Source organism: Amphiura filiformis, chromosome 8, assembly GCF_039555335.1.
Source record: "Amphiura filiformis chromosome 8, Afil_fr2py, whole genome shotgun sequence".
Taxonomy (NCBI): domain Eukaryota; kingdom Metazoa; phylum Echinodermata; class Ophiuroidea; order Amphilepidida; family Amphiuridae; genus Amphiura; species Amphiura filiformis.
The window spans coordinates 48,320,277-48,380,291 of NC_092635.1; the positions used below are offsets into that span (position 1 = coordinate 48,320,277).

At 37.2% G+C, this 60,015-nt stretch overlaps 4 protein-coding genes across 4 annotated transcripts in view; 2 read left to right on the top strand and 2 right to left on the bottom strand.

The window, feature by feature from the left end:
• The first annotated feature begins 3,306 nt into the window (after window positions 1-3,306).
• On the top strand, window positions 3,307-11,408 carry LOC140159138 (uncharacterized). Its single transcript, XM_072182494.1, has 4 exons — window positions 3,307-3,484; window positions 6,306-6,381; window positions 9,312-9,374; window positions 10,113-11,408. The coding sequence occupies exon 4, from the start codon at window positions 10,135-10,137 to the stop codon at window positions 11,062-11,064; it is 930 nt and encodes a 309-aa protein (XP_072038595.1). The 5' UTR covers window positions 3,307-3,484; window positions 6,306-6,381; window positions 9,312-9,374; window positions 10,113-10,134; the 3' UTR covers window positions 11,065-11,408.
• Window positions 11,409-22,399: 10,991 nt separating this feature from the next.
• Window positions 22,400-29,401, bottom strand: LOC140158286 (kelch-like protein 9). The gene is made up of 4 exons (XM_072181392.1): window positions 27,416-29,401; window positions 25,758-25,943; window positions 24,668-24,820; window positions 22,400-23,973 (listed from the first exon to the last, which is right to left on the bottom strand). The coding sequence occupies exons 1-4, from the start codon at window positions 29,097-29,099 to the stop codon at window positions 23,537-23,539; spliced, it is 2,460 nt and encodes an 819-aa protein (XP_072037493.1). The 5' UTR covers window positions 29,100-29,401; the 3' UTR covers window positions 22,400-23,536.
• Window positions 29,402-39,673: 10,272 nt separating this feature from the next.
• LOC140158287 (tubulin polyglutamylase complex subunit 2-like) lies at window positions 39,674-52,157 on the bottom strand. Its single transcript, XM_072181394.1, has 8 exons — window positions 51,990-52,157; window positions 48,761-48,928; window positions 46,888-47,016; window positions 46,308-46,415; window positions 45,303-45,469; window positions 44,516-44,655; window positions 43,521-43,574; window positions 39,674-40,039 (listed from the first exon to the last, which is right to left on the bottom strand). The coding sequence occupies exons 1-8, from the start codon at window positions 52,051-52,053 to the stop codon at window positions 39,976-39,978; spliced, it is 894 nt and encodes a 297-aa protein (XP_072037495.1). The 5' UTR covers window positions 52,054-52,157; the 3' UTR covers window positions 39,674-39,975.
• Window positions 52,158-59,516: 7,359 nt separating this feature from the next.
• Window positions 59,517-60,015, top strand: part of LOC140159590 (uncharacterized) — a 633-nt gene continuing 134 nt past the window's right edge. The window contains exon 1 of the mRNA XM_072183083.1: window positions 59,517-60,015. This exon is cut by the window's right edge and continues 134 nt beyond it. Within this exon, the coding sequence (XP_072039184.1) occupies window positions 59,517-60,015 (499 nt within the window).

Genomic DNA, 60,015 nt, shown 5'->3' on the forward strand with positions numbered 1-60,015 from the left:
TCGGAGAAGACAAACCGTTTGTCTTCTCGGAGTGTTCAAATATTGGGTCATTTTTGATATAATAACCACTGGTCGGCATTTTTGACAAGAAACTCATTTTTTTTAAATGACAAGCCAATCTTACTGTGATGAGTTTGTCTGCATTTTGATAAAGAGCTAGAGAAATCTATTAATTTCAACTATATGTCCCCCTCCGAATATTCATACTTGTCAAATTTGAATAGATTCTATTCATTTGTGAGGAGTAGGTGTAAATTGTGCGTTTCATTATCACTGACTTCATACATGTTTCAGAACAGAAAGGCATGCCGGGAAGGCATGTCGATGGAGGAAAATCAAACAACTTTTTTGGGGTCTAAAATTAAAAATGAGGACTTGGGTACTATTATATACTGCGCCAATAAATTATCCTTACACTTGGACAAATAATCACAATTCCCAATCTGAACAATATTGGGGTAAATTTGTTTTTTTAATAGATGCACTAGCTAATCCTGCACATTATGACACCACATTGAATCCAATGTGACTTCAAGAAGCAAAGTTACAAGCATTTTGATTAGACGAATTAAGGTCCAGTTTTGAAAGTGACAAACTGGTCTATTCAAAACTCCACAGACTAGACATCTGGTTTGAGAGTGGTGAATGGCTAATTTATGCGTTTGGCTTTGATTTAAAACAAAAGGAACAAAACAAAACTGAAACAAAAGAACTGACAAATAAAATGAAAGTTATGAAAAGTACAGAGAAGTAAAGACTGAAATAAAAACTGCTTTAAGGGTAGACGAGGTGTTGTTGGTCGAAGCAACCAAAAAAAATCGATTTTCATTCTCTAGATCAATAAATTATTGACAAATAACACCTTGATGTTTTGCAAAAGTTCATTCTACAAATTATATAATTTGAAAACTTGCTTAATTTATTGTTGTTAATGAATTATGTACATTTTACAAAAGTGTTGTTGTTTCAGCCCTCTTTACAACATAACTCAAGAACCACAGGACCTACAAAATTATTTCTGTGATATTTGAATTCTTCTACACGCTGGCAAGGAAACGGGCAATGCAATTTTTGCCAAAGCTCATAGTACCATTCGCAAGATGTTGTGAACTACCAAATCGCAACACTTTAAAATAGTGTATTACCTTAAATAACGCTTCATTGAAGAAACTGTGTTGTCTCTTTGTTTCGCTTATTGGAATCTTTTTGCGCCAGTTGTATATAGGCCAGTTTGTCACTTTTAAAACTGGACCTTCGTCTATTCAATTGCTTGATGTAACTTTACTTCTTGAGGTCACGTTGGATTCAATGTGGTGTCATAATGTGCAGGATTAGATAGTGCATCTAATTAAAAAAACAAATTTAACCCAATATTGTCCAGTTGTAAAATTGTGATTATTTTTCCAAGTGTAAGGATACTTTATTGGCGCAGTATATATACCCCCATAAGTGCACCATGTATGCCTACGTTTTGTCTCTTATACTTCCATGCTTGCACTGATCCATGCAGTGGTCCCTTTTATTTACTCCTTATTTACTACCAGGTTGCAACAGGTGTTAAACGTTGCGCCCTAGTACACTGTTAAAACACTGTTTAAATTTTTTCTATTTAAAAAGACGTTGTTTACAGTTTTAAACAACATTGTTCAGTTTTATGTTACAACATGTTGTCTTAAACAAGGTTGTATAAGTTTTAAATAATGTTGTTTCCCCAAGCATCATATTCACCAGTCCATCAACTGAGTGAACAAGGAATAGGCCTAGTGATACATTCCCAAAGCTCTCAGGTGAGCAAAAATAAGCTTTGAGTAATTGTTTAACTTTCTTCATCATGTTGTTTATAAGTTTTATCAGCTTGCAAGATTTTAAACAACCGCTGTTTAGCGGGTGCGTCGCTCAACCTAAAAGTAAAATTAAACAACTTGTTTAAAAATTTAAATGTAAGTTGAACTTTTATACAAATTTTTATCGTAAACAAGTTGATTTTTAAACAAGGTTGAGCGATGCACCCGGTAAACAGCGGTTGTTTAAAAGTTTCAACAACTCGTAGTTTTGTTCTAACAGTGTAGGCCTATTAAAAATAGGCAACGTGAGCGTGAGTCATAACAACTCATAGGCCTAATAATATACCCTTATGTACATAGCCAACTAATAACTTAGGCCTAAAAATGCTATTTCAGCTCCATTTTTTTTAAATTAAATGGTCGAGTCAGTATTTTTTTTCTGGACCATGGCCCTAATCATAACACTGCCTTATTAAACAGGGACGTAGCCGTGTAGTCAGGAGGAGGCGGGAAAAACTGCCCCCCCCCCCCCTCCCCCGAAATTTTTTAGGGATAAAATGTGGACGGCAAAGAGTAAATTAAAATGACTAAAAATGGGACAAGAAAATGACAAATGGGACAAAAATCTGGCTTTGCCCCTTACACTAAAATCCGGGACTAGCTAAATACATATGATACTGGCTGCATATAATAGGCATACATTGAGAGGTAAATATATAGGCCCTATCATAGGTACATATATCTAGTTAAATGTCCCGAGTTAAGATGGATTTGGCCTGATAAAAAAATTAAAAATTCCGTAATAAAATAAATAGTTTTCCTGAAAATCAAAAAATTTGGGTCGTGAAAGAAGTTCACTTTCGTTATCAATATCAATGAAAAAATACAGACATAAAGGTTGAAAGACCTTTAACTGAATATGTTTGGGCCCAATATAAACCATATGATAAATATTCTGCAGAAAACATTTTGTCACGGTTCTTATGTGTTCCAGCCATGCCAGTAAAACAAAATCAAGAATGTAGGCCTACCCCGATGACCAAAAAATTTAAATTTGAATTGTTCGTCTTCTCCGAGCTAGGGGATACAACAGAACCTTTTCAAAATTGAACTATCTTGTCAATTAATGAGTTGAAGATTGAAGAGACTGAGTTACTTTTTAAAATAAAACGGAAACTATTCATTTTGATGATAAGATTGTCGGTTCAAACTTGATAAATATACTTATCAAAATGAACGATATATCTCATCAAAACGAATATAGTACGGGATCAAAAATAAATGAATAGGGATTCTATTCAGAAAAATGAAAAGTGTGAAATTAGAGTAACGATAATCTTCATGGCCATGGTTAAGATTATGGTCAAACTAACCGGGTTTAAAGTAATTTGGCTTAAACTGAGATGGGCCGGCCTATAATAACATCATATGAATAATACTCGATTTTTTTTCTGGGATACTTTATACAAGCATGTTCCATGCGTATCTCTCTTGAGAATTAGTTGCCTCTTGGCATTAAACTTGAATTCACATTAGTCATGTATATTGAAATATCCTTCAGCGATATGTAAAATCATCAAGAAAGAAACTTATCCCGATAGATACCACCTGAATGCATGGTAAAGATCTAATTTTTACGACATTTCCGAGCTACAATTTTACACCAATTGATTGTCATTTCAATCGGCAAAGGCATAAAGGTAAGATACAAATGTTCTTCTATTTCCTGGATTTCGTCTATCTTTTTATTTTCATACTGATGTATACGATATAACTTAAAGGTGCGCGGTGGTGCAGCGGTCTAAGATTTCGACTCATAATCGCGAGGTAGCTCGAGGTCGTGGGTTCGAATCTCGTTCTCAAAGTGCTAATATTATTTATTGTAACTTTCCTAATGACCAGTAGCGTACGCAAGGGGAGGGCCCATGGGAACAGTAACACCCCTCCCGGCTCTCCCTATATTTGTCATTCAATCGGGGGAAAGTGCACCCAGTCGCAGTGGCGTGGGTTTTCAAAAGTCTGGGGAGGGGGCACGGGACTCGATAATTCCCCCAACCGTTCTAAAATGTTCGGCTCACTTCGCTCGCTGTATAGCTAATTTCCAAATTCCCCCCGATTGGGTGCATTTCCCCCCGACTAACTGACAAGAGGGGGACACATGCCCCCCCCCCCCCTCGCACGCCATTACCAAGTCGGAGGAAAGGAAACTACAAAGGAAATTTAACATTTCCTTTTTTTTTCTTTTGGTCGAGCCAATATGCATCCCTTAAACGGGCATTTCGTGATATATAGGCCTACATCCTCCCTCACCCCACACTTTTCTCAAAAAAGTTAAGGGCTTGGATAGCGACGTTTTCACGTATTTTTTCAATTTTGTGGGATCTGAGAGCCGCCTCAGAGTCACACCAAATTGCATCTTGAATACGAGGAATGTTCTTCTGATATTAAATAATTTAGATTTTTTGAAATTCGCGATATAATATAAATTTTATCAACAAATTATTAAAAAGTTGTATAAATCTAATAATGTACTTAAAGTGTATGTATAGCTGGGATGAAAAGGTGTCCATCATATTAAAATTGTGACCTTTTATATACATTTTTAGGTCTTTCAGGGAACAAAAATTAGTATCTTCAATACGAAAAATCAGAATGGTCGGCTTTTTATATCCCAGCTATACATGACTTTAAGTAGGCCTACATATCATTACATAGGCTTAGGAATCGGGGGGCTTGGGGGGGCTCAGTCCTTTCAATAATTTTTGTGCGGGGCTGGAATACCTTTCAGCCCCCAATAACCCTAGGTAAAGTTTAAAAATTGTGGGAAAATGGGTGTTTGTCTGACTCGGGAAACCCCCCTCGGGCACCCCCAGGGTGGCCCACCAAATTCTTTTCAAGTTTCAGCCCCCCCCCCCATGTTGAAAATCTTCCTAAGCCAATGCATTAGATATATAAAGTTTACTTCGAGGGACTGTTAAATGTTAAACATTTCAAAAATGTAAATTTTTAATAATTTGCATCAAATTTGGACTGTATTATGGCAATTATTTGATATCAGAAGGACATTCCACGTATTCCAAATACAGTTTGGAGTGTCTGATGTACTCTCAGGTCCCACCGTGAAAATACTGTTATGACTGTGCAAAGATGGGTGACCGACCCCTTGTACATGTTGTAGAACGAAATTATAACAGTAGACTAATAGTGGTCTACTGGTCTATACCCGTGGCATAGGCCTATCACATGCATGATTCGCGAACGCAAAATCGGAATCAACTGAAATTTTGGGAGAATAAGTTTTTTCATTGATATCTCTGAAAAATTTCATGAAAGGAGATGCTAGAAACACAAAATATACTCCTTTAAAACATGCACACAATCTAAAATGGGGGCGGTTACGGATCAACCCATAACATCATGGATCGAGTCATGCCCCTTTAAATACATGCATGGTTTAACCATCAAAAGTCACCCACATCGCATAGTTCAACGACATTAAATACAAACATGTTTACCATGTTTACCAAGAGAAAATGATGCTCATATGTGAATATCGACTAAAGCAACTGGATAAAAACTATACAGAAATAGTTTTTCATAGTATTGGAGACTATCATGACGTCACGTCAGGAAAACTTGATTGAACCTGGCTCTATAGTCTTCGGATCGAAGTTTTACACCCCAATCCCAACACTGTAACCTAAGTTTTGTTTTTTCAAAAATTCTTGCTTCAAGTTGCTTGAATATGATAACACTAATGCGGCAACTTTCAAATTCTCTAATATTTTACTGAGCAAAGTATTTTTACCTGATGACCCTTTTTTCAAAACTTATACCAAATGACCCCCTTTTTCAAGCTTATACCCAATTACCCCATTTTTTCATATTGTTATAACCAATGACCCCCCCTTTTTTAAACAACAGTGATACACTCTTAAAACAAAAAATGACCACGTAGTAGGTAACTGTGCACCTTAACCCTAAATTGTGGTGACCCTTTTGTGGTTAAAATTTAACCACAATTTAGGGGTAAGATTTATTAACTACTACATGGTCAATTTTGACCATTTGATTTAAGAGTGTAGGCACATACTTCCCGACTTCGGTAAGAAGCTACCCGTCACTTCTAAAGTTGAGTGCCCCCCCGTGTTACCCACTTGAACTTGAAGCAGAAACTGGCATGAAAGAAAGGCAACAATAAATAAATAACAAAAACATTTATCAAAATAAAAGAAAACAAAATGAAACAACATCAAAAATATTAATAAATTAGTAACTTTAGGTCAACGTCATCATTATTATAAGTATCATCAATTACCATGGCAACCGATACAGCGAAAACGTGGAAAGGTGTGAATTTGTCACTCTCATGTGTTGTCAACTAGCTCACCACGTGAAATGTGTTGATGAAGCAAAGAGTTCGGGCTAGTTTGATGAAAAGGAATTTTTATATACACTGTTTTTAATTTACTAATTTTCTTTTATCCTGTTATTTTCTTCATTTTCGTTCTCTGCATGCAGGCACCTACTGACATGCACTGGCTGCATCAGTAAACTGAAAAGCACTGAACTTGTCGTTTGGGCAGGGGTAAAATAGGTAAGTACTATAGTAGCCTAAATTTATTACTGTGCAATGTTTTAACAAACTTTATTTCAAATACGTTGTATATATAGGATCATCAAATTGGCTCGAAACATTAAAAAAAATATATTTGATTAAGGGCTGGGGTATGAACGTTTGGACAGTATTTATTTTGGGACATTAGAGCACATCAGACATATCGAATTGCATTCTGAATACGAAGAATGTCCTTCTGATATGAAATAATTTTGATTTTTTGAAATTCGCAATTTAATACACATTTTATGGCAAATCATTAAAAATTGATATTTTTGATATTTAACAGTACTCGAAGTAAACTTTACAAATCTGATGATTTATACTTAAAGTGTATGTAGGTGGGATGAAAAGCCGACGATCAATTGAAAATTTTGACCTTTCGTATTGGAGATATGGATTTTTTTTCCCAAAACACCAAAAAAAAATAGGTCTTTTTGGGAAAAAATCCATATCGTCAATATGAAAGGTCAAAATTTTCAATTGACCGTCGGCTTTTCCTCCCAGCTACATACACTTTAAGAATATATCATTAGATTTATATAATTTACTTCGAGGACTGTTATATATCAAAAATTTGAAAAATATTAAATTTTTATAATTTGTCATAAAATTTGTATTATATTGTGATTTTCAAAAAATGAAAATTATTTGATATCAGAAAGACATGCTTCGTATTCAGAATGCAATTCGATAGGTCTGAGGTGCTCTCATGTCCCTCAAAAAATACTGTCGAAACGCAATAAACGCTCATTCTAGATCCCTTAATAGTGATCATATTCTAAACACATATACATGTACCGTATTTGATTAATTGGTCCCGTAATAAAAGAATGTTTTGCCACTAAGTGATGTGCTTGTATTTGGATATTCTGATTTCTCCGTATATTATTCGAAGAGTTTGTTTGCAAAAGGCGCTAAATCCTTGTGTCACATTTTTCTGGTATAATATTTTAACATTTTTAAGTTTAAATGACATTAAACAGTTGGAATTGATATGTTTGTAACTCTAGCCTATGTTCAACATCATTTTGTCACCTAAAAAAATTCACCAATCCTAAGTTCAAAAATGGCTGCCATTGGATTTAGCTCCTTTTGGAACAAAAACAAAAGTTTTTTTAATATTTATTATTTTCTTCTTCGTACGTGGCGGGTTAAAGAGATTTGCAATTATTTTTTTTAAAGATAACCAAATGTTTTTATAACTATTCTAGTGGTCCAATGTTATTAGATTGGCAAATACTCTTAGGAATACACACAAAGCAGCCTTTGGAGTTAGTGCCTTTTGAAACAAACTCTTCATTTGAAAAAGTGAAGAGCAAATATTTCTGAAAATAATTCTGAAATATTGGCTGTTGAATGTTTTTTGTAGAACGTGATTATAAAAATCTGCAACATTGGTAAAATGTATCTCATCTTTGGTATACCAAAACCAGGGACCGAAATCAATTAAGGATTCAATTTTAAGGAATGAATAAAATATCATCAATATTATACTTCCGAGCAACACGTTTGGAATATTTTGTATTTTCTTGCCAATGAGCGATAGAGATAGGTACGGAAAGCCATCATGTTCATATCACGAAGACAATATTAAATCGGGACCCCTGATGAAAACAAAACGAAAACGCGAGTCATGAGTTTTGTCCATGGGGATTACATCCATGAAACGAACCCGAGGGTGGGACATTCACTAAAAATGGTGACGGGATGTGCGGCCACATTGACCCCGTTTTTTAACCCCCTCTCACGTCACCCAGTGACCCCTTTTTCTTTTTTTTCTTTTTACTCACCACCAAAAGATCCCATTTTTCAAGAACTTTGAAAAACGTTCTCCTGTTTTTTCTCTCAAATCCACAAATGTCATTACTTTTCTTCAAATTTTGCAAACTTATTCAAATTTCGATAACATTGAACAGTTTGTTTCAAAATGTCATATCAACAGACCCCCCCCCTTTTTTTTTGCGCCTTCTCATTGAATGACACCATTTTGACACCATTTTATGGTGTCAACGCTCTCACCGAAAGATTCCTATTATACATTTAGTTTCGAACTGGTGTCGGCACAGCCCCGTCGACTCTGGTCACCGACATATTTGGGACCCCCCCTTCCGAAGAAAATGCCAGCCCCCTAAGGCTCTACTTTACAGACACCAGTTATCGTTCGATTTCGGGATTTTGATATCAAATTGGATCGATATAACCGTAAATGTACGTTTGTCCCCATGCATTACAATCCACTATCCATGGCGTTACGCACGAGGTAATTATGAGTCGACTATTTAGGTTGTGTCCAAAACGCAGCCTTCAACATGTTCAAGTTTCGAGAATTTAACAGTGTTTCGAGAACGAACAGGGTCAAATAAAGTGACCCCGGTAAAGGGATAAAATTTTGACCACGTTAATGTTTTAAGAGTGTAGAGGTGGTAGACCGTTGTTCTTATTGATCAACACGGCAGCAAATAAAAAACCGTTAAAATATGGACAACCCATTTCAACCATGTTGGTCCTTAACGCAGAACCGTAAAAAGGCATATTATACAAAACTGCGAGTGCACTATTTTAACAAGCTGACATATTAACGTTCTCCTGTTTTTCTCTAAAATTCACAAATGTCATTACTTTTCTTCAAATTTTGCAAACTTATTAAAATTTCGATAACATTGAACAGTTTGTTTCAAAATGTCATATCAACAGACCCCCCCCTTTTTTTGGCGCCTTCTCATTGAATGACACCATTTTGACACCATTTTATGGTGTCAACGCTCTCACCGAAAGATTCCTGTTATACATTTAGTTTCGAACTGGTGTCGGCACAGCCCCGTCTGCTTCAAAAGTCGAGTGCTCTCCGGAAACGAAATCCATTTTTTGAGACTAAACAGCTACTCGTATGTTTTTTTTCTTTATAGGGTCAAGATTTTGATAATCTTACAGCGAAAGTAGTCAACATTACCTCTACAGAAGACTCAAAAGTAAGTTTTTATTTTTTTTAAAGATGCTAAAAGGAGCCTCACTGAACAATAGGCTACATTAAAACGATAACGGTCACAAATTTTGGACATCCCGTGTGACGATGATTTGCGGCACGCGGAGCTGAAAAGTACCGATTTTGGAAAGCAAGCAAAAAGGGGGAGCAAGATATTGTTTGGCAGGTCGAAAGGAGGAGGCAACGATTTTTGGCACACACTACGCTCGCACCATCTATGATATTTGTCTCGTATCCCAGTTGTATCGTAGGCCATTAGCTGCCATTCAAGGTTTGAATATTAGATAACTGAAATGTGCGGCCACACCCTGGTAGAAGGTGTACGGGGATGTGCCACGGTTTAGGGGTACCTTTTCAGCGATTTTGGGTATTGGAAACCAAAAGTACAGATATGAGTTCAAAAAAGTAGGTATAGAGAAAGCCGGCATTCTAAAGCCTGCGAACAATTAAACCCCATGCGATATAGACGAGCGTTCGAAATAGTCCTTCGAGAAGGAGGGGATGGGGGCTCGGCGAAGCGAAGCCAAAGGCCGAGCAGCGAGCTAGCTATATATATAGTATAGGCCTATAGTTTCTAATATCGGCCGACGAGAGTTTGAATGACTAGTACGAAACGTTAGCCGTTAGGAACAGATCCACAAAGTCCCCTATAAGTTACCCCTTATCAATGGTTATCATAATCATGACAATGAGCCGTTATGTATATTTTTCTTTTCTGTTTCAGGAAGAGATACAATTGATCTTACATGATGATGTCTTTTGCTTCGGCCTTTGCTGCCTTCTTAGTTCTGATTTCCGTCACATTGTCACTGTCGCCAAACCCAAACACGACACCAAACACGACGCCAATGTCACCGACCGAACCAGCAACGACAACTTCAAATGCCGAACATTACGAGGAGTACGACGCAAGTAGACCTACTTGTAAGACATGCTGTCATGGCTTGCCCGGTCCGCCGGGCGTTCCGGGGGTGCCCGGGTCATTAGGAACGTATGGAATGCCAGGCCCAAGAGGAAAATCCGGTCTTCCCGGTGACCCCGGATTAAGAGGAGAACGAGGCTTCAAAGGCTTGCCCGGTGAAGCCGGTGTGGCCGGACCAGTCGGCCCTGTGGGACCCCCTGGTTTAGACGGAGTAAAAGGCTTGCCCGGAATTGCCGGGCCATCCGGCCCGTCCGGCTCTATAGGACCCCGTGGTTATACAGGAAGATCCGGAAGGCCAGGTTTTTACGGTCAGAAGGGAGTGCGCGGATATCCTGGAACACCAGCACGGCAGCAACGTAAAGTGGCGTTCAGCGTTTCTTTGACGGACAGCTTTTCGGTTGATATGCCTAGTGGGCGTATTATTGTGTTTGACGAGATCTTCACGAACATAGGCGAAGGTTTCAATATTTCGGAAGGAAAATTCAAATGCCTAGTACCTGGAGTTTATGTGTTCATGTATAATATAGGCCTCCAGGAAGATCAACCAAATATTGGTTTGATGAAGAATGGCGAACGGATGTCAACGGTGTACAGCACTCGTCGAGGTGCCGACGAACACGGACAAATGAGTAGCGGGCTCATCCTGCCACTAGTCTACGGTGATGCAGTCTGGATAGAGTTTCTTGATGAAAATGGAAGGCAAATTTATAGTGACCAAAGTCGAGTGACAAATTTCTCTGGGTTTCTGTTGTAAGAGTGATATTAAAGTGAAGTCGTGACAGACAAGAAATAAAAGTAACGAGCGACGTTTAAAAATCTGAAAAAATATGACAAAATGCCGAAAAATGGCAACTGCCCATGTTGCTGAAAACAGCTCTATGGGATCTTGTATTGGCAAGAATAATGAATGTCCGATTAAAATTTATATACATTGGTCAACTTGGAGGATGTGTGAGTAAGCTCTTCCAAAATTTGACACTGAGCCAAAATACCAACGTTTTGTCTGCTATTTCGCAAATCTGAACGAAATTAAGAAATTTTATTAGACGTTATGTGCTGAAAGAGCTCGGAAACCTCGAAGTTTGTGCTATCTTTGTAAGGGGCTGGCATTTTCTTCGGAAGGGGGGCGGGGAGGGGTCCCAAAAATACAGGGGGGGGGGGGTAACTTCACAATCAAAATGTGCGTACAATCTATTATTTTTCTTCACTATCACTTTCTTCGCTCTTAAGTTTTGGCGCGCTCCGCGTCTTAGTTCCGGCAATGAATAATTTGTCTTGAGTCTGTGTAGGCGGAAGGGGGGAGGGGTCATAAACATTTTCGACCCAAGATAGGGGGGGTCGTAAAAAAAATTTGCCCGCGATAGGGGGATCATAAAAAATCGACTCTGGTCACCGACATATTTGGGACCCCCCCTTCCGAAGAAAATGCCAGCCCCCTAAGGCTCTACTTTAAAGACACCAGTTATCGTTCGATTTCGGGATTTTGATATCAAATTGGATCGATATAACCGTAAATGTACGTTTGTCCCCATGCATTACAATCCACTATCCGTGGCGTTACGCACGAGGTAATTATGAGTCGACTATTTAGGTTGTGTCCAAAACGCAGCCTTCAACATGTTCAAGTTTCGAGAATTTAACAGTGTTTCGAGAACGAACAGGGTCAAATAAAGTGACCCCGGTAAAGGGATAAAATTTTGACTAAGTTAATGTTTTAAGAGTGTAGAGGTGGTAGACCGTTGTTCTTATTGATCAACACGGCAGCAAATAAAAAACCGTTAAAATATGGACAACCCATTTCAACCATGTTGGTCCTTAACGCAGAACCGTAAAAAGGCATATTATACAAAACTGCGAGTGCACTATTTTAACAAGCTGACATATTAGCTCATATTATTTCCTATATAAGAGTAAAATGCACATAAGGAAATTTCTTTGATTTTCTTAAAACATCATTGTCAGCTGTAAAAAGAACTGAAGAAAATGTTTAACAGCATTTTAACGCACCATGTTTATGCTTCCAAAAACGTGTTCGCGCTCTTTTTACGTGTGTGCCCCCTAAAAATTATGCAGAGTGATTGCTTTCTCCTTGTTTGCATTATGCATGCAAACCGATGAAAGAAATAATGCTGCTATGTATTATATACACTAAGCCAAAAAAGAAACTGATAATATTTCATAAGGTCATATCCTGCGCATCAAAATGAACCAAAATTTCACACAGGATTGCTTCAATACTCTACTCTAAACACATGTCAGTAACCAAGAAGTTGTCCAACGTACACAACAGCAAAATACACTGACATTGAACAGCTTCCTGGACAACATTCACAGCCCAATAATTGGCACTCAGCACAGGAAATCTGTGAGAATGCGTATAAGATCCTTACACAGATGACAATTTCCAAAGAGTAAGTGGAATAGTGTGGAACGGGCTAATTTCTACTTTTCACGCACTTTCTTCAAGATTCCACTTACTCACAGATTTCTTGTGCTGGGTACCAATTATTGGGCTGTGAAAAGTGTGAATGTTGTCCAGGAAGCTGTTCCATGTCAGTGCATGTTGCTGTTGTGTCAGTTGGAACTGCTTGGTTACTGACATGTGTTTAAAGTAGAGTATTGAAGTAATCCTGCATGTGTATAATTTTGGTTCATTTTGATGCACATAATTTTAAGATATGACCTTGTTAAAAATTATAAGTTTCTTTTTTGGCTTAGTGTATCAGAACCAAATGCAGTACCGATTAAATTTTAGATTCTCATGGGGGGGGGGGCGGCGAAATCTGTTTTGTTAAATTATCAATATCCTGATTGTGGCGTCTTATTTTGGACATCTAAACCTATACATTTGTTTCTCAACTTTCCGCTACTCGCTATCCAAATTCAATTTCACTCCAAATTGAAGCTATAATACTAATTGCTTAGTATCGAGGATTTGTATATAAAAGTAAAACATTAAATTGCTCTGAAGAAGCATGCGTGCAATGCAAGGAAAATAAGCCTGGTGGTCCCGGTGAGCCCTTTAATTAATATAAAACATCATTTTCAATTTTCTGCTAAAAACACTGCAATTTTGACATTTTACTGAAAGCTGAAGCATACGATGTTTGTATTATCGCCTACATGTATTGCAATAGATTTTGGTAGCTATCATGCAGATCATGTTAAATGCGCCATAGTTGGCAGAGATACAGTACAGAGCTAATCATATGCATTATAGGCTATGGAGCCATTTTATAACAGCACCCATATTTGTTGGGAAAATGTCATTGAACTTTTATACAGTGGTCAATTTTTGCAAACTTGCTCGGACTTGGTTTAGTACAACAATAATGTGTTCATCTGGTCATAAGGATTCGGGAAAAGTATAGTTTTACTTACCTGCGATTTACGGTTATGGAGTTATGGGCAAATAGGTAGCAGTGTGACGTCACATGTCTAATTTGGGCTCCACATTGGGCGAAAATGACCATTGCTCCGGTGTCGTTGAAACGGGTCTCAAATTATTCGTCTTACCATGAGAAATCAGAAAAGAAAAAGAATAGTTTGTTCTATGTATGATGTTTGTTACACAGCAAAATAGGACAATACCCATCGAATCGCATTGAGTTCTATACCGGGTTCTATATCAGTTTCTATATCGAGTCATTTCTGACCTTGACAATATCAGTGGCGTAGCGTCATAGGGGCACGGGGAGGCACGTGCCCCCAATCGATCCGATTTTTTTTAAAATCCCATAGGAAAATTGGCGAAAAACGGCGTGTGCCCCCAATCAGATCCGGTGCCCCCCAATCATGGTCGGTGCCCCCCCCCCCGCCAAATGTGATGACCCACGCTACAACTATCATTTTTCTGATTTCTTGCAACAAGATGAATAGTTTGAGACCATTCAACAAAATCTTTTTTTTAAAGTTTTATTTTCGCCCCTTCGGAGCCAAAATTAAACATAAAATTATGATGTCCTAGTACCGTACATCATAGATACCGTCAAAGTATAGGCCTACTTTTATTGAATCCTTATGGCCAGAGGATGACGATGGTGTGGGTCATGAGCAAGTTTGAGTAACTTTAAACTTGACCCCTGTGTAAAGTTCAATGACCTTTTTCCACTAAGCGGGGTGGGCGTGGTGCTGTTGAAATGGCTCCATCAGATGTAGATACTATTACTCTGCCAAATACGGCAACTTTAACATGATTTGCACGATTAAAATCTCTTGAACTATTAGGCCTATAAAGCCTGATTCTGATTGATTAAACAAAATTATTTGATAGATACATAGCTTGACGAATCTAGACTCCTGTGATTTCTAAATGTGTCATTGTATATATTCTATTAAGGTTATACGATGTATTGTTGGTCGAAGCAGCAGAAACAGAAAAAAAAGTAGTTCACAGCATCTTGCGAATGGTAGTGAGCTTTAGCAAAAATTGCATTGCTCAATTCATAGCGAGCGTGTAGAAGAATTCAAATATCACAGATAGGCCTATACTTTTGTAGTCCTGTGGTTCTTGAGTATGTTGTAAAGAGGGCTGAAACAACAACACTTTTGTAAAACGTATATACATAACTCATTAACAACAATAAATTAAGCAAGTTTTCAAAGTATATGATTTGTAGAATGAACTTTTGCAAAACACCAAAGTGTTATTTTTCAATAATATATTGATTCAGATAATGACAATCTATTTTCTTTGGCTGCTTCGCCCAACATTACCTCGTATACCCTTAAGTGTATAAATGGCATAGCAACTAAAAATAAAAAAACACATTCTATATATTTTATTTGTTGGTCAGCTATTACAACACCATGGGTTGCCCTATCGCTATGATCACTAGCTGATGGGGAGAGTGCCCTATAATGCACGTAATTTTGGTCATAGTGGAAGATCAGCAAGAGCCAATTAGATAAAAATTGATAGTTAATTCCAAAATATTTTTTATTTCCGATACACTTAGCCATGGACATTGTACGTTGATACAAATCTTTTATGAGTATGATTATTTTTGAAACATTATTATATTGATGTTCATTCGTATAATTGGCATATTACTATGATTATAACATCATATTCCGAATTTCCAGGGCGATTTTCAAACAAATTTGACCTATTAAATTATTTTATCACTGGGCACAACAGTTATTGATATGAATCTAAGGTGGGTTAGTTTAAACACATAATGACATGACGATCGTGCTTGAAACGTGATAATTATGACGGTTAGTGCCCAAAATTCGCCAACTTCGAATTTACAAGTAACCATGGCAACGCTGTGTTTTGACAACTTTCTTTTTCATATTGCATAACAAATTTCTGAGCAAAACTTAAATATTTTGTCATTTTTTATCTCTTATCGAGCATGTCGAGTCAGGGTTCACAATGATGAGAATCAACCATGTAATGTATGTCAACTATCATGATTATACTCAAAGACAATCAAATTTCCTTGTATTATACATAATTTAATTGTACAGTTTTCTATATAAACGTGCTGTGCATGTGATTTGCATAAAGAATAGATTCCTATTTAAATGTTAGTTTTCACTGATCTAGTGTCCACTTTTAATTTTGAGCTAAACAAATGAGGTAAAACCAATCTTGCTATTTCATTCCAGCGCCTACAATGCGTGTATTAACTTTCCGATCGTATTTAATTATTTTGATGAATATTGGCGTAGCTTCACACAGCTAGGACGAATAAACAAAGCGTAAGACGAATAGCGATATGTACACAGTTTATACGTCAAGATGTAAGACGAATAGCGATATGCACACATTTTATACGTCCGACTGATTCAATGATTCAATAATACACATGTCAGTACCCGATGTCTTTAGCCACCACTCGATCGGTGAACTCTGAATAAAACCGGAGATCTCCGGTTTTAATATAAAAACTTAAATTTTACTTTAATTATAGCACTTCGGGCTAAACAGTCTTTTACATGGTATTTTGGTACACCATTGGCCATTTATACAATCATGCAAAAAATAAATTCAAAATTGAGGGCGTCGCTGTGGAGAGCAAATCACACCTATCATAAATACAAGGGTGGGGTGTGTGAAGGGTGTTGGGCAGTGATAACACCAGGGGACATGGTGGGCATTTCCCCCAGTCAAAATAAGAAATCGGCAACTTTTTGTTCTTGTCCCTCCTCCTTTATCCTCCCTCCCGAAAAAAAAAATCCGGTGACGTATGGGGCCAGTGTTTTTTTATCCAAAAATTCAGTGCTATCATGGGTTGTAAAAGTGTGTGTTTCTTTTTCCAACAAGTAAATCTTACATTTATAGGCCAAACGTACGTGTTTTTATCCCACGTATTTCCGTGGTGGTATTAATTTTGCACATCAGTATACAATTTTCTTATTTTGAGATACTTTGAACGTTGACGTCCTTAAAATGCTATACCTCTATAGACACCCAATGGTATGAACTTCGGTGACGTATAAAAGTGAAAATATTTCTGCTATAAAAGTATGTCAAGTAATTCAGAGGAAAGACATAATTCACATCGCTGCTGAAGATATCAGTTTGCCATAGAGGAATATCCCTGTCCAGTTTGCCATATTATAGAGGAATACTCTGTTCTTCACAGCCTACAGGTGAGTGTTTGCTACATCAAAGTTCTCGCTCTCTGTCTTTGTTTTTTCTAGTTCACCCCTTATCCTTTTCTACCTCCTCTCGCTTTGTATAGGCCTAAATATGTCTCTCTCCCTCCACCCACCCCTCTCACCCTCTCCTCACTCTGTGCTCTACGTTATCTTTATAACTTTTGTTTTCTCTAGAACATACGTGTTTTAATGGTATTCAACTATTCACATCGAAAATTGTTTCGCCGAAAAATGCCTTTGTCGTAATTGTGGAGAAAATTACAGCATGGACATTTTACTGATGTGATATACGTTTAACCAAAACGTATATTTTCCCTGTTCACTTATTTTCCTTGATGATACTTTTATAATTTATTAACCAAGCTAATCATATAATTTCACATCTTACACCGTATAAAATATTTTTTTGTTCTCGTCCCCTCCCGCCTCAATTTCTGGGATTTCCAAAAATTTGAAGAATTGGAATGCTTTTCGAAAACTTCATACAATATGTTTATTAGAGAACAAGGATCAATTTCTATAGTTTGTCTGTGGTGCTCTATAGGGTTGATCCCTCTCAGAATCTCACTTAAAAAACACTCCCTGATCAATTCATAACATTTTCCGTCAACAAATTAATTTCATGTGGCCTTAAGGGAACTGGATGGAATGAGCGTTTTGAGCATTTCGACAGCATTTTTTGTGGGACATGAGAGCACATCAGACCTATCGAATTGCATTCTGAATACGAAGAATGTCTTTCTGATATCAAATAATTTTCATTTTATGAAATTCACGATATAATACAAATTGTATGACAAATTATTAAAATTTGATATTTTTCACATTTTGGAGATATAACAGTCCTCGAAGTAAATTGTATACATTTAATGATATAGTCTTAAAGTGTATGTAGCTGGGAGGAAAAGCCGATGATCAATTGAAAATTTTGACCGTTCATATTGAAGATATGGATTTTTTTCCCAAAAAGACCTAATTTATTTTGGTGTTTTGGGAAAAAAATCCATATCTTCAATACGAAAGGTCAACATTTTCAATTGATCGTCGGCTTTTCATCCCACCTACATACACTTTAAGTATAAATCATCACATTTATAAAGTTTACCGCGCGTACTGTTAAAGATCAAAAATATCAATTCTTAATAATTTGCCATAAAATGTGTATTACATTGCGAATTTCAAAAAATCAAAATTATTTGATATCAGAAGGCCATTCTTCGTATTCAGAATGCAATTCGATATGTCTGATGTGCTCTAATGTCCCACAATAAATACTGTCCAAACGTTCATACCCCTTCCCTTAACCATGTTAACTGACAATAATCATCATCAGTCGGCTGCGGAGCAGACGACTACAAGCTTTCTACAACTGTTGCGATCTTGGGCAAGCGAAACAGTCTTGTTTGGCTGCAGCATCCCTTCAGTATCTCCCAGGGAGTGCTGGACATAATTATTGCAAAGGCATTGATCTTGTTTTCCATGTCCTTGGTGATTTATATGTTAAATATATTAATGTCTTCGTTTGTTTGTTTCTTTACAGTACTATTACTCCTCACCAAAGAATATAACATCATGGATCAGTCCACGTGGTCAACACGTTTATTTTTCATCCTTCACATCCACATTTGTACAAGTTATGTTATCCAACCAATTATTGAACGAGACATTGAAGATGCCGAGAGATCCTTTAATCAAGAAAAACTTGTAGCACATGATGAAAAATCATCGCAAACTTTCAAACCATTGTTTTCAAATACTGAAGACGAAACTTTTGATCAAGTAGTATTTCTAACATCGTACGTTTCCGAGATCATTGAAGACAATTATATTGGGAGTCGTCTAACAAAAAGATCACCTGGTAAGCCAAGTGAAGGAAGTGGTTATGGATCGCAACGTCCATCCGAAGTATTTGAATTGCCTTTAAATCGGCGGCCCAATACTGAAACACAAAATCTACCATCAAATGTTGGTGGTGTTATCAGTGAAGGGAGCGGCAACGACAACGCGATTCCTAGAACTGAATTTTCTCCCCAAACTGAAATGCTGCGCCAAGATCCGCAGCCTGGATTTAGCGAAGGGAGCGGCGACAATTCACGTGCTAATGCCGACAATGTATCATCATCAGACACTGGACGTAGTGGAACACAACAGGAAATGGAAGAGCATCGTGAATTTCCTTCAAATCGGCAACCCAATACAGAAACACAAAATTTACCATCCGGGTTCGATGCTGTCATAAGTGAAGGGTCGGGCAACGAAGACCCAATTCCTAAAGCTGAATTTTCGCCACAAACTGAAATGTTGCACCAAGATCCACAGCCTGGCTTTAGCGAAGGAAGCGGTGACAATTCACGTGCTAATGCCGACGATGTATCTTCATCAGAAACTGGACGTAGTGGAAGTCAGGAATCGGAAAAGCATCGTCAAATAGAATTTGAATTTCCTTCAAATCGGCAACCCAACACCGAAACACAAAATCTACCATCAAATGTTGGTGGTGTTATCAGTGAAGGGAGCGGTAACGACAACGCGATTCCTAGAACTGAATTTTCTCCCCAAACTGAAATGCTGCGCCAAGATCCGCAGTCTGGATTTAGCGAAGGGAGCGGCGACAATTCACGTGCTAATGCCGACAATGTATCTTCATCAGAAACACGACCGAGTGGAACTCGGGAAATGGAAGAGCATCATCAAATAGGGTCTGGATTGTCTTCAAATCAGCAACCCAATACTGAAACGCAAATTTTTCGCGTCATAGGTGAAGGATCGGGTAACAGAGACCCAATTCCTAAAACTGAATTTTTGCCAGAAACTGAAATGCTACGCCAAGATGCGCAGCCTGGATTTAGCGAAGGGAGCGGCGACATTTCACGTGCAAATGTCGACGATGCACCATCATCAGAAACTGGACGTAGTGGAAGTCGGGAAATGGAAGAGCATCATCAAATAGAATTTGAATTTCCTTCAAATCGGCAACCCAATATTGAAACACAAAATTTACCATCTGAATTTGATGGTGAAATAAGTGAAGGATCGGGTAACGGAGACCCAATTCCTAAAGCTGAATTTTTGCCAGAAACTGAAATGCAACGCCAAGATCCGCAGCCTGGATTTAGCGAAGGGAGCGGCGACAATTCACGTGCCGACGATGCACCATCATCAGAAACTGGACGTAGTGAAAGTCGGGAATCGGAAGAGCATCATCAAATAGAATTTGAATTTCCTTCAAATCGGCAACCCAATATTGAAACACAAAATTTACCATCTGGATTTGATGGTGAAATAGGTGAAGGATCGGGTAACGGAGACCCAATTCCTAAAACTGAATTTTTGCCAGAAACTGAAATGCAACGCCAAGATCCGCAGCCTGGATTTAGCGAAGGGAGCGGCGACAATTCACGTGCCGACGATGCACCACCATCAGAAACTGGACGTAGTGAAAGTCGGGAATCGGAAGAGCATCATCAAATAGAATCATCAAATCGGCAACCCAATATTGAAACACAAAATTCACCTTCCAATATTGGTGAAGGAAGCGGTAATGAGGACCTTGAATTGCCAATTCCTGAAGCTGTAATTCCGCCAGAAACTGAAATGCTGCGCCAAGATCCGCAGCCTGGATTTAGCGAAGGAAACGGTGACGATTCACGTGCTAATGATGATGATGCATCATCATCAGAAACTGGACGTAGCGAAACTCAGAGAATGGAAGAGCGTCTTCGTCCTCAGGGTGATTTGGACTTTTGCCAGTTTTGCCATTTATGCGGACTCCAATTGAGCAATGACCATTTCCTTCGCTGGCAAACTCTCAATGAAGCATCATTATTGCCACAAACTCATGGAAATCAGGAAAATGAAGACCATAGTGCCCAAGAAGGTTCCTATGACTCATCAATGCGACCGCAAGCAAATCGAAGAAGAGAGGACCAGAATCCTAGTGATAATACTAATACTGACTCTAGAGAATCGCGGAAAAATCGCGGAAGAGACGATCAAAATCCTCATGAAAATTCAGATTCCGAAAGATATTTTGGAAGTGCGGGAAGCGGTGGCGAATCTGAAGAACTACGACCTGGAGTACTCCAGTAAGAAAAATGATTAAATTTTTACCAAGCCCGTAACCAGTGGGGCTGGGGTCCAAAAGTTCCCTTTTTTTTACCCAAAAGTCCCCTTTTGACCCAAAAGTTCAATTTTTGCGAGCGTAGCGAACGAAAAAATTGGGGTTTTTTTATGCCTTTTGGTCAAAAAAAGGTCCAAATTTTGGAAAAAAAGTCCACCTTTTCCAAATCCGCCCGCCTAGTCCAAAAAGGTTCAAATCTTGAAAAAAAGTCCACTTTTTCAAAATCAGCCCCCCCTAAAAAATCCTGGTTACGGGCCTGATTCTTAAAGCATTGTAATGAAAAAAACTTCAATTGATATAGTCGAAATAACCAAAGTTTGTATAATCCCAGCAAACACAAAATGCTTTTGACCTCATTCGCAAAAGGTTATAAAAGGTTGTCAGAAAACGTTTAAATGTCGGGTTATATAAAGGGTATAAAACGTTTTTATTACATTAAAAACATTTTGATAACTTACTGCAAATATTTTAACATAATGTTATTCAAGTGTGGATGAAATATTTGGCAAAAAGTGTTTGCAAAAAAATAGTGTACAATAACATTTTGAAATGCGGTTGTAATGTGTTTTCATGACCTTTATATAACCCGACATTTAATGTTAAATAAAACATTTTTACCTAAACCAAAACCCAAAATATAACATGTTTAAACCGTTTTTGTGTTTGCTAGGATGTGCTGCCGGTATATGTCTGCACCATAAATATATGTATTAGTTTTTTAACATTACCAGCTATTACCCGACAACTAAAGAGAGAGTAGATGTCAAAAATCGAAGGTAACCGGCCGCAATGTCGCAATGTAAAAATGTGAACCAAAAGAGTGGGTATCCAATCCAAAAAAAGGTAAAAGTCACTCCAACAGAGTGAATTTAACTCCACATTTTCACTCTGAAAGAGTGAATTTAACTCCAAAAGAGTGACATTTTCACTCTTCAAGGATCCATAAAGGATCACTCCAAAAAGAGTTGTACCGGTACCTCTCATGGCTCCTTAAAGAGTGGACATTTCACTCTTTTGGAGTGAAATTCAACCTTTTTGGAGTGAAAATCACTCTTTTGTAGTGGAATTCACTCTTTTTGGACTGAAATTCACTCTTTTTGGAGTGCATGAATACTCACTCTTTTGGTTCACTTACATTTCAACATTTCAGAAGTTTGTCTTCCACTGGGGTGTATGGATTTCAACTGATATACGGTAGCCCATTAGATGTAACAATATTGCTAAGAAACGATGTGATAAGAGCTTAACATTTTGTATGTAATTCTAAAGTTAAACAACTTGAAAATAGCAACACAGAGAGTAACTTTGACGGCTTCTATTATTGAAGTATATTTAAAATTACCGCATTTGCCTCTTCTGGAAAATTTTAAAAGCCTTATAGTAAATATATTTATTTATTTATTTGCGATATTTGTAAATTATTGCCTATGTTATGTCAAAGAGTTACTGTTCTTTGCATGTTAAATTACGGTTTATGTAAAGAATTCAACATGTAGTGACAATTTGTGAAACCTAAATGATATTAAAGTTAAAGAGTATAACAAAAGTATATGTGGTCACAAAGTTTATTATAATTTGGAAATACATCATATTATAAGACAGTATGCTTTGACTATATTTATAAATACCTTTTTATACGCACGTGACCACCTCCGCGCTGCCATAACAGCTTGTAGACAGTAAGTATCGAAGTGACCTTCTAGATAACGTGTGGTCTTCCTACACACTTGAATGCAAAGGCGGAACAACATGAGACTACTGTGGAGCAAAATTGTCTGTTTTCTTCAACTTTGTGATTATATTGTAAACGTTTCCGTCGTCAAATACTTTAATGTTGTTTTTGATAACATGTTACAAATTCGGAATCCCCCATGTGTAAGAATTTTGATATCCAATTAATACTTAAATTTGATGATATTTATCTACATGTAATAGAGTTCCTATCCTTTTCTGTGTAGTGGTCGATGCATGAGGATTTGGTCACGCTTGCTTGTCTTGGTATGTCGTGCCCATGGGTCACGTGCGTATTTATAAAAACGTATCTTTAAATATAGTCGAAGCATACTGTTAGATGAGTTCATCAACCCTTAGAAATTTTTCAACTGTGTTCGACGTTTTGTTTTTTAAACAAATAATAAAAACAAACAACTTTTTTGATATTAAAACGAATAATATTACTAGTACAATAGTAAGCCTTTTCTACTCCGGGCGCTTAGCGCTCACTAATAATGGATGACGGGTACAATGATCCCAACTCCCTCTCATCAAATGATCTCTTTGGTGTTTTTCTGTCACCAAAAAGACACTTTTTTTCAAGAATTCAAAAGAGGGGTGCGATTCCAGGGTTGAAAACTTTTAGTAGCTTCTTGACATGAGAAAAAGGTTATTTGGGATCGAGTCCCATAAGCACCATATACCAATTTGTTTATAAAACGATGATAACTAATTCACATACTTCAGGTGACAATAATTTTATTCTAATAACATTTCGGCATCACGGGAGCTTATGCAGCGTCATTGCACAGCACGCGATTCCCGTATACGCTTTTGGGAACATTTCGAGTTCACTCCACTCATCTTCCTCAGTATCATAACATTCTACAGACTGCAAGTACGCCTTTGTGTCCCAGCTATAACCACCTATGACGTAGATGCGTTTTCCAAGTACGCAACTGGCTGCTTCTGCCCGAGGTTCACCCATTGGTTTCAGAACAGACCAAGTGTCTGTTCGTGGGTTATAACGCTCAATGTTAGGTACACAGCGCACTTCGCCCGTATCGTTATCAAGTGTGGCACCCCCGGCAAGATAGAGGTTTTCTCCTACTGATGAGAGGAGAGCAAAGAAACGAGGTGTTGTCAACGGACGTCTTGGTTCCCAGGTGTCTGTATGTGGGTTGTAGCGTTCCACTTTGCAAAATATTTTACGATTACCTGAAACATGTAAAAGAAACATTGAACATCGATCAAGATATTTTAGGGTTTGCAAAATAAACATCATTGTCACCATCATCACCATCATCATCAGCATCCTCATTAGCAGCAACAAAATCATCATCATCCGCAGCAGCATAAACATTATCATCGTCGCCACTGTCATCCCGGGCCGTCATTGAGCAAATATTTATCATAATTTGGTCTTTCAGAGCGCGGTAAAATATTACACTACATCTTTTTTACAGAGATCATTACCATGATTGTAGTAAAAGACGGTGCTGAAACTGGAAAGTTCACTTTGCCAACAGACTTGTCATTATTGTAAGTTGTCATGGCCATCTCAATCATCGTGATCACTAAATCGTATAATGATAATCTTATCTAATCATCGTCATCACAATTGTCATCATCATCATTATCATTATCATTATCATTATCATTATCATTATCATTATCATTATCATCAGCATAAGCATCTTCTTCAACATCATCATCATGTGATTATCTTCTTCAGCAGCAACAGCATCAGCCTCACCACCACCGGTCATCATCATCACAATCATTATCATCATCATCATCATCATCATCATCATCACAATCATTATCATCATCATCATCATCATCATCATCATCATCATCATCATCATCATCATCGTCATCGTCATCACCACCACCACAATCATCATCATACCTGATCCTCCAATTGCGTAGAGTTTCCCATCATGAGTTGCCACGGCAACACCTCTTCTCGCATCACTGAGTGGCGACACTTCCTCCCATTCGTCCTTATTTGAGTTGTAACGCTCCACGTCTGCTAAAGAACATTGGTCATCGACCCGTCCACCTAGAAAGATCAAGTTCAAAATGAATCATTTTGTCTTCTTCCCGAATCTCACTCAAAATTTAATTATTTTGATATTGGATGGAAAATGTCTCTTGTCTTGTCCAAAATGTTGCAAGTGAAGTGATTCTCTTCATTTTAGTCAGTAATTAAGTCGCCATCTTATCACGATATAAGCTTATTTAATTAACACACACACTCTTAGAAAAGGGGTTTAATAGCTGTCCTGTATGTAGAACCCTCAAGAGAAAATGGTTCTTGAAAATTTAAAGAACCAATGGTTCTTGCTGGCCTTTCCATAACCCTTCTCAGGTTTAAAATGGTTCTTTCTGACCTTTTCAGAACCCTTTTCAAGTCTGAAATGGCTGTTTCTCTTCTTTATAGAACCATTTAAGGTTTCACATAGGCCTACAGGACAGCTCAAGAACCATTTTTGGTTCTACTTAGAACCGTTTTTTCTAAGAGTGCACATACACGTCATGCTATATTGTTCCTTCCCTCCATTATTTGGTACGAATAACAATAACATACCATTCGCAAACAAAAATTGGCGACAGTGTCTCCAGTCCTGCACCAGTAAAATTTGGAGTCCCGCAGGGATCTATATTAGGGCCCCTCTTTTTTACATTGTACGTCAACAACTTATCAAGTGTTAATCTAAAATAAAAAAATAAATATTGTCCAGTCCTGCACCAGTAAAATTTGGAGTCCCGCAGGGATCTATATTAGGGCCCCTCCTTTTTACCTTCGTCAACAACTTATCAAGTGTTAATTTAAAATAAAATAATAAATATTAAACATTTCCCTGAACCCGATCTTCACCTTCAAACCTTCCGTTTTAATATTGTATCAGTATGCTTTCAACGATATTAAGCTTGAGCCTGGTCCTAAAGGCCCTGTTATTTTCCGCACGGAATGATCGATTATGCAACTCACTCACCTACAGCATAGATTTTCCCATCAAGTACGGCAAGTTGGAAGCTTTCCCTTGCATTGATCATATCGGCAACTCGTAACCATGAGTCCGTACGGGGATCATATCGATACATGGTACGTAATGGATAGGCATTGGTTTGAGCAGTAGTCCGACCTCCGGCTAGGTAAAGAAAACCTCCTAAACATGCAACTGAAAATCATCAAAGTAAATATCATTGATTGTCATTGAACATGTTGATCCAATGATATCGAGTTTTCTATTTTCGAAACGCCAATATTTCAACAACAAGGCTATGCTATTATATTCAAGAAAATATTTTGAAGAGGAAAAACGATTATCAATGAATCGATCAAACATGATCTTCGGGACTACCATAAATGCTGCTATCATTAATTATTAAAACAATGTCACTGGGGCATATTGATACCAAGTGAGGAATGTGGACGCCAGTTCTTCTAATTATATTTCTATACTTTTATCACAAAACATTACCAAATACCAAAGAATATATAAGGAAGCCAATTATTTATGCCCGTCAATTATTGTAATCAAAAATTCCTAATTCCAAATAAGGTTAATGTTGAACTTCAAGTGATTTCTTCATATTGAAATTAAATCGAATAATCTGTAAAAATTGAAACACGGAATTTTTGCAATATTTCTGGAAATGTTGTTCATTCATTCAGCTGGGACGAATATACCTAATCCGTCTCAGGTTCAAAGATATTAAACACAGATCTTGTCGTGAGTTCTTAATTTATTCTACAACTTTTTTTCAGCCAAAAAATATCTGAAAGTAAACGACTCCGGACTCAAGACATTCGTGATTGTTTGTCAAAACAAATACCAATTATCCCAAACCGGGCCCAAACCAAACAAAACAGACGAACACATACAAACCCTTCACTAACCAACAAACAAACACATATCTACGAATTTGTTTGTGTTCTCTAAAAGACGCTACCACCAACCGGGGGCTCTTGGTTTTAAATAGGGATGTGCGGCTGGGATTCCGAAAACATACCCAAAAACCTGATTTGACAAGACCCCTAAAAGATCCATTTTCGGTTATTTCTATTCAAAATTAAATTTGCTGAAAACAATTTAAGAATATGCACATTTTCCAGATTTTGAAAAAAAAACCCATATCACATCTCAAAACATAAAATGCAGTTTTCTGAAATCAAAAATCGGAAAAAGCCTGAAAATACCCCTCAAATTTGTCGCACATCCCCGCTCGCGAATTATTTTACCGTAGTTCACATTAATATTGATCGGAGATTATACCGTATTCACTAGTAATAGTATATCGTGTGTTTGCGCTTTATTCCGTAATCAATAAGTATGTTAAACAGACGCATTTCTTGCAGAGCTACTCGTAGCACAGTGGTAAAGCGTCTGACTATGCATACATAGGTTGTTGGTTCGAACCCCGATCAATCCTTTGGTAGAATTTTAAATCTAATGTATTTAATTTCTTTTTGTTAAGTAAGAAGAAATTAATCGCAATGTGGTGGAACCTAGCCTATAATACATGTAACACTATACATGTACATTATGCATTATAAGTTTCTCCTATTCAAATGTTAACTACGGAAAAAAATATTGCTCCCCGCTCCCACCTTTCCACTAAGAATTAACCCTCTCCCCGGGCTACCAACCTGCATGATGATGCCTGGGCTGTTTCATATGTGTCAACGTCTTCCAATTCCTCTCTGTTGGGTTATAATATTCCACACTACTTGAAACAGGATCCTTTGACCGACGCGGATGCCCACCAAGAGCAACCAGTGTAGTCGTCTTCACAGATGACCTTGGAGTGGTCCTGCAACTCTGTAACACAGCTTGTCTCTGTGGAAGGCAATGATAATGCAAGGCTTCCTTAACTAATGCCTCACAAGGAGGAATGCCCATGAGGAAGTCCACACTCTCCACATGATCCACTAAGTCAGGTGGTCTTATCAATGGAAGACGAATATTTTCAAGTAACGTCTCCGCATGGATTAGTCTTTGTTCCCTATCAGCATCAATCCATCTCAGGAGAGCTTCGAACACCTGTAGCTCCGAATCAACCTCAAGATCATCTCGACGAAGCAACATCATCAACATACTTTCCGTTAATTCAAGAAACTCATCCATCTCGGTTATCTTCACGAAATTCTTCGCAGCAAGCTTGCACGCTATTTCAGCAACTTCACCAAGCTCAAAAACCTGAGCAAGAGCTATGGTCACGAGACAACTAGTGACATTCAGGTTCTTTATCAGGAAGTTTGAACACGACTCCAAAGCAGATGGTATCCGCAGATACGTTGCTGTATTCAGGATCCTCTCGACATTCTCAGAGGTAACTACAAGATTACAAGTGTACATAGACTCTAACAACAATCTCATCGTCTCCAAACTGATGCCTTTTAAAGTGTACATAAACTGCTCTTCCTCTTGATTGTCTTCTTCTCGTGTAAACAATTCGTAGAAGTATTCACTGGACGCAGCGAGAATGATCTTATGAGCCCCAAGTCTGTGAGGACCGATGGCTAGTACTACGTCGAATAACTGCTTCTTACGCCAGATTGTTGCTATTGATGTCAGCAAAGCAGACATCTGAGGGTTACTGCTTCTGGAAGGTGACAGCAGACTGTGGTTAGACGTCTCAACGATGGTGCTCAAGCAGCTACCTTTTGGAGGTATCTTCGGAAGAATTGGGTTCGGCAATTCAAACCAGTGTTTACGTTCCGGCTCTGGTTTCGATTTTGCTGAATGTAACCTTCCAGAAGAATTAAAGGACAGCCCTAAATGACTTGTTGGACGATCAAAGTTATTGTTCCAAGATTCCCTTGGTGAGACTCTTTGATTACGCTTACTGGCCGTAGTTGATGATGGTCTATTTCGACCTGATGGTATTCTTTGTTGCGGGGTCATTGAAGAAGGTCTACTACTAGATGTAGTTTGACTAGCAGGTGATATCGTATAGGTTTGTGATCTTAACATCCCTGTTGCAGTCAAAGATGGTTGATTTGACTTCTGCTCTGCTGATCTTCGTCTTGTCGCACTGGACACCGTATCTCTTGATATTCCACCAGATGATGGCATCTTCTTCTTACTCTGATGATGATGTTGTGAGCGTCTTCCAGATGAAGACACGTTAGTGCGAGCACTGGGGACACTACTACGAGCACTGCTTATAATTTCTCGTCTTGTTAAAGTCAGATTGGATGAACGTAGCGATGTGGTGTCTGCTGATGATGAGAGTGACCGTTCCGCGGTGGTTGATTTTAACCTTTGCTGATGACCACCATGGCCATGATGACCATTTGAAATTCCTCTAGGTTTGTTCATTATGCTCATCGCCTGGATCTCTAATTTCCAGTCAGAAATTGAGGCAATCTTACAGTTCAGAAACCAATTTTAGCTTCCATTTGGCTTGTCATGCTTGTTTAAACGACGTGCAGGGTTGTTTTATACACACATCGATTTTTGACTCGTGTTGTTGTCATAGCGTAACAATGTAATGAATTATTATGGTATGGCGCTGAATGACGCGTATGAAGCTCGCGCGTCAGACATAAACGCATTTTATACGCACCACATATTACGCGTCAAGTTGGGTCAAATTTTGTCTTTTTCAGAAAATCACGACCACTATGATAAAATATGCTAAACTATATGATCAGAAAAGTTATTAGTAAGACTAGCAATGCCGATGTCATGTAGGCCACATTGGTGTACGATACCAGTCACACAGTGCAGTGGTATAAAAACATAAATATTGATCAAATTTTATAATGTCACAAGTCAATTGAATCAATGGATTTCTCATTGATTTTTTCAGACAGAATGTTGAAGTTACTTTTCTAAAATCGATTATAATTTTTTATAATGGAAAATTCATCCAAGCGATGCCAAATTAGATTTATTTAAATCGTGAAAAAAATGTTACTACAGATATGTCAATTTAAAGGTAATACCAATCTACCATTTACAAAACGTTTTACTGACAACGTTTTATTGTCGGGTTATACGTATAGGGTATAAGAACATTTTAATAGTGTCCCAAAAACATTTTTGAAATTTTGATGCAAAACATTCTAACATAATGTTATTTAAGAGCTCTGGTATGAACGTTTCGACAGTATTTTTGTGGGACATGAGAGCTCATCAGACATATCGAATTGCATTCTGAATACGATGAATGTCCTTCTGATATCAAATAATTTTGATTTTATGAAATTCGCGATATAATACAAATTTTATGACAAATTATTAAAATGTGATATTTTAATTTTTTTGATATTTAACAGTCCTCGAAGTAAACTTTATAAATCTAATGATATATATACTTAAAGTGTATATATGTAGCTGGGATGAAAAGCCGACGATCAATTGAAAATGTTGACCCTTTATATTGAAGATATACATTTTTTCCCCAAAAGACTTTTTTTTGTTGGTGTTTTGGGGAAAAAATGAATATCTTCAATACGAAAGGTCAAAATTTTCAATTGATTGTCGGTTTTTTCCCCCATCACAGTTACATACACTTATTATCATTAGATTGATAAAGTTTACTTCGAGGACTATTAAATATCAAAAATATTAATTTTTAATCATTTACCATAAAATGTGTATTATTATCGCGAATTTCAAAATTATTTGATATCATCAGGATATTCTTCGTATTCAAAATGCAATATGTCTGATGTACTCTCATGTCCCACCAAAAATACTGTCCAAACGTTCATATCCCACACCTTGACAAAATATTTTGCAAAAATGTTTGCCAAAAATATTTTACAATAACATTTCGAAAACATTTGAAAGGTTGCTATAGTGGTTTATTTTTCTTCATGTAAAATGTTATAAAAACGTTTTCATGACCTCTTTTATAACCCGACAGTTAAATGTTAAAACGTTTTGAATAAAACTGTGTTTATAATATAACACGTTTATAACGCTATAGACTATTAATTTATGTTTTGAAGGAAGATCCGGCAACAACTTAACCATGTTCATCCCTACTCCATCCCCCTCTTTTCCTATGAAAATGGTGATTTTTTTTTTGGTGGAGCTCATTCCTGTACATGCAATTCCTGCCTAGTGATGCAGGCTTACATAATACTAGGTCTGAAAGTTTCGATTTTGTAAGCCAAAATGTGTCCAAAACCGGCGATTAACCCACTTTGTTTCACACAATGTGCTCTAGTCAAATGCACATCTTTGGCTCTCATTATGGATTATGATACTGGCAAGATGAAACAAAGTTGTAGTTTTGGGACTTATTTTTAATTAAACGAGTTCTTTCAGTTGTCTGAGGGGGCAAAGACAACATAATTCCTGGTAGGAATCATTCATTTCATGAACTGAAATTTCGACATTTGGGGGGGGGGGGCTAGTGAGAATTGGGCCAAATTATAGCCTGTGCATGGAGCTACAAGAAGAATTGGAGCAAGATCCAAATGTGCCCCCCCACAAAGACCATTCTGGAATTGTTTTGTAAAATATGGCGTTTTATATGAAAGCTTCCGGGGTATTTTGTCGAACTCGTCATCACAAACCTTAACCATATACATACGAATGTCCCTTCACGTTTTCCAGATTAATCGTACATGTTTTTCGGAGTTGACATTGAGTAAAACACATTTTATGGAAGATCATAGCAAGAAGTTGAAAAATATTCCAAACTTTTGCCCATAATTGTGCAAACATATCGGGGAAGGTGAAGGTGGTGGAGGAGGAGGAGGGGGGGGGAAGAGGTGGTGGAGGAGGAGGAGGAGGAGGAGGGGGGAGGACGTAGAATATAGGAGAAGAGATGTTTTATATTTCCACACGGATTATTCAAAGAATGTGATCTTACCACACACCTTTTCTTGCTGTCCAAAATCACCACGTAATCATTAATTTCGAGGGAGCACTCAACTTTTGATGTGACAGGTCAGTGTGCCTATCAATAGGCCCCTTTTTAAAGTCGAATATACCCGATGATTGACCCCACCCACCCCCTTTTTTTTAAGGTTTGGCTCGAATTATATCCTCAAAATGCCATAAAAATAATGCAGAAACTTTCAAATTACAAAAAATTGCTCAGTTTTCACAATTGTCTACTCAATGACCCCTTTCTTCAACTGGATTTTAAATCAAATGATCCTTTTTTCATTTGTTTAATACCAAATGATCCTGTTAGACAAAATTTATAAATGACATACCGTATTCCCGAAGCTGGTAGGAACATTCTAGTCACTTCTAAACTTGAGTGCCCCCCCCCCCATATTCCACACCAAAATTGCTCATTTGTGTCAGATCAAAATAATTAGTCATGTTGAGATGCCATTTTTGGCTCCAAGCTTGCTTGACGAGCCATCGTGATCGCACTAAGTGGACGGTGTATTTTGCTTCATTTTTCGGCCACTTCCGATGGTGCTTTTTTATGCTAAGGTTATTTCTGTGTGCGATATGTGCTTTTAAAATTGAGTTCTAACTTTCTAAAAGTTATTTTTCAATCGATTGAACTCCATATTGGGTTGAAATGAGGTGGGAAAAGTAGTTATTTTATGAAAGAAAAGTCCGAAATCGTCATGAGAAACGAGCAATTTCAATCGCTTTGCTTGGTTCCCTGTGTGTGCTAGAGATTATTTTGGTCTGTATAATTTTTAAAAGTTGTGAGAAGATGACGGAAATAGACGGATTGCACTATTTTTCTTTGGCAAGTCAAGTGCACCTGTTATCTGAACACGGACCGAAAAGTCATGCAAGCTGTTCGTATTTCGTCACGCTCTTTGTAGATTTAATTGTTAGAATATAGTTAAAGACAGTAAATTAAACCATATTGTGGACGTGATTCGGAGGAAAAATTATATTTTCAATGGGATTTACCTCTCTTCGCAAAATTGAAAATTTTTCGTATTTTTCTATAGCAAAAACAGTCTAAATAAATGATGTTCCACTTTACCCAACAATTTTATACTTCAGAATATCAAAGATTAATATGTTTTCTCCTGAAAAACAACATAGTTTTTAGGCCAGGACTTCTTAAGAAATTCAAGACCACGGTTTAGATCGATGTTACATCGACTGTGCCGACCAATCTCGCCATTTTTTACTGTTTATTTTGGTTTCACCACACAGGTCATGACCTTACGGCGTATTGATTGATCATGTTGATTCTGATTGGACGGTCCCAAGGTTATCACAGTTATGAATGAATAATTCATAAGGGGGTGGCAGAAATAGAAAAGTTGAAATAAAATGTACATAATTATTGAATTAAAATGTGACTGAAATTAGTGGTTTCAGATATCATTGATCATGTTGATTGAAAGTTGCCAAGTTTAAAGCCATATTATAACATTTTCAAACAAAATAGATTAGCATTTCTTTGCCACAAAATGTTAGCTTTTACTGTCAGATATATCCCCTTTTATTTTTGAGCCGAACAACTGCGGCAAAGCAAAGAAAATTGGAATTTACTACCAGCGCACATGTCGCCAATACGTACCTCTCCTTCGGTCATGTTGTGGTACGACCCTTTGTTGTGTATATCACCGTCCCACACACCGTTTGTTATGAACATCGTGTATGCGTTCGACTAATAATTCCATCGTAATAATAAAGCGCCGGTTCCGGCGTTTTATTCAAAATCTCGGATTTTGACAAAACTACAGCACCTAGAGTCTTGATTTTTGCAGGGTATATTAGTTTAATAAAGTACAATTTAATCGTGTAAAAAAGGGAATTTTAACAATTCAGTGAGGGTGTCTTCCTCAGCAAATGTTATAATATATGGCTTTAATGTTTTGCTCTAGGCTGTGCAATATTAATCATGAGCTAAGTTTTTGAGAGAAATCAAAAGGAACGTCAAGCAATCAATGACAGCCCGGGGGGGGGGGGGGGGGGGGGAATCACTTAAAAAAAAAATTCCCCAAGAGAAAAAGTTACAAAAAAAAAAAAAAATTGACCCGATTGCTTCCGGAAATTAGTAACAACTGTCGTATAGGCATGAAACTGGGGTGGGTACAGTCACAGGGAGTCAAATTTTGGAAGGTCAATTCAATTAGTAAAACTATCGTATGGGTATGAAACTTGGTGGGTACCGTCAACATTTATAGCCAAATTTTGTGAAGGTTATTTCAGGGTCACCAGAGGTCATCTGAGGTCAAGTTAGTAAAAACTGTCGGATGGACATGAAACTTGGAATACAGTCAACATTTGGAGTCAAATTTTGGAAGGTCATTTCAGGGTCACCAGGGGTCCTCTGAGGTCAAATAACTAAAAACTGTTGGATGGGCATGAAACTTGGTAGCTACAGTCAACATTTGGAGTCAAATTTTTGGAAGGTCATTTCGGGGTCACCGGGGGTCATCTGAGGTCAAATTAGTAAAAACTTATATGGCCATGAAACTTGGTGGGTACAGTTAGAGCCAAATTTTGGGAAGGTCATTTCGGGGTCACCATGGGTCATTTGAGGTGAAATTAGTCAAAACTGTCGTATGGGCATGCAACTTGGTGGGTGCAGTCAACATTTAAAGCCAAATTTTGGGAAGGTCATTTCGGGGTCACCAGGGGTCATTTGAGGTCAAATTAGTAAAAACCTGTCGTACAATGTATGGGCATGAAACTTGGTGGGTAGGCCTACAGTCAACATTTAGAGCCAAATTTGGGAAGGTCATTTCAGGGGTCATCTGAGGTCAAATTAGTAGAAACTGTCAAAAGGGCATGAAACTTGGTAGATACAATCAACATTTGGAGTCAAAATTTTTGAAAGCCATTTCAGGGTCACCAGGGTTCTGAGGTCAAATTAGTAAAAACTGTCGGATGGGCATGACATTTGGTGGGTAGTCACCATTTAGAGCCCAATTTTTGGGAGGTCATTCCAGGGTCACCTGAGGTCATCCAGGGGTCATTTGAGATCAAATTAGTAAAAACTGTTATGGGTTCATACCACTAAATCCGCGTGTGAAGCGGTTTCCGGTAAAAGTTTATCACGACTATAGTCCCAACTTTGCATAAAAAATGTGCAAAATCGGTACAATATTAACAATTTTAGTGTTGCAAATCGTGTTTTGCTAGAACTTGTGAATGTGATCTCCACTAATTTGAACAGAAAACGCGAAAATTTGAGTGATGTTTACGATGATGAGCGCATGAACACACGAGGTCAAAACGCGGTTAGCAGTCAGACGTAAACACGGGAAAATCGGGTCTTTTTATATAGCGCTATTTTTCTCAAAAAGTAGACCTAAAATATGGTGTCATTTTCAGATATGTTATGCAGAATTTTGTTCTGATTAAAATGATATCAAATATATATTTCAAAGTAAGACGTAACTCGACTTATAGCCTAAAACGTGACCCCTGTTTTGCACGTAAAGTCTATGGAAAGCTATTTGGTGGCATGTACCCTTATATGTGCTTGAAACTTGTTAAGTACAGTCAACATTTGGAGTCAAATTTTTGGAAAGTCATTTCAGGGTCACCATGGGCCATCTGAGGTCAAATTAGTAACAATTGTCGTATGGGCATGAAACTTGGTGGGTACCAGAATGGACGTCTGCAGATCCGTCGGATAACGCTTTTTCAATGGGAAATGAACTTTGCTGCTTGGATGATGTCACAATGAGGTTAGCATTTATTCCGTATTGAAAAGCGTGTGCAGACGGATCTGCACTCGACATCCCTCGTACAGGCAACATTTGGAGTAAAATTTGTGGAAGGTCATTTCGGGTCACCAGGGGTCATCTAAGGTCAAATTAGTAAAAACTTTTGAATGGGCATGAAACTTTGTGGATACAGTCAACATTTATAGCCAAATTTTGGGGAGGTCATTTTGGGGTCACCAGGGGTCATCTGAGGTCAAATTATTAAAAACTGTCGTATGGGCATGAAACATGGTGATACCGTCAACATTTGGATTTAAATTTTTGGAAGGTCATTTTGGGGTCACCAGGGATCATTTGAGGTCAAATTAATAACAACTGTCGGATGGGCATGAAACTTGGTGGGTACAGTCAACATTTGGAGTCAAAATTGTGGGAGGTCATTTTGGGGTCACTAGGGGTCATTTGAGGTCAAATTAGTAAAAACTGTCGGATGAGCATTAAACTTGGTGGGTACAGTCAACATTTGGAGTTAAATTTTGGGAAGGTCATTTCAGGGTCACCTGAGGTTATCCAGGGGTCATTTAAAGTCAAATTAGTAAAAACTGTTATATGGGCATGAGACATGGTAGGTACAGTCAACATTTAGAGCCAAATGTTTGGAAGGTCATTCCAGGGTCACCATGGGTCATCCGAGGTCAATTTAGTAACAGCTGTCATATGGGTGTGAAACTGTGAGTACAGTCAACATTTGGAGTCAAATTTGTGGAAGGTCATTTCGGGTCACCAGGGGTCATCAGAGGTCAAATTAGTAAAAACATTTGGACAGTCATGAAACTTGGTGGATGCAGTCAACATTTGCAGTCACATTTTTGGAAGGTCATTTTGGGGTCACCAGAGGTTATCTGAGGTCAAATGAGTAAAAACTGTTGGATAGGCATGAAACCTGGTGGGTACAGACACTATTTAGAGCCAAAGTTTTGGAAGGCCATTTCAGGGTCACCTGGGGTCAACTGAGATCAAATTACTAGTAGTATAAACTGTCGTATAGGTATTAAACTTGGTGGGTACAGTCACTAATTAATTATAGCCAAAACCTTATTCAGACAACACTATTCTTGACATTAGCTTATGTAATTTGATACATTTTGATAAGTTTCGGTCCATTTGGACCCATTTCTATCCAATTCCACCAGATTTGATTCATGTCGCTAAATAGTAATTCCCTACATTGATTGATGTATTCTTGTATGCTCTGCAAATGAGATAGCTACCAACCAACCAGATGTACCCATTGAATGTGATCTGTCACATTGCACAATCGACTCCAAGAACAATTACTTTCACTGTCACCAAAAGCGCAGAGCCACAGCGCCATTGGTGCTCTTGTTCAGGTTGCTATGGTGACACAATAATTATGACTTGTGTGTGTTATGTGTAACCAAGTAACCGACGCACCCAGATATGTCAAACAATTCCAAACCATTAAACATTATTATCGTGATATCCTAATGGTATTCAAAACAAGAAACAAAGCATACACTTCACTTTTATGTGAACTTTTATATACCAAATTTAATCCAAACATCATTGGTACAGAAATTCAACACTGGAATCAAATACGAGGGGGTATCAAAAAGTTTTAGAAATCGCCCAGAAGTGAAAGAGCTATATCAATGAAATTTTGTCAGTGCAATCACTGGTCCTTATGTACACTATGGTGCAAAAATGGTCTCATAAGTATGTTTACTTTTTTTACAGGCGACGCTAGATGCTAATAACCTGCTGTCCCAGTTACTGCCCATAAACTGCAAGATTGAGAAAATTGAGGCAAGCAGCGTTATTAAGATCCTGCTTTTGAAGGGTTGCAGTGCCTAGAAAATTGATGATGAAATGAAAGTTATCTTTGGTGGTGATTGTGATATGTCACTAGCACTGTTGCTTTTTGGAAAAGGAATTTTTATTTCATCACAGATTTTCTGGGCATTGTAACCCTTATATTAAATGGAACTTAATCATGCTACATGCCTCAATTTTCTCCATTTTGCTGGTTATATGCGGTTACATAGGCAGGTACTGACATCTAGCGCCTGTAAAAAAGTAAACATACTTATGAGACCATTTTTGCACCATAGCGTACATAAGGACCAGTGATTGCAATAACAAAGTTTCATTGATATAGCTCTTTCACTTCTGGGCGATTTCAAAAACTTTTTGATACCCCCCTTGTACAAGCCATTTATCTACATGTTTTATATTTTAAGGCACATATAAAAACTTCCACAAAACTTTCTTATTATTTATCTTTGATTATGTGATTACCCTTTGAAGTTTCTGTCAAACAAAATATTTGTTTTTATTACACAATGAACATACTTCTTTTAAAACAAACCATGAACATTGGAACTTGTTTCTTAGAATTTATGTTCAATAGGATAAAAAAGGCTACCAAACAATCTTTGAAAATGATGTCATAATTAAACTGATTTCATTTCATATACAAGTTGTGCTGTACTGACCAAGGAGGCAGCTGCCCTCCCTATGAGATATCTCCCCCTCCCCTTCGATAAGAGATTAAGCCGGATGAAGTATTAAGCATATTATGTATATTGAAGGGATGCAGTGTTTTTACCAATGATCATACAGAACAAATCAAAAAGTATCCTCACACTTAAAGGCACATTCAGTGATTTGCTCACCCGGACGATCGTAAAAATCATCAAAATTCAGTTTTTGGTACCTTTGTCATTGTCATAGATGTGCTAACATAGCCTGTAAATGGTTCAGCCGAAAGCCGTGTGTTTAAGACAAAGTAAGACATTTTACACGAATCTGTAATTTAGATACTGACAGTATCTAAATTAGCTACATGTATTTGAACGGGGCTTCAACTTCGTCAGTACTGCTGTTTTCTTCGTTTTTTGCCTAATTTGGCATTTCAAAAATACCAAATGACAATTTGAATGACTTATACTTCACTTTTAAGTAATTTATAAACAATTCTAATTTTTTTACACTTGTGCTGGGATCACTGAATGGGCCCTTTAATCAATACAGAGATGTAGAATATAGATAGTTTGCAAACTTTACAAACAGAACTTATATAAAGCAGCATATACACACACATTTTATAAACAAGTAATAAATATATATTCAAGGTGATTTTTTTCTTAATATTTACAAATTTGGAATATTACAACAAAAGCTCTTCAAGATTTTAAAGCATTTTTTAAAAGTCAAACACTACCTTCAGTGGTGCACTGACCAAAAAAAGGGGGGTCAAGTTCTTTGAAATACCAAAATTTGTGTTGTGATGGGCACCTTCCTCTTGGCCTGTTTTAGGCCTAAAAATTACCCACATTTTGGTTCATTTTAGCATCAAACTGCATCACATTTGACCAGGTAAAGTCAAATTGGTAGCAGATCAACAAAATGATTGTGCAATTCTGCCCCTCCCCAGCAGCAGTGCTGTATGGTACACCACTGACTAACTTAACCAAATACCTTGCAAAGATATACACAAAAACAATGACACAAATTTGTGTTCGATGCCTGGGTCCAATGGTTTGTAATCCCATAAAACCATCACATGATCATAGCCATATAAGACTATTGATATTACTCTAAAGGTAAAGTTAAAGGAGTCGAACCTGCATTTTTTACAGGACGGAGTGCTCTCTCTTACATTAGCGATTAGGCTAGACTCAATGGTGAAATGTTGCTGTGGGGATCGCCACACCTCCACAGTGAGTCTCTTACCTCAAGTTCCCAGCATTTTAAGAATGCCAGTACAGATTTATACACCTGAATGGAGAGGAGTAATCAAGCTAGAGTGCTTTTAATCCAAGGGCACAATATGATGGTGTTGTCGGGGCTTGAACCCACAACCTTCCGATTATGAGTCTGAGCCAGTTCCATTCGGCCACCGTGCTCCCGATATTGCTCTGGATGATGTGTTTTCTATCTTACAGTTACACTCTGTGAATACTTGGTGATACTCAACGTAATCATGTTAATAGAGTTATTGAATCATTGTATGTATTGATACGGTTCCAAATATGACTTAAAGGAGTATTTTGTGATCCTAGCATTCTCTTTTTATGACATTTTTCAGTAGATATCCACAAAAAAAGCTTATTCCCAAAATTTCAGTTGATTCTGATTTTGCGTTTGCGAGTTATGCATGATTATGTGTATTACACTGCTCCATATGCCACTGTTGTAATTTGTAAATTCAAATTTGGCGATATTTTTGCCAAACGAATTAATCTGCAAGAAAAATTTGGTACATAAACATTATGTAGCCAGAGGTATCCAATGGTATAAAAATCTCAACTTTTTTTGAGAAAAGTGGGGGATGAGGCTGTGGATCACGAAATGCCCTTTAAAGAGGATGAAAGTGACCATATTTTTTACCCTTCCAATAATATGTGTAGAAAGACATTTGAATTTAGGTGCCCTTTCACATATTTCACCCTGGCTTTTTGCAGGCATAATTATAAATTCTTCCGTTCATAAACAAGAGGGGTCTGGCTTCCGTAAGGATTCTCTTCCAATACTCTTTTCAAGCAAGTCATCTTGCAGCAGGCTTCTATTGCACAAAGTAAATTCATGGGTTACATCCTGAGTCTTGTATACTACCTGAGTTTTGCACTGCTGGTGCTCACTGCAGATCTACTGCCTGGGTGTCCAGATAGGGGCCTGCAAATGTTGGTGAAAAATAAACAAACAAACCCAAATATAAGGTAAAGTGAATCAAACAGTTTTTTACAGTGCTGTAGCCAGGGGGGTCAGGGAGTATTTCCCTCCCCCTGAAAATTTTCAGGGACAAAATGGGGACGGCAAAGAGTAAAGCATCATTAAAATGACTGAAACTGGAACAAAAAATTGACAATTGGGATGAAAACTTTGTCCCACACCATGGAACAAAAACATACAGGGATGAAAAATACTTCAGTTTGCTTTCAAAATGCTTGGCCTGTATTAAAAAGTCTCAGCTATTGCAACTGTTATGGGAACATGTCATTTACATTATGGAAACTATCACATAAAGATTGTTTGACATTACATTTGTGTCTAAACATTTCAAAAGTTGCTCAATTTCTCACACTGATTTCTAGGAAGTGTTTGTTAGGCTAATCCAGTTGAAATCCATACACCCCCTATGAAAGACATGTCCTTAATCTTCCCTCACATGGGTGTGTAGATTTCAAATGGAATCATCCATTCAGGTAGCTCCATTTACAATTTACACCCCCTGTGTGGAATATTAAGGTAATGTCTTCCATAGGGGGTGTATGGATTTTAACTGGAATAGCACAATGCGCTTCTTTTGACATGCAAAATCAATGCCTCTGAGACATGCTAAAAAAGCATGTATTTCAAGGGTTTAGGGCACAAAGGTCCTAACTGCAATAGCTGCCAGGTGCAGTGGCGGCGCCATCGGGGGGCATGGGGGCAAATGCCCCCAGTCAGAACTCTTGCCCCCCTGTTGCCCCCCCAGAAAAAACCAAAAATTACTGAAAATTTCCACTTTTTGATTTTGCCCCCCTGAAATTCACTTTGCCCCCTAATGCCCCGAAAAAAATTTCCTGGCGCCGCCACTGGCCAGGTGTCATATTTTTAGATAGTATATAATATAAAATAAAGAACTTGTCAAAATATCTATGGGCTGATTGGGGCAGCTATTCCAGGCCTTTTGGGGCTGAATCCTTGATTTGCTGCTGTTGTAACAGTATATTCAACTTTGAAGTTGATTCATAACTTCATGAAAACACACAATGTGTTTAATCCAATTGGAATATTCCTCAGTTCCAAAGCACAATGTTTTGATATTTCACAATAACTGCTGCACAGTCATTAACCTCTAATCAAATTCCTAAATGATCAACATAACATCAATTTCAGAAACGTGTGACAGGGTTTAAACAAATATTCCCATTCACAATTCTTACGTGCAATGCATGAAATATTCCCATTCACAATTCTTACGTGCAATACATGAAATATTCCCTTTCACCATAATTCTTACATGAAATATTTCCATTCACAATTCTTACGAGCAATACCTGACACACAAAACATGCAACATTAAGTTGTTATGTCTCATTCTTCAGCAGGCACTGACTTATTCTCATTTGTATGTTTTATAAGCTTTATTGATATTAAAAAATATCAAACAGGATGCAAAATTGATACAAGGGAAGAAATATCAAACGCAAATCTTCCATTACAGTGAGAGCATTGATTCTTTTGATATTTTGACTTAAAAACTGCAAAAAAGTTTGTTTTCTGATGACAATACCTACAGATTTCAGAGTTGAGTTTGATGGAAATCATTTTGGCATGTCAAAATACTGTCATTTGATAATAAAACTCTCTCATAGACCAACAAAGATTGAGCACTACGTGTGTAAATAAAAAATCATGACAAAACATCAGATTATTATTATTGTTACAATTATATTCAACAGTTTCACATAACTTGTTATCATTCAAAGGGCTGATAGCTCAGATGGTAGAGCACTGGTCACACAAACCAGAGATCGCTGGTTTGAATCCAACTTCAGCCAAATTTTCTTTGCTCCGCGCATTTATTCAACAAACAAGCCCAGTATTGGTTCATTGGTTCTTGAGATAGCTCTTGATATTTTGAGAAAAATATCTCAAATCTTGGACTTTTTATGTTGAAGCCTATGGCTAGTACGCAGAGCATTAATTTTACATCATCACAAAATCTGCACATTCCATTGAAGGTGAATGACATAATACAAATTCCAAGACATGTACATCATTCTAGTACTTTGGCCATTGAACTTCAAAAAAGTAAATATTACAAAATATTGTTTTCAATCAAATATATAGTGTAGTATAACAAGTAATATTGATATGATTGTTGCTAACAACAATGTAACACTGATCTGATAGAGAGAGGTCATGCATGTGTGTAATTCAAACTTGTTCTTCGTCATGACCAAGTCGTTTTGACATTCTCAAGACAGTGAAAGTAACAATGAATCTTCAAAAATCCAAAATTTACGTAGATCTATGCCCAGATTATAGAATTAATATTATCACATATAAAATATTTGCCATTTTCTGCAATTACTTTTCTCTGATGAAGGCACCGGATGAATCAACCTTCCTTTTATGGAACCCAATCAAGGGTCAAGGAGAGTTTGATTGACTGACACAAACTAGTCTTTTTAATTCATTCTCAGATTAGGCCATCTTAATTTAATAGTTTGTCTCATAGTCATAGTAAAATTGTCCGCTTTTTGCGTGTTGTTCAGTTTTTTCCTGCTGTTTTATTTTTTTCCAAATCCACCACACAAAAATCTCATGTCTGACATCGCCAGATGTCAAATTAGCCTAAATCGTAAATCTCAATAAAATTCTTTATCTTGATCACAGTGAACCCTCCTTGATAGATGAAAAGGTGGGCTACTCTTGTCAAAAAACTCATCCAACAGATATGAAAATTAAAGTAAAAAAAAAACACTTTAAAAATGCATCCTGCATTACGTATTTAACTTGGGAAAGACTTTGAGACAAGCTATAAAATTAAGATGGCCTTATAGTATTTGTCACAGACATTCATTTTACCCCTTTTGAAATATCAGGGAAGGGTCTTTAGCTTTCTTCAACCTATAAGTTGGGAAAATTATTTGTTTTTTTGTACCATGCAACTTATGCTAGCGTAAATATGTGTGCACAAGTCAAAAAGCACACATCCATGGGTGCCAAGCCCAACTGTGTGCACACCTTTCTTTACCAATGCACAATGTTATGAGTCTTACCACTTAATAGGTTGAACGAAGTATTAATGTTTATAAAGTTGGTTAATGTGCTAATTCCAGTTAAAGACCACGCTCTCCTGTGGAAGATTTTGGAAATATCTTCCACATGGGGAGTATGAATTTCAAATGGAATTAGCACATTAACCAACTCTATTTGAAACTCACCCTCCCTCTGTAGAAGATTCAGGTTGAATCTCTGTCAGTAGGTGTATGAATTTCAAATGGATCTGTCTACTGTGTTCATTCCATTTGAAATTCATACTCCTCCTGTGGAAGATATTCCCAAAATTTTCTTATACAGGGGTAGTGTGGATTTTAAACGGAATAGCCCAATACACTGAAACAAGTGTGATATAATACTAGATACATCTGGGCATACTTACTTGGCAGCAGATGCCAGTCGTCTCTTCTGACTCTGTTGAGTACCTGATTTAACTCTGTAAAGGCAAAGATTATATACATAAAGAAGGCATAATTATCCTGATCTTGATAAATAAATCTGGGGTTTTATAGTGCATGATGCCAAACCTACAGGGTTAAAAATTCTTAAAATTTCTGAATTTCATTACCATATTTGGAATCAGCATGAAAAATGCATTAAAATTAGTACAAACATGCCTAGTATTGGTTCAGTGGTTCTTGAGATAGCTCTTGATATCTTTTCATATTGAAGTCTATATGGCCAGCATAGCATTAAACACATCTTAAGTTAGTCAATGTCACAACTTTAGAGATTTATAGTTGTATGCATCGTTAGTAACGGAGAAACAAGAGAACCCCATCAAAATGTTATAATGGAAGACCGAATTAAAAAGACTAGTTTGCATCTGACGTACTATCAACCAGACCAAAAATGCCGTACTGCACAGGTCTCCAACCAATCACAACGCACCGTTGCCCTGAGGTCGCAAACTAGTCTTTTTAATTCGGTCAATTATAGCTGTTGTGTTTTTTAGACATATTTTGGCAGATTTTTGACAACTGTCATCAAATTTAGCCAGAAGTATTTTGGACGATGTAATATTGGAAAAAATGAATTTGGATTAAACATTGTTCACCCTTATCTATAAAACAATGAGTTAACAACATAGCGAAACCTGTCTGTGATCGTATTAATGATGGAACTTTCTTTCTTAAACACACAAGTCTATAGGAATATTAGGCAATTCTTGGCTAAGAAGGAATTACTCAGCAAGCTTGTAGCCCTGCGATACACATACGCTCGTATAATGCCTTATAATGAGTACACGCTTAATACAATACATTGAGGCAAAAGGTATGTTCGAACTTGGCCAAGAATGACCTAATTTACCATATAGTTTATTTGTCAAAAATTTAAGAAATCCATTTGCGATAAAATTCTGAAGGAATAACTTACTTTCTTTCTGTCTTATTCTTAAACACCTTAGCTGCATCTAATTTAATAGTTGGTATTGGTCCTGTGGTATGTGAGTCCGGGTCTATTCCAAGCTCTCCACTTACAAGTGCTCTCTCTGGAGCATACATGTTGAACCATTGCTGTATTTTGTGAATTAAAAACATCATTTACGTCAGTCATTTATAGGGGAGTACTGTATTATATACAGCGGAAACCATGTTCACACAAAATTGTCAGGGCCTCAGATTTTAATTTGTGTTGAAAGAATTTTTTGTTATCATGTCTTTATAATGCACACAATTTATGCTTGGAACTTTTTTTGAGCTATCAGGAATTTTATGTAAACAGATTTTGTGTTAACAAATTTCCACTGTATTATATACGTTAAACCTAACTAAACATTTTCCAAACATTACACCACTGTGATTCAAGATAATTTACTAGGGTTGCACAACCGAGTCGGCAAAAAGTAGTCGCGACTATTAGCCTTAGTCACAACTTTTGACTATGCCCTGTTAATAGTTGACTAATGACTACTATCTATTGCTAACTGGTGTCTCGCATTGGCAAGCCATATTACATAGCCTGGGATAGTTGCATGACAGAAAACTGTAAAAGCATGCATGGAAGAGTTATTTTAGGATTGTGGTGTTCTATATTTATTTATTTGTTTACATTAAATTCATGTCTACTGAATGATAAATTGCATCCTCATGTGATACAACTGCAAAACAGTGATATTGTTTTTATTGTATGAACAAACAGGGTGATAAATAGTAGGACCTACCTTAGCCTGTGGAGTGAGCCCTATATCAGTGAACACATATTGCCACTGTGGAAGACCAAGGTGCATTAACATCAGTCGGAAATAATGAGTAAATGTAGGAGCCAAGAAATGCCAGCGTAGGGCTCGGTCTAGAAACCACACCTCTGGTATACGTGGTGCTGCTGTACCTAAATGTATAACATTAACAAAGATAGACATTCAGAATGGACTGTTCCAATTTAAGTACACACTCCCTCTGTAAAATATCTTCCACAGAGGGAGTATGAATTGCAAAGGAAAGTAGCACAACATTGCTAATTACGCAAATCAGCTATGTATTCTATATCACCAAATTGGCATAATTTTGGTTAATTTTTGTTAATTTTTCAAGGCCCATGGTGACATATCTCTCACAGGTCTGAAGACAAATCATAGTATAGATTAGAGCATAATAACTGCGCAACAGTTGTTTGGAGGTCTCTTACAACAAGTCTCGCTCTTACACTGTTGTTAATTTTGCGATCAGAGTGTCATCGCTCATATATAGCACTTTCATCTCCAACCTTTAAATCAAATTATAACAAGAGTTACTTCAAACTGCAGCTAATACAAAGTTCTTTCCCCACACTAAAATACCAAACCAAAATTTGCAGACTTTGCTCTCATGAACTTGAGTAGATCATATCATTATGAATTCGGCAGACAGCCGAATCCGGATTCGTTTTCTGGATAAATTTATGTTACACATGAATTAATTTGATTAAGAGAACAAGAAATCAAACAATTTAGCTCTATATAGATGGCAGTCATATCAATTTTTTAACAGTCTTCAGCATAAGTAAGTGAAAGAGGGTGGCATGCTGGGTTTGCTGACGATGCAGCGCAGTACGGACGATGATGATCACCGTTCAAAATTAATACGCTGCCCTCTTGAGATGAGTGTACTAAAAGCTGAATACGGATTCGGTTGTCTGCTGAGTTCATGACGATATTGTACACAATAAATCATGTCTAGATCTTGTTTACCTGGTTTGGTGTCCTTATACACTAGGCAGACTTTCCCATGCCCATCACACGGGTCCAACTCAAATACACAACTCCGCTGATCAAAATGTGGATGATCACACACATTGTCTGCAAGAAAAATATTAATACTTGAAAATTATGCGGTTTGAAAATTACCTGGCACAAAAGCCAGGATTATTGCTTAAAAAGGACCATGCAAAACATTATCATCAATTTTGAGGTAATGACTCTGGTCCAAAAGCATGGAAACTTGTTCAGTAGGCCAAAATACTTGGCTGTAGATGTAGATAGAAAAAAAACCTTGAACACAAGGGAACAAGCAAAAAGTTTGATGATGTCTTAAAACGAAAATCATTTCATTAGGACAGCAGGGGGACAAAAAAGTCCAATTACGTTGGTAAAAAAACTAGTTAAAATATCAGTCAAACTTGATCTTTAGGGTTGGAATGTTTAAAATTTCACACTTACATTTCAGGGAGGGAGGGGTCAGTCTCCTAACTAAAGCACTTTCATTTATAGGAAGTTGTTTTAAAACCTTTGGTTTGTTCCTGGTTCCTTAACAGGTGCAAAGAATTATTACCTTCTTCCTCACTGTCATAATCGATCATCTCCAGTCCATTATTAGATGTTGTTGATGGCTTCTCTCCTGCAAGTTTCTTGACATCTGTGATGCTGTTGATCTCCATCCGACCCACTGGCATTGAGTTCTCTACAATCAAAACAATATAACAATCATTAGCAGACACTTCTCATCATGTTGCCGAAACGTACAAAGTGGATATTTTTAGATCAGAAAATTGACTTTTAAAATGAAAATACAAATATTCACTGTCTTCCTACTCAAGTGTCAGAATTTTGCTACTGTATAAATAGCAGCATCTAGATTGCCCAAGGCTCAGCGGCACAAAGACATACCTCCAATGGCTACTGTATAGGGCCTAAACATTGAATGCATTCAGATTTCCCAAAGCTTAGCGGCACAAAGACGTATATCCATTAGCTGCAGTATAAATTATTGCATCTAAATTACCCAAGGCTCAGCAGCACAAAGACGTATCTCCATCAACTGCTGTATAAGTGATTGCATCTAGATTACCCAAGGCTCAGCAGCACAAAGACGTATATCCATTAGCTGCTGTATAAGTGATTGCATCTAGATTACCCAAGGCTCAGCGGCACAAAGATGTATCTCCATTAGCTACTGTATAAATGATTGCAGCTAGATTACCCAAGGCTCAGCGGCACAAAGACATATCTCCATTAGCTGCTGTAAAAATGATTACACCTAGATTACCCAAAGCTCAGCGGCACAAAGATGTATCTCCATTAGCTGCTGTATAAATGATTGCATCTAGATTACCCAAGGCTCAGCGGCACAAAGACGTATCTCCATTAGCTGCTGTATAAATGATTGCATCTACATTACCCAAGGCTTAGCGGCACAAAGATGTATCTCCATTAGCTGCTGTATAAATGATTGCATCTAGATTACCCAAGGCTCAGCGGCACAAAGACGTATCTCCATTAGCTGCTGTATAAATGATTGCATCTACATTACCCAAGGCTTAGCGGCACAAAGATGTATCTCCATTAGCTGCTGTATAAATGATTGCAGCTAGATTACCCAAGGCTCAGCGGCACAAAGACATATCTCCATTAGCTGCTGTAAAAATGATTACACCTAGATTACCCAAAGCTCAGCGGCACAAAGATGTATCTCCATTAGCTGCTGTATAAATGATTGCATCTAGATTACCCAAGGCTCAGCGGCACAAAGACGTATCTCCATTAGCTGCTGTATAAATGATTGCATCTACATTACCCAAGGCTTAGCGGCACAAAGACGTATCTCCATTAGCTGCTGTATAAATGATTGCATCTAGATTGCCCAAGGCTCAGCGGCACAATGATGTATCTTCATCAGCTGCTGTATAAATGATTGCATCTAGATTGCCCAAGGCTCAGCGGCACAATGATGTATCTCCATTATCTGCTGTATAAATGATTCCATCTAGATTACCCAAGACTCAGCGGCACAATGATGTATCTCCATTAGCTGCTGTATAAATGATTGTACCTAAAGCTCTACCCACAGATCTAAATCAAGGGGTTATATGAAAGAAGGAACTATATATGCAATAACTGCCCTACTGTACACATCTAAAAATATGACACCTGGCAGCTATTGTAGATGGGATATTCTCGCCCCAACATTTCAGCAAGAGTAAAAAATGGGCTATTCCATTTGAAATCCATACACCCCCTAATGGAAGACATGGTATTAATCTTCTACAGAGGGAGTGTGAATTTCACATGGGGTAACCTGAATCATGTGAATGGGTGACTCCAATTGAAATCTACACCCACTGTATGGGATGTAATTTAAGGTCATGTCGTCCATATGGGGGGTAAATGTATGGATTCCAACTGGAATAGCCCAATGTTTTTCTCACCATCTAGTTTGACACTCCATCTGAGCAGAAGGCCGTCTGATGTCAGGTAGAAGTGTTTCAGATCATCTGGTAGTAAACAGGAGTTCCTCTGTTCCCAGGTCACCAACTGATGGCGCTGTGCTGGAGGTAGATGAGACAAATGCACATCGCAGATGCTTGGCCGCTTTTCTGTAATTAGATAAGGTACCAAACTCATCATTTGATTTACAGATCTACCTTTTTAACACTTAAAATTAGACTTCCACATTTAAGGTGACATGTTGTAAATTACCCTATACTCATTCTCCTACCAGTCTAATGTCTGCACCTACTGAAAAAAAATGAGAACAGGTATGACTATGGGTTTACATACTAAAAAATACTTCCTGTCGGTCAGAGGCCAGGCTTTTGCTCCATCTATCACTAGTCTTAGGAAATTATGTTTTTTGTAAACTTGAGCAGTGAGTCCTAACTTTAGCAGTGAGTCCTAACTTTAGACTGCCAGCATGCTTTCAGTCCTTTACATACCGGTACTGAAATTTACATCATAATGATAAATGAAGATACTGAGTTACATTTACTGGAACTAGCCTAACTTATGCTGTGCTTACTCTAGCTGGAACTCTAGCTTTGAATTTGAACACGATAGTTTGCATTTGACACTACATGTAGAGTCTGTTGCTGTCGTTTTTAGGTTGAAAAAACATCAATAGATTTCGAAATACGATAGCTCTACAGTGAACTTAAATGGCAAGCAAATTATCCGAATTTTGAGCCATGATATTTAACATGTTTAAGTTCACGTGGTGAACTACAACATTCAACTGAATGAACACAGCCGGATGTATATTATTTGAATACACTGCGCGTTGTATGCCAGCGTTTGTGACTGTGCATGCGTAATGCGGATGTGAATCCAACTTGTGATTGGTTAGTATTGTATCCAAGGTTGTGCGTTTGCGTTGTAGTTTGAAATACATGATATACGATCACAGTTGGACCGTGTATTACATGTAGGCTGTTGAAAGCTGTGTTCTTTCAATTCCTAGTATACTATACACAAACAAACTACCCCCATTCAAGCTGTACGAAGTTAGAAATAAAGGATCCAGTTAGCATGCCAGGCACCACTAAGCATACAAAGTGCATTTCTTCATTTTTTTACTAACAAAGCATAACAGACAGTTGGGTACAAACCGGTTTTGGAGCCTGCATGTAAGATAATAATTCGGCTACCTTTGCCTGATGGACCTTGTTGTCCACCACTTCCATTTTCATCTAACCAGCATTTGCCGACAGAATGGTTGGCATTCAGCCATGTTTCATCCAGATATATATAATTGAACGTCCAGTAAGTCTTAGTTTTTGCATTGCTCTTATAAAATTGTGTCTTTTGACGACAATATCGGGACGTTCTTTTACTTGCTCATTTGATGGGCGCTTAGAATAAATTTAAACATAGCCCATGTTTTTTTTAATTCTTCTTAAAGTAGTTTTCAAGTGATTGAAGTATATATAAGCAGATAGGTAAATAATGACAAAATTTATAATGATATATGATGTTTACACGGTCATGACGGTGGCCGATGATACCGGTAGATTCGGCTTAGCAACCACCGCTGTATTTTCTTGCACCAAATTACATTGTATCGCGTTATATAGTGAACAAAACACACAAATAAACACACATCTTAACAATTTAGAAATATTTAATGCACACTTTATTTATTTGTATTTATCTGTGTAAGCCTTACTTTAATTGTTTTTATTTTATTATTTTCAAAAGCAGACAACGCCATTATTTTGTTATTGTCTTTCGCTAAACCCCCTTTGTTGATCAAGTGCATGCCGTGTGGCGACCATTAAATTAACTACTTTCACACCGGGTAGGAGCACCCCATCGTACATGCATGCAGCAAGTGCATGTTCATTTCAGGTCATTACGCTCTGCCTCTTGTGACTGTTTTGCAGGGCGCGCGCGTATACATTTACATGCAACATCATGCCACCGCTGAAGTTCTCTGGTATTTACTATAGTCTTGTTGGTTCAACAGTTTAGCCTCACTATAGGTATCATAGGCAAACCTTAGTTAACACATTTGCTAGTCAGCCAAATTCGCCTAGACCGGAGCCCAAACACAATACATATTTACATAGAAATTGGACAGGCTGGTCAAGGAAACCTACATAAATATGTTTTCTATACTTCACTTGACCCAAATATATGATTTTTTATGGTGATAAGACAATGGCACATGGAATTTTAGAGGGATTTTGATAGCAGTTCCATTAAAAAAAGCTGCTATCATCATGAGACTAAGATCTAGAAACACCACCAAAATGCTGTTTTGGGGAATTTTGCTGGCAGAATCTTTTTGATGAAAGTCAATCTTTGACAAGATGTAACTTTGCTACGGAAAGTGCTATGACAAAAAGGTTTTCAGTTTTGGCTTTCTTTACTCAAGGGCTTTAATTTGATATATAAAATGATGCAGTTTGATGGCAAATTTGAATTCACCTAGCAGGCCTACTCACTATTCATTACAAGGGCAAGGCGAGGTAAGCTTTAGTTCACCACGTAAACTTATGGCTCAAAATTCGGACCGCTCGCCAATAAGTTTACTGCTTTCTATGTTTTGAAATTTGTTGACGTTTTAACGATCCCCGATTCTCGGTCGCTTATTTTAGCCGTGTCACGTCACATGCATGACGCTGGTGGGTACCAACCAAACTTCAGAAAAAAAACCCTCGATCGCCGATAACGATGTGATATGGGACTTACATAGGATTACACAGAGATATTTCTTGCCAAAATTTGACCATTTCTAGGCAAGTTGGCCCTACTTTGTCTGCGTTATATGAAAAAGGACAGTCTTAAGTAAGTATAAGTGCAACGCTTTTGATGTTTTGGGAGACTGGGTCGGGAGGGATCAGAACAAAAAAATGATGGAGCCTATTCTTGACTGTGTAATATTCCTTCAACCAGTTGCCGTGCGGTAACAGTCTTATGCTAGTTTCATACTACCCTGCCGCTTGCCGCTGAGCGGCGTGGCGCACGCGCATTGCAGACAAACGGACACAATAAAGGCTTGTCATTGGTTGAAACGCCCTGCCGCTTGCCGCAGCGGCAAGCGGCAGGAAAGTATGCTGGAGGCTTTATACGATGGACAGATAGTATCAGTTTGTGAATGAGGACATCGTATAAGTTCCTTGTACTAGTCTAGGTAAGCTTACAACTGCATGAACTTACCTAACGATCTTGCAACCCACAGCGTAAGCCTTTCGAACAGATCAGTCCCAGAAGATTTTGACATTGCTTCCCTTTAAGCTAGTTACATAAGGAAAGATGTAATCTACTATTGTTTTACGAGTTCTGTTGTATATATAAGCAACAATCAACAATCAATTTACTGCAGTTGTGGAGGCTGCCATTTTTAAATTGTTTCTAGATTTACTTGATATGCAATCATTTTTATCTTATCTTTTGCATTAAACTGTACTAAAATCAACTAATTTGTTGAGGTATAAAGTGTAATGGCTTCTGTTTTCTTCTACGTGATCCAATTTTGTATTAAAATAATGTGTTTTGTTTTGCTTCATTTATTTATTGTATAATATTATCAAAAGATCATAAAACAAAAACACAAAACTTGGTGGCGCTATTACAAAACTTAAACAGACATCTGACAGACACAGTACAGGCAGTACAGGTGAACAGACACGACAGACACAGATATGACAGATCTGAACAGTGTTACTGTTAATACAATTAGCAAAGTTTTAGATATTTTCCCGGATATTTTTAGTCGATTCATTTGGAATTGCATATAAAGAATAAAGAAATAAATAAAAAAGAATGTAGGAAAGGAAGAGAGAGCTAAAGAAAGAAAGAATTTCCAGAAAGAAAGAAGAAAGAGTTCCAGAAGGAAAGAATTTCCAGAAGGAAAGTTTTTCCAGAAAGAAAGAATTTCCAGAAAGAAAGAATTTCCAGAAAGAAAGAATTTCCAGAAAGAAAGAATTTCCAGAAAGAAAATAAGAAAGAAAGAATTGAAAGAAAAAAAAAGAAAGAATGAAAGAAAGAAAGAATGAGAGAAAGAAAGAATGAGAGAAAGAAAGAAAGAAAAAAAGAAAGAAAGAATGAGAAAAAGAAAGAATGAGAGAAACTAAAGAAAGAATGTCAAGAAAGAGAGAATGAGAGAAAGAAAGAATTTCAAGAAAAAAAGGACAGTGATTTATAGTGCGCTACGCACAGGCACAACCAGGCCCGTAGCCAGGACTTATTGGGGGGGTCTGATTTTGAACAAGTGGACTTTTTTTTTCAAAATTTGGACCTTTTTGGACTGGAGGGGCGGATTTTGACATTTTTTTTGACCATTTTTTCCCGCAAATGGGACTTTTTGGGTCAAGACGCATAAAAACCTATATTTTTTCGCTCGCTACGGTCGCACATAGGCCTATGGGACTTTTTGGGCATTTGGCATTGGGGGGTGCACCGCATCCCCAGCACACACACCCCCCTGGCTACGGGCCTGGGCACAACGCCTAGACGTTGCTCCACAAGCCGCAGCACACTTGACAGAAAGAATTAGAGAGAGAGAGAGAGAGAGAGAAAGAAAGAATTTCAAGAAAGAGAGAATGAGAGAAAGAAAGTATGAATTTCAAGAAAGAAAGAAAGAATTTCAACAACAAAAAATTGAGCTTTTGAAACTACTGATAAGGTATCAGTGCTGAAATTATGCAAAAGACGGGAACTCACCAGAAAGTGAGCAAGCCGAAAAGTGGCGAAGCCAAGGCCAGGGTTTTAGGCTTTTTTGTAATTTTTAGTCCTTAACCCCTTGACCACCCCCCCCCCCCTTCCCCATCCTCTTCAAAAGTCCTGGTTACAGTTACGCCACACTGATTTGCAGTATTGTAATAGTGCTTTCCAATCTTTGAGAATCCTAAATGCTACATAGACAGCGAAAAAGCATGAAACATTAAAATATATAGGCCGGTAGTTTCCTTATACGCGTTGTGCTTGAGCCTCAGAAAATAGTCATCATAAAGCCTATGCTGAGCTATTTAAAAAGGCTAATTTTGTGAGGGGCCCGTGACGTGTAAGACTGTATTATAATACTATATAGATTTGAGTAACCTGGATTTTTTTTGTTTTTTTGTCTGAATTTATATAATTTGTATTTAAACACACATTAAACCTGTCTAAGATTATTACATCATGGGATTAGCTGCCAATCCGAATGGAATTAACTAATGATAATATTAATGGTAGGCCTATATTTTATACAATTTTATATAACATTGTCGACGGAAGTTATATATTTTTAGGTACGTTAAGCATATTAAGATAAAGAACATCGAAAGATTAGATTACACAACAGAATTCAATTGAATTTAATTCTGTGGATCACACATGTATAATGCAAACAAAGTGATTATAGAAAAATAGGAACAGGAAATAGATGATGATGTGGAGGAAATGGAAGAGGGCCAGGACGAAGACGAAGGAAAATAAAAGACGAAGAATAAGAAGATTACGAAGTGGAACGCTCTTATTAAAAAGTTTTCTTGGCTGTTCTGTATATAGAAGAAGAAAAAGAAGAAGGAGAAGAATGGTAATAATGATGATGATGATGAAGATGATGTAGAAGAGGATGATAAATAGGAAGGTGATGAAAAAGATGAAGATCAAGATGATGATGAAGAAGAAGAAGATGATGAAGAAGATATAGAAGATGACGATGAAGAAGATGATAATGAAGAGGAAGATGATGAAGGTTTGGAAAATAGACCTTTTGAAATGATTTTTCCATTTATATTTTTACAGATTAAGAATGTGGATAAAGAATTATGGGCCCCGGGCCCAAAACGCCAAAACAGAGAGCAATGACAATGCTATGCACTAGGATCGCAATGACAATTCTATCTACTGAAGATAGCAATAACAATGCTATACACTAAAGATGGTAATGGCAAATGCTATCTACTGAAGATAGCAATGACAATGCTACACACTAAAGAAAACGATGTCAATGCTACTTACTGAAGATATCAATGTCAAATGCTATCTGCTGAAGATAGCAATGTCAAATGCTATCTACTGAAGATATCAATGACAATGCTATCTACTTACTAAAGAAAGCAATGTCAATGCTATCTACTGAAGATAGTAATGTCAAATGCTATCTACTGAAGATAGTAATGTCAAATGCTATCTACTGAAGGTAGCAATGGCAATGCTTTCTACTGAAGATAGCAATGACAATGCTATCTACTGAAGAGAGTAATGTCAAATACTATTTACTGAAGATAGCAATGTGAAATGCTATCTACTGAAGATAGTAATGTCAAATGCTATCTACTGAAGATAGTAATGTCAAATGCTATCTACTGAAGGTAGCAATGGCAATGCTTTCTACTGAAGATAGCAATGACAATGCTATCTACTGAAGAGAGTAATGTCAAATACTATCTACTGAAGAGAGCAATGTCAAATGCTATCTACTGAAGATAGTAATGTCAAATGCTATCTACTGAAGGTAGCAATGGCAATGCTTTCTACTGAAGATAGCAATGACAATGCTATCTACTGAAGAGAGTAATGTCAAATACTAACTACTGAAAATATCAATGTCAAATGCCAGGCCTATCTACTGAAGATAGCAATGCCATTGCTATACACTGAAGATACCAGTGTCAAATGCTATCTACTGAAGATAGCAAAGTCAAATGCTATCTACTGAAGATAGCAAAGTCAAATGCTATCTACTGAAGAATGCATTGTCAGTGCTATCTACTGAAGATAGTAATGTCAAATGCTATCATTCTGCTGAAGATAGCAATGGCAATGCTATCTACTGAAGATAGCAATCTACTGAAGATAGCAATGACAATGCTATCTACTGAAGAGAGTAATGTCAAATACTATCTACTGAAGAGAGCAATGTCAAATGCTATCTACTGAAGATAGTAATGTCAAATGCTATCTACTGAAGGTAGCAATGGCAATGCTTTCTACTGAAGATAGCAATGACAATGCTATCTACTGAAGAGAGTAATGTCAAATACTAACTACTGAAAATATCAATGTCAAATGCCAGGCCTATCTACTGAAGATAGCAATGCCATTGCTATACACTGAAGATACCAGTGTCAAATGCTATCTACTGAAGATAGCAAAGTCAAATGCTATCTACTGAAGATAGCAAAGTCAAATGCTATCTACTGAAGAATGCATTGTCAGTGCTATCTACTGAAGATAGTAATGTCAAATGCTATCATTCTGCTGAAGATAGCAATGGCAATGCTATCTACTGAAGATAGCAATCTACTGAAGATAGCAATGACAATGCTATCTACCGAAGAGAGTAATGTCAAATACTATCTACTGAAGATAGCAATGGCAATGCTATCTACCGAAGATAACAATCTACTGAAGATAGCAATGACAATGCTATCTACCGAAGAGAGTAATGTCAAATACTATTTACTGAAGATAGCAATGTGAAATGCTATCTACTGAAGATACCAAAGTCATATGCTATCTACTGAAGATCGCAATGTCAAATGCTACCTACTGAAGATAGCAATGTCAAATGCTATCTACTGAAGAAAGCAATGACAATACTATACACTAAAGATAACAATGTCAAATGATATCTACTGAAGATAGCAATGTTATTGATATACAATGAAGATAGCAATGTCAAATGCTATCTACTGAAGATAGCAAAGTCAAATGCTATCTACTGAAGATAGCAATGACAATGCTATACACTGAAGATAACAATGACAATGCTATCTATTGGAGAAAGCAATGTCAATGCTATCTACTGAAGACAGCAATGTCAAATGCTATCTACTGAAGATAGCAATGACAATGCTATACAATAAAATAAAGATAACAATGGCAAATGATATCTACTGACGATAGCAATGTCATTGATATACACTGAAGATAGCAAAGTCAAATGCTATCCACTGAAGATATGAAAGTCAAATGCTATTTACTGAAGATAGCAATGACAATGCTATCAAATTTATTTATGTATTATTTATCTATTCATTCAGCTACATATCAGTTATTAGTTACTTTTTAATTAATTTCATGATTAAGCCCATTTGCCTTCGAATTCCACAGAAAGGAAAATGGCAATAAATCAAATTATTTTTGACCCCACTTTTGCTTAGTAGTAGTAGGCCTACCCCCTGGCAAGTTGCATATTTTTGGCTCCATGGGTACTACTCTTGTTATAAGGGCTACATTGTTGACATTCAAAAATTCACATCTATTGCGGCTTTGTTAATTGTTCATCTTCCAGAACACTCATTTTAATTAACAAGTTTATTTTTAATAACCCACAGATCTACAATAAATGACAATGCGCTACTTCATCAATACAGATCTACTGAGACATAACTTGGAATGTACTATACTAAATTAACATGCATGTATAGGCCCATCGTGACGGCCCTGTCACATGGGAAAAACTAAGAAAAATTGCTGTTAAGCATAAGTAGACTTTATAAATGTGATTTACGATGATTTCAGCAGATTGATCAGAATTTTCAATTTCTTAAATGGGCACAATTTCCTGCGATAAAAAGTTAGCAGAATTAGTAGTGATCGGTCAAAATTGAACAAGATTTGTAGTGATTAGTCAAAATTTAGCATAAGTTTATACGATTTCAAGCTATTTCACTATATATTGCAGATTGACAGAATTTGAAGCAACTTCGTAACATTTATGAAAATTAGCAAGATCTGTAGTGATCGGTCAAAATTAAGCAAGATTTGTTCTGATTGGTCAAAATGTATATTAATAACGTTTAACATTTGTTAGAGCAAATCATATACTTTGGCACCTATCTTCGTGTGTTCTCTTGTTTCTCTCATTGTTTCAACAGAACCCATGTTTTCCCCATTCAAAACAGTAAAATAAACGCAACAATACAGTCATGCATACACAACATGGCTTCAGATTATAGGCCTACATTGCTATCATTTCTCCCAAGATGAGCCAATACACTGTTAAAAATGTCCGTAAAAACAGTTTCCGTAAACTAACGGAAACTTTTTTAGTGGAAAATCAATTTTAATGAAAGAAATATCAACTGACCTCAGATTATGATTAAAGTATTCTTATTTTCCAACATACATTTTCATACTTACAGTGTTAAACATTTTGTTAAATACAGTAAACGTGCTTCATTGACTTTTGTTGACGGAAATATTTCCATTATTTCCATTAATTTTTCTGGCAGCAAAATTTCCAGAAGTTCCGTTTTCCACTGTATTTATTTTTTGTCCGTAGAAATACATACATTTTCTGTAAATCAAAACGAATTTTCGTAAAATATACGTAAAGTGTCTGTTACATTACAGAAAATATCTTATAACTATGGAAATAAAATGTTATTTAACGGAAACAAAAGAAATATTCTGGAAATTTTGCTGCCAGAAAATTCCGTAAATTTACGGAAATATTTTTTAACAGTGTAGAGGATAAGATACTTCTTTCCCTTTTTTGGTAATATCTTTATTGTTAAAATTTGCATAGCATTAATTAATTACTTGTAAATTACCTTCCCAAAGCAATAATTTTTAAAATTGTCGTTAGAATCATAAAATAATTTAGGCCTAATTAAGTTAATTCCACAGTTCAGAATTCGAAAATCAATTTTGAGAGTCATAAAAGCATACACAATTCGTGCATGATCAATTGCGCGTGAACAACTAGATGAAAAAGTGCTTTCAACTGGAACCTACATCTACTGTATGTGCAATATTGAACATTTGTTTTTACTAAAAATGCATTATTGTGAATATTGTCGTATGAACTTCACATAAATTCATTAAGGTCATGGTACTTTGAAAAAAGTGTTAACTGCCAAAATAACACTAAAGATAGCAATGTCAAATGCTATCTACTGAAGTTAGCATTGAAATATGCTATACTCTGAAGATAGCAATGTCAAATGCTATCTACTGAAGATAGCAATGAAATCGCTATACTCTGAAGATAGCAATGTTAAATTTAATGTTGATAGCAATTAAAAATGCCACACTGAAGATAGCATGTCAAATGCTATCTACAGAAGATAGCAATAAAAACTGCTAAAGATAGCAATGTCAAAATGCTATATACTGAATATAGCAATGTCAAATGCTAGGCCTATCTACTGAAGATAGCAATGAAAATGTTATAGTCTGAAGATAGCAATGTCAAAATGCTATACTGAAGATAGTTTTAAGAAGTTTTATTATGGTTTATGAAAAAATGTTATACGCTGAAGATAGGAATGTCAAATTCCATACTCTGAAGATAGCAATATCAAAATGCTATCTACTGCAATGAAAATGCTATCTACTGAAGATAGCTACGAAAAAATGCTATACTCTGAAGATAGCAATGTCAAATTCTATCTACTGAATATGACAATGAAAAATTCTATACTCTGAAGGTTGAATTTCAAAATGCTATTTATTGAAGATAGCGATGTCAAATGCTATCTACTGAAGATAACAATGAAAATATTATCTACTGAAGATAGTAATGTCAAATGCTAAATACTGAAAATAGCAATGAAAATGTATGGGTGAATTTTCAAAAATCGGCTGGCCCCTTTCCTTTTGACCTGCCAAAATATAACACATCTTACCTTAAAAACTTGCATCATATAATTCACCACCCTGGGGTACACATAGTTATTGCACTCCCTTTTGACTGTTACCAAAACTTTATTTCTTGTCCTTACGGACTATACCAAAGCCTTCGACATGATAGACCACAGAATTGCTGTCATCAATTTGTTGAAGATGGGCGTCTCCCCTGCAATTGTGGAGTGGGTGATTGACTTCCTTTCCTCCCGTAAGCAAAGGGTTAAGTACACTAGCAAACCTTGTTCTGAATGGGTTACTCTCTCTGGAGGTGTTCCACAAGGTACCAACATGGGACCTATTACCTTTCTTGCCATGATCAACTATGCATTGAATGATGTCCAGCATACAAACAACAGAGTCTGGAAATACGTTGATGACCTGACAATAGGTGAAAATCGGGCATATAGTGATGATAGTGCAATCCAAGAGAATCTTGATGCCCTCACTGAGTGGTCTAAGAGCAATAAATTGAAGTTGAACCCTTCAAAATGTCAGGCCATGCAAGTTTATTTTGGTAAGAAGGCTACCCCACATGTTGATCTGTCCATTGATGATAAAAAAATAGCTGTTGTTGAGAAGGTTAAACTCCTGGGTGTTATGATCCAAAACAATTTAT

Coding starts and splice junctions, on each gene's coding strand:
- LOC140158286 (XM_072181392.1), bottom strand. CDS start 29,099: ATGAGCATAATGAACAAACCTAGAGGAATTTCAAATGGTCATCATGGC. Junction 25,944..27,415: donor GCCCAGGCATCATCATGCAG/GTTGGTAGCCCG, acceptor GATGATTTTCAG/TTGCATGTTTAGGAGGTTTT. Junction 24,821..25,757: donor TGGGAAAATCTATGCTGTAG/GTGAGTGAGTTG, acceptor TGATCTTTCTAG/GTGGACGGGTCGATGACCAA.
- LOC140159138 (XM_072182494.1), top strand. CDS start 10,135: ATGATGATGTCTTTTGCTTCGGCCTTTGCTGCCTTCTTAGTTCTGATT.
- LOC140158287 (XM_072181394.1), bottom strand. CDS start 52,053: ATGTCAAAATCTTCTGGGACTGATCTGTTCGAAAGGCTTACGCTGTGG. Junction 48,929..51,989: donor GTGGGTTGCAAGATCGTTAG/GTAAGTTCATGC, acceptor ATCTAATTACAG/AAAAGCGGCCAAGCATCTGC. Junction 45,470..46,307: donor GTATAAGGACACCAAACCAG/GTAAACAAGATC, acceptor TTATACATTTAG/GTACAGCAGCACCACGTATA.